This window comes from Centroberyx gerrardi, chromosome 20 (assembly GCF_048128805.1).
Source record: "Centroberyx gerrardi isolate f3 chromosome 20, fCenGer3.hap1.cur.20231027, whole genome shotgun sequence".
NCBI classification, from domain to species: Eukaryota; Metazoa; Chordata; class Actinopteri; order Beryciformes; family Berycidae; genus Centroberyx; species Centroberyx gerrardi.
In genome coordinates, this window is record NC_136016.1 from 19,918,789 (window position 1) to 19,989,023 (window position 70,235).

At 42.0% G+C, this 70,235-nt stretch overlaps 6 protein-coding genes across 6 annotated transcripts in view; 3 read left to right on the forward strand and 3 right to left on the reverse strand.

Moving 5' to 3' along the window:
- Positions 1–12,732: 12,732 nt before the first annotated feature.
- Positions 12,733–21,010, forward strand: meiob (meiosis specific with OB-fold). The gene is made up of 13 exons (XM_071911856.2): positions 12,733–12,789; positions 13,057–13,114; positions 13,377–13,508; positions 13,930–14,002; positions 14,205–14,400; positions 16,219–16,319; positions 16,558–16,610; positions 16,803–16,898; positions 17,239–17,331; positions 18,301–18,445; positions 19,185–19,371; positions 20,492–20,578; positions 20,664–21,010. Exons 1-13 carry the CDS (start codon positions 12,733–12,735, stop codon positions 20,766–20,768), a joined length of 1,383 nt encoding a protein of 460 aa, XP_071767957.2. The 3' UTR covers positions 20,769–21,010.
- Positions 21,011–21,228: 218 nt separating this feature from the next.
- On the forward strand, positions 21,229–27,016 carry mlst8 (MTOR associated protein, LST8 homolog (S. cerevisiae)). The gene is made up of 9 exons (XM_071911851.2): positions 21,229–21,270; positions 21,612–21,753; positions 22,029–22,080; positions 22,220–22,382; positions 22,503–22,578; positions 22,896–23,048; positions 24,280–24,404; positions 24,908–25,071; positions 25,416–27,016. Exons 2-9 carry the CDS (start codon positions 21,625–21,627, stop codon positions 25,532–25,534), a joined length of 981 nt encoding a protein of 326 aa, XP_071767952.1. The 5' UTR covers positions 21,229–21,270; positions 21,612–21,624; the 3' UTR covers positions 25,535–27,016.
- Positions 27,017–27,224: 208 nt separating this feature from the next.
- bricd5 (BRICHOS domain containing 5) lies at positions 27,225–32,778 on the reverse strand. Its single transcript, XM_071911821.2, has 6 exons — positions 32,725–32,778; positions 31,871–32,002; positions 31,556–31,705; positions 31,279–31,386; positions 29,520–29,673; positions 27,225–27,708 (listed from the first exon to the last, which is right to left on the reverse strand). The coding sequence occupies exons 1-6, from the start codon at positions 32,776–32,778 to the stop codon at positions 27,614–27,616; spliced, it is 693 nt and encodes a 230-aa protein (XP_071767922.1). The 3' UTR covers positions 27,225–27,613.
- Positions 32,779–34,136: 1,358 nt separating this feature from the next.
- Positions 34,137–36,803, reverse strand: pgp (phosphoglycolate phosphatase). Its single transcript, XM_071911848.2, has 3 exons — positions 35,972–36,803; positions 34,396–35,146; positions 34,137–34,358 (listed from the first exon to the last, which is right to left on the reverse strand). The coding sequence occupies exons 1-2, from the start codon at positions 36,576–36,578 to the stop codon at positions 34,821–34,823; spliced, it is 933 nt and encodes a 310-aa protein (XP_071767949.1). The 5' UTR covers positions 36,579–36,803; the 3' UTR covers positions 34,137–34,358; positions 34,396–34,820.
- Positions 36,804–37,649: 846 nt separating this feature from the next.
- Positions 37,650–42,697, reverse strand: zdhhc4 (zDHHC palmitoyltransferase 4). The gene is made up of 7 exons (XM_071911852.2): positions 42,600–42,697; positions 42,185–42,314; positions 41,976–42,049; positions 41,343–41,521; positions 40,468–40,593; positions 39,142–39,386; positions 37,650–38,411 (listed from the first exon to the last, which is right to left on the reverse strand). The coding sequence occupies exons 2-7, from the start codon at positions 42,305–42,307 to the stop codon at positions 38,115–38,117; spliced, it is 1,044 nt and encodes a 347-aa protein (XP_071767953.2). The 5' UTR covers positions 42,308–42,314; positions 42,600–42,697; the 3' UTR covers positions 37,650–38,114.
- Positions 42,698–46,755: 4,058 nt separating this feature from the next.
- Positions 46,756–70,235, forward strand: part of grid2ipb (glutamate receptor, ionotropic, delta 2 (Grid2) interacting protein, b) — a 41,287-nt gene continuing 17,807 nt past the window's right edge. The window contains exons 1-8 of the mRNA XM_078290944.1: positions 46,756–47,009; positions 47,927–48,256; positions 49,337–49,491; positions 59,948–60,229; positions 63,948–64,033; positions 66,171–66,240; positions 69,221–69,373; positions 70,009–70,164. Of these exons, the coding sequence (XP_078147070.1) occupies positions 46,764–47,009; positions 47,927–48,256; positions 49,337–49,491; positions 59,948–60,229; positions 63,948–64,033; positions 66,171–66,240; positions 69,221–69,373; positions 70,009–70,164 (1,478 nt within the window). The 5' untranslated portion in view covers positions 46,756–46,763. The remainder of the gene's footprint in view (positions 47,010–47,926; positions 48,257–49,336; positions 49,492–59,947; positions 60,230–63,947; positions 64,034–66,170; positions 66,241–69,220; positions 69,374–70,008; positions 70,165–70,235) is intronic.

Here is a 70,235-nt window from a genome sequence, read left to right on the forward strand (position 1 = left end):
AAGAGTTGCTAATCTTAAAAGAATGTCATTAGTCTGGGATTCAGTGGAGAGTTTTAGTGTCCCATGATGGTCTAAATGCCATTTCAGAGGCTTTTCCACCCTGACTAGAGGAAAATTCTGGAGGAAACGCTAAATCCATGTAATTTTGGCGTGAAAATTGCCAAGTTTAAATATTGAATATCAACTTTTGGCAGTTTCAATCCAAAAATATCACTATTATCAGCCTTTTAAAAGTCCATACCAGTCGAAACCTCCTCCATATACCCTATGCAGGCAGCCGTAATGTACCTCCATATGCCATAAGCAGGCATCCATCTGCACCAGAGACACTTCACACTCCCAGGGATCGATGGGCAGCCTGGACGGCCATAATCCCCCCCCCCTGTCTGACAGACTGACACTAAGACACAGGTAATAGAGCACATCGTAACCGGCACATGAACAGCCTCGGCAGGCGTGATCAATACGGAGCTAAAAGAACAGGTAATATGATATTGATGGACTCAGGGTGAGCAGATGTATGTGTTTCTATGTCTCTCTGTGTGTGTGTGTGTGTGTGTGTGTGTGTGTGTGCGTGTGTGTGTGCCTCTGCGACTGCCCATGCGTGCATGTGTGTCTGAGTTAATGTATCTTTTTACTACACAAATGTATCTTCACCCAACATGACATGCCATTGCATTTGTAGCAGCCACTTGCGCAGCTACAGCTTCACTGTGCTGATCAATCTGAGGCACCGGTGTAGTCATGGGGCCTAACGGAAATCAATGACATGGAGAATATGTTGTTAATATGAGAACTACATTGGCACTTATTCATGAATGGGTCTCAACAGATATATCAGGATGTGAATATTGTAATATTTGTTCTTGAAATATAAAAAAAAAAGAGCAGGGAAATTTCCCAAATGATCTTTAAAACCTAAATTAGTTTCCCAGTCATTAATATGAGGAACAAATGCCTATTTTTTTTCCATTTCCATCACAATATTCCGCAGATAAATAAGCCATCAGTGACTTTTACTGTTAATTCTCAATATCGTTAAAGCATCAAAACATTGTAGTCTAGCCCAGTGGTTCTCAATGTGGGGTCCGGGGACCACCAGGGGTCCTTGAGGGGCTTCCAGGGGGTCCCCAGCAAATTGATGAATTGTTAAACTTCAGCATTATTTCATTTACGAGAAGTTAACACAATTAGAGAATGTAGAAGAATGACTGTTTTGGTCATAGTTTCACTTTTAACTCTCTACCTACAATATGATAGTCATGGTTCTGGACAAAATCATATCTAACAATAAAAATATTCTCAGATTTGGGTCAGAGATTTGGGTCCAAATCTCATCAAATGGGGATCTGTGGCTCTAATATGAAATATGAAAAAGGTTGAGAATCACTGGTCTAGCCTTTGTCTTGATCAAACCAGCTGACAGGACTGAGCAACAGTAAGTCATGTTTAATTCAAAGACCGTTCTCATAAAAATCTCTCTAGATGAAATTATTCTACACAGTTGTGTGAGCCAAAGGCCAGAGTGAAACACCAGAAGTCCAACTCTGGTGGTCCAAAGTATAACGTCATTGACAGCGAAGGGGAAAGTGTCTCAAAGGTCGAAGTAAAAGTCCCAAAGCGAGACAGAGAGACAGAGAAAATTAGGTTAGGTGGTCTCTATTAATCCAAATATAACAGACCCATTTTAAAGTCAGACACAGACAGAGACGGTGAGTTGGCATGGAGGTCAGTATCAAGTGACCAAACATAACGCCTTACACAGCAAGAGGGTGAAGGAGAGGGCGGCGAAATTGTCAGATTTAAGCTCCCAAATAACTTGACACACAGACAGAGAGCGGCCAAATATAATGCTGCGGCCTTCGCAGACTTAAAAATCACGGGCAGCGACTGAAACGGCGACATAAAGGTCGGATTCAGGAGGCCAAATATAACATAACAGACAGCGCACTTGTCCTGATGGAGCCATTAGGATTCCCTCCATGCTGTAGGTCTAAACTAACCTGTCAGCCCCTGTGCTGGCAGCTGATTTAGGGACAGACATGTCACTGCATACAGAGCCAGGGGTTAGGGTCTGTCCTGCCCACCCATGAAGCACCAACACCCCACTTCCACTGCCAACGCTCTGCTCTGCTATCTTCATCTGCTCTGTCCTTCCCCTTAATTGAGCTTGATTGAGTTTTAGCAGCAGTATTAATGTAGATTGACAAGGGGAAATACGGGTGCTACTGTTCTTAAGATGATCCACACCGAGGGTTGAAATCCAAGGTGGTCTCGTGGGGTTGAGACCTCCATGAGAGCTGAAATGTCAGGGTGAGGATCCCTAGAAGTGTCAAAGACAACGACGCAAAAAAAAAACCCCAAGGAGTCTGTGCGTCAGGATCAGGGCCTCCATGAAGTGAATTAAGGAATTAAGGAAACAGAATGTGAATTCAATTGGAATGACAGTAAATTGAATTCCATGAAATTCCACTTCTAAGAGAGTTTGTCTTGACTCGCTAAACATTATAAATCAAACATTATGAATCAAATAAAAGACAGATAAAAAACAAATCAAATACATTCAATCATAATGTGTGTATTACGATTACATTATGCATCACATGCCACCTGAGAGGTCCCTTTAACATTCTATAATATTCAGTATTGATGTGGTGCATATCCTGGTTTGAACCTTAAGACAATGTAGATGCAGTGTGTGTCTCTCCTTTATTCATTTGATAATCATCAGTGAGATCCCTATTTCTCTCTCTCTCTCTCTCTCTCTCTCTCTCTCTCTCTCTCTCTCTCTCTCTCTCTCTTTGTTGCTAAGCACTCACTGCTGTGGTGTTTCTGCTCTGTACTTACCAGAGATCACCTGTCAATCAAACTGTGGGTGGGACTGTTTGATGAAGTTTGAGTTTCTGGCTGAATCACTATTGTGTTATGTCAATCGGTGATAGAGGGTAGCAAAACATAGATTTATTTATATGAAAATGCAGCAGATTATTACTTTAAGTCACTAACTTGATCAATTAGTCAGTCAGTATCAATCAAGCAGCAAAGGCTGTTTTTTGTGTCCTATTTCCCCAGCAAATAACTATATACTCTTTCTAGTCTCTAGTTATATATATCTGTAGCATCCTTCTGTCTTGCCGTCTCCCTCGGCTGCGTCTTCACCGTTTAATCTCCAGAGACTCCCTGTGCTCCCATTTACTCGCTCATTTAGCTGAGCACAAAATTCTCTGCTTCCATTTTAATCAGGATTCAGCCTAACATCTTTTGTCAAACTGCTGTTGACGTTCCATTCCCTCTGGCAGGGCTTGGCTCGGCGATGCCTGCAGACTCATTCTCTCTCTGTGTGTTCTCCTCCTCCACCACAGCATCGAACCCCAAGAGCCCCGACTGGTTATTACTGGGAAGCCTGGCTCTTCCCAGTCACATTCCCCCTCTCTCTCTCTGTCATTCCTCCCAGTCTCTGCTGGTCTGGAATGGCTGCCGAGGCCACACTAATGCACTGCAGTACATGATGGCCTGGCTGGGATGGGGCCATAATTCGTTCCATTCCTTTTTATTAAACCCGTAGCCACACTGTTATTAGTGCTTGGTGAAGAGGGTTGCTCTGTAACAGCGTGATGTCTTCCATATGTGATGTTACTGCCATCCCAGAGAGAGAGAGCGGGGAGAGACAGATGAGACGGAGCCTGTTCCTCTAATAGCAGAGTTTGGTTTGAATAAGGCCTAAGTGACGTTGAGTAGGATATGGTCTCATAGCGGCATGGAAGAAGAGTCTAATGCATCAGCGCAGGACTTCAAGAACAGAACATTTCTCATTCTCATCACGACCATATCTGCAGCGGCAGCAATTGTAGAAGCCCCCTTTAATGCATTTATTCTGCGTCTGTTCTGCAATAGTACTGGATACAATTTGTACTCCCATACCATTCAGTTGAACCAAAATAGTCTACACTACCAGTCAAAAGATTGGACACACCACATTTTTCTTTATTTTTACTATTTTTCACATTTTAGAATAATGGTAAAGACATCAAAGCTATGAAATAACACAAGTGGAATTATGCAGTGACCAAAAAAGTGTTAAACAAATCAAAACTATGAATGCTTTGTATGTTATGTTTTGAATATAAAAAAAGATGCAATCATTTAAAGTTTTGTTTTTGCTCTGCTATAAAATTGGAAAATGTCACTTACACCCCCTTCTGTTCTTAACCCTCATGTTGTCCCTGTACTGCGTGTGTGTGTGTGTGTGTGTGTGTGTGTGTGTGTGTGTGTGTGTGTGTGTGTGTGTGTACACTTCTAGTCAAGTTTGGACACACACATTTCTCTTTAGTTTAGAATAATAGTAAAGACATGAAATATGAAATAACACAAATGGAATCATGCAGTGACCAAAAAAGTGTTAACAAATCAAAACAATCTTATATTTTAGATTCTTAGTAGCCGCCCTTTGCCTTGATGGAAAGGCAAAGGCTTTGGAAAGAAATTCATACATCACTATTTATATTTGTCTAAAAAAACAGATTGCAAGCATTTAAGCATAAGCCTTTAGATCAAAATGGCTTTAAAAGAATGAAAAACATAGTACATTCAATCAGGTGTGTCCAAACTTTTGACTGGTAGTGTATTTTAATACAAAACTATAGCGTCTCTCAAACAACTAGTTTCCACGTCGTTCCTTGTAGGATCTGGTGGCTTCAAAGAGAGCAAATCTTTTTTTCCAACCAGCTACTCTTGGGGATGGAGTACAAGTGCAGCAGCAGTTCTTCAAGCTTGCATTAAAAAGAAGTGGGACTTTGACAGTGACATCTGTACCTGTGTGTGCTTCCTCTCCTTCTCTTTGGCAGAAATCATGTTCTATTCTGAACGCTTGTTATATCCCCATGGTATTTCAGCACTTTCAACCTTTTGATGGGTCACCGGAGCCTGGAGCAGATAATCTCAAAAATACAAATCAGCTTCATACAGGTTGTGATGTCTCCTGTAGATTAATGGGCTCTCTGACTGGTGTGATACATCAACCTGAGCTACAGAGAAAACCTAATGACTCTCCTCCACAACCTGTGAGGAGCGGCGTATATCGTACGCAGCCCTGACAGCAGAGATGTCTTGCAAATGGGCAGAAATAACCGGGGAGTCTCTGTTCATGTCTGAGACACACGACGCTGCAGAAGTCAGAATATTAATGGATTCAGTTCTCTCAGCCTCTCTATGTATTTTTAACTTCTTAGTGAATTGATCATTGCTGTGACAATACATCAGCGAACGTGTGAGCTAATCAAGGGGTTTGTTCCTAAATATTGCATTTTGAAAAAATAAATGTTGGAAGTCTTGATTCACTATTTCAAAAATAAAGATAATGACAAGGGAGAGAAAACCAGAGATGCTCCACACAATAAACATAAAAAAGGGGAGATGCACACAAACACAGAACTGTAATTCATGTTTTTGTGTTGCATTTTTACTATGAACAAATCAGACTCACTTCTGACCATAACACCAGTAAATTAGTGCAAAAATTAGTGTTTATCCCAGTTTCAGTTTCAGTTTGTTATAAAAAATTACAGATGAGTCATCAAAGCTGGTATTCTTTGAAGTAAAAGTCTTAGGAAAGTTAATGTCCAATAATACACCATAATGAGTTTTATTTTCAAACCACCAGTAAGTGTTTACAAATGGTACATATTTCATTTTATAATTAAACTCTTCTCGTTTTACATGCCTTTATAAATAATAGAAAAGCAGCATAGGTCTATATGGTTTTATGTTGAGGCCACACAGTCGATACTTTGTCGTGCACTGAAAGTCAATCCCGCATTCACATACACATACCATATAAAATCAGCACATAAACAAAGCATCCCTGAAATAATTTAACAATCAGCTCATGAATGACATTATTGTTATATAGCGCGAAACTGCGTGCCGCTTCGTTCCCTTCTTTCGAGGCGATGCTCCAGAATATAATGAATTCATTGTTCGGTGGAACACATGCAGCGGAGAAATGAAAGCTTCTGTTTCATATATCACTCAGCAATAATTGAACAAATGTGTTTCCCCTCTTATTTGGAGGGGGGGTGAAAAAAGCTTCAAAGGGTTCCTTTTTAATTTGGAGGGGAAAAAAAGAAATTTGGGGTCAAATTTAGAGCGAGATATTTCTGTCAGGGCTTGTCAGAGGGGAACAACCTAAACATTCGACGTTGTGAAGACATGTCTGATAGACTGGGACAGCAGGACGGGCTTTGATGTTGCTGAAATACGGCTCTGGGTCTTTCCACAGTAAAGATGACGAATGGATGAAAATTTCTCTGGGTAACGTTAAACTGACAGTGGCTGTATATCACGCTGGGTTTTTGTACGAGTGGATAAAAAGTTAGAACTGAGCGATGCAAATGCTGTCTGAGTGGATACTAAAAGCTGGGCACGCACACACACACACACACACACACATTTAAAAACACACACACACACATGCACAAACGCACACCCTCGCCACAAGTCACACACCATGCACACACGCACGCTCGCTGAATCAAATTCAGGATGAGTAAAACAATACCCTACTGTTGTCCATACTAAAATATCTCATACCAAACAACTTGGGATATCACACTGTCATTATAAGAGACAGGCTAACATTTCAGCATTGATTGTAGGGCTGAAACTGTATGGAATTTTCCAAATTCAGATCAGAAAGTAATGTAATATGGGGAGCTGAGGGGGGCTGTTGGGCTGTTAAAAATGTAAAGTAGCCTATTATCCATGTGAATGAGCTGTATCGATTTGAATAAAATACTTTCCTTTCTTTCCAAGTCCTGCAGCTTCTTTTCTACAACCATCTGTTATGTTCAGTATAAGGTTATTTATTGCTGGCATCATAAAGCCTTAAGGCCGAACCAAATGTCCCAGAAGGCTTTCAGGTGACATAACCACACCCTGTGGCGGCCATATTGGAGGACCTCAGCTCTTGGGCAACAGTGGCTGTGAACGGCTGATGGCATTTCCTAACTTGTCTCAACAGAATTCAATAGTCATAGTTAATTTCTGTGCTGTTTTTGACTGGGAACTGATCATTTCATCACTGATTCATTTGATAGATTTTGTGTTTAGATAATATCAGCTTGTTAGCTAGCTAATCAGCTATCAGTCCTGTTGTTAACTCATCTGATTTTCATCTTACACTCATCTGATATCTAGTAGAAGCTAGCCTTAGTAGTAGCTAGTAGTCACATGTGAACACTATCAGTTGTTTTGTTAAATTAGCATACTGGATAGTTAGCTAGCTAACGATGCCAAAAACGAACTGTTTGTTCACTGAGCTGCTGCTTTTCAAGCTACAACTTGAAAAGACAAGACAGTTTCTTGTGCCACAGTAGCCTAAATTTGGAAACAAATCTACCTCATCAGACTACTCATTACTGAACTGACCTACACCCACATTACACCATCTTTTTCAGGTATCTCTCGTTTTCTTTCCTGGTTGTTCCATATTTAGCCATTATTTGCGCACAGCCAGCTCTTTGGACCTCCATGATGGCAGCAGATGTGGTTGCTATGGGAGATTTGTGACGCAACTGCAAAGCCTCTATAACTGAACATAGTCCAGCAAAGAGTTAATGAATTTTTCGACCCATCCCCCACACGATCTGACTTGTGTATGTGTGGTTGTGTGCACCGCAAATTTGGAGAGAGGCCATAGCAGAGCAAGCCAGACAGTAGGAAGACAGAAAACATGCCTGGCTGGGTGTGAAGGTGGTAGTACCTGTTTTGTGTAGACGCTGACATCAAATTTCCTCCATCACAAACACCACAGCATTCATTCTCCTTATTCACTCGCAGTATGGCAATGGTCAAAAGTCTTCAACTGAAAAGAATTTGACCTTTTTTTTTTTTTTTGTCTTGTTCCAGTTAGAAATTCAGGGAGAAATGCCACTTTCAGTTTTCCCTTTAGCTTTTTATTTTAATTTGAGCTGTAATATAATGTTTCCTGCCTAATTTTAGTCTTAGATACCTGGAAAAGAGAGGAAAAACAAACTCTAAAACAGTAAAAGATGCATGAAACGGCAGTCATGGCAATACCACCACAACATGCCTCCTAATTACCTCAATACTGGGCTATAATTGATGGGAGGGATAGGCTGACATCATGGCATGGCAAGGTCCCTGATTTCTTTATCCGCGCTGCTTTTCAACAGCACATTATTAACATCATTTAAGGTTTCCTCCGCAGTCGTACCCCCATCTCGCTGGACATGGGGGGGACGGAGAGACAGGGAGCATTGTTCTACCGAAAGAGCCCCAGCTGGATCCAATGGCTTCAAGCAGACCCGGCGGTGCGGCAGCTAGCGAGTCCGTCACACAGGTGGCAGGGAAATTACAGTGTACACATACTTCTAGTTTGGACGCCTTCCACTTCTGGAAGTCAATAAAGACTGCGCCGGGCTGCTGCCAACAACTGCAAAAGCTATAGTTGAATGTTGAAGTTTGGTCCATGCCAAGATATTGCTCACTGCTCATAGAGGACAATATGTTTTAATGATCTGATTCAATAAAAAAAAAATGATTCTGATTGGTTCCATTAGATCCTCACAGAATATCACGTCTTCTAGGAGGTGCAGCAATGAACCAATGAGTTTTATTGCTAACAATAGGGCCATTGTCTCTCTCTCTCTCTCTCTCTCTCTCTCTCTCTCTCTCTGTGTGTGTGTGTGTGTGTGTGTGTGTGTGTTTTACCAGTAACCGAGCACCTACTGTATACTGCTTCCTGAATGACAAATTACAACACTGTACATCGCTGCCTCTTATTACATTTTTAAAAGTAAACATAAATTCTTAGACTTCCTGATTGCAAATGATCATTTAGCAACCTTTAGATGACACCATACAGCTCTAAATCTCAGCTCTGTTGTTAACAAAGAACACACACACACACACACACACACACACACACACACACACACAAAACTATACAAGAAAATGTGTAGCTGTCCCATCCTGTCAGTCCTTGTGTAAAGGACTGGGCTTGGCTTTGTGCTCTCTGAACAGTCATTGGTGTCTTTGCTCCCTCTTCTATTATCATGTTTTATAGAGGTTTTGTTATTATTTGGCTTCTTCTAGTTAGCTAGCGCGCTAATTAGATGTGTTAACACAACAGTGATGGATAAATCAGTGGTGAAAGGATCAGTTCCCAGTCAAAAACAACACAGAAATTAACCATGTCTATTGAATCTGTTGAGAGGGCGAAGTCGTACCTTTAGAAACACAATCAGCCGTTCGCAGCCAAAGAGCTGTGGACCTCCAACATGGCCGCCAGAGGGTGCGTTACGCCACCTGAAAGCCCTCTGTTGTGCTAATGTCACATCACCAATCATTACAATCGATAGCAGATATTTTACCTCATTTTACTTCGCAATTACATGTAATTTACTCTGGATAAACTGCGCCTGGTATCACTACCACACAGTGAACATGGTAGTGTGTCATGGCCGCTCTGTAGAACATCACACACAACAACACAGACGCATATCAGCCGTGCATTTGCACACACTTGCATGCATCACACATGTACACAAAACAACACACACAAGCACTCCCTCTCTCTCTCTCTCTCACACACACACACACACTCACACAAATGATTGATTATCAGCTGAGGAGCGGTCAGACCCTGCAGGCCCTCCGGGGAGCCGACCCCAGGCGGAGAGGCCACCCAATCACAGCACATTCCTTCACTGACTCTGTTAGCCGCCCGAGGCCGTACACTTCCTGCTTGACTTTGAACAAAGTCATGTCATCAGAAGTGACGAACCAGGCTTTGTTGTGACTGCCAAACATACAGAAACTCAGATGGGTATTCAAATCCCTTCAAAGACACAACGTGTAGATAGAAACAAATTAATACTGGATCAAATTATGATTGATGACTGATTAACTGAGGCTATGAATGCATTATGAATAAATCATTGAACCAAAAGTAAGTTTCACTTGATTTATCAGATGTTGCTTTACTGCACTTTGATTAATGGACTCACAAACTGTAGTCTGAAAAACCTAATGAAATTAGAATTTGAAATTTTTTCCATTTGAATAGCTATAGCCACCGCTGCAAATAACAAATCGATTCTTCTGCGTAGCTAAATGTTCAATCTATTTAATCACTCCTGTTTTACATTATACAACATTATACAAACCCCATCGATATATTGATGAAACATTACACATCAGGCAGTCTGATGAGAAATAATCTCACCATGCTGAGTTCCTGTTATTGAGTCACACATGTCTGCTGAGTAAAGTGCATTTAAAAAGCGTCCTACTGTTTTTTATCGTAAGTTAAAACACATTGAGCGTAGAATCACATCAACAGAATTATTATTGCGTGAAAATCAACATTAGTCACAGGGATGAGATCCGATCCAAACACCCAACCACCAGGATTAGTCACTGTATAACAGGAACAAGACTGTCTAAAGCTGAATGAGGGGCTCCAGTTACACCTTTTGAGTCCTGCTCAGGTGTGTATGACAGTGTCACGTGTCAGCTATACAGCTTTGTGCCATCAAACCGCCTCTGAGCAGCTGGTGAGGCGAGAAACTGTCAAATCTGTCTCAGTAGCTGTCTGGGAGCAAATCCCTGCTGTGTATGATGAGTAGGATGGATTATCAAGGCAGTATCAAAGTCTGAAGTGTAGTTTTAGCGTGTGTGTGTGTGTGTGTGTGTGTGTGTGTGTGTGTGTGTGCCTCCAGTCCATCAGTTGCATTGTTCAGTCCCATTTCACTCCATGTTTGCTCAGCTGTATAGATGTTCACTGTATTGAATGTGTGTTGATTTGTAGATTTCATGCTAGGCAACATCATGTAAAGTCTAAAAAAAACATTGGGTGACTAATAGGCACAGGTCTGGTTTTATTACAGTCTGTTTTAAAATAGATGCGTTCTGTTCATGCCATAGTCGATCTCAGTTACAGGTAGTAAAATCTTTTGGGGAACAAATATGGAAGAAGTTGGTGAATATTTTTATTTTAAATGAGGAATCAGAGGATGCAAAGAAGTGGAGGTTTAGTCTAGTCCACTTGTTCAAATTGCGGAAAAATGAGAATTAGGGTCACATTATAGCCTACAAACTAGAATTTGGAAATATGTACACAAATTATATTTTTTTATATTTTTAATATTATATTTATTGATGTTTCTGAACAGAACAGAAACTGTACAGACATTTCAGACATTTTTTTCATGGAGGATAAAAAAATGTATGTTTTAAAGTTGAAAATATATAGATAGATATATAGATAGATAGATAGATAGATAGATAGATAGATAGATAATAAAAACAGGAAGAAGACAAAAAAGGGAAAATATTAAATGGCTTTTCGGTGTGTAACTCATAGACACAGGAATTTATATAGCCACTACCACTTCCATACTTGGTGACTCTTGCTTGTAAATGACTGGGTAGAGTAAGTGGAGGCAGACTGCAGAAACACACACATATACTCATACCATGCATGAATATACACACTCATAAAGGCTGGATATAGTAACAATGGTTTTCTTTTCTTATTTTTCCATATTAGTGCTTCGCATTTTCATAAATGACATCTGGTAAAGAAATATAACCCAATAAAATCTAATCTGTAAAGTTATTTCTTGGACGGCTGAAGATAAAGCTTGGGTGGCTGTAGGTATACGTTGCTCGCACGCGCGCTTTTGCTGCTTTCAGGTGCTTCTCGTAAATTCCTAATTCCGAGTTTGAATACCACTCATAATACAATTAGGCTACTTTTGGTCGGAAATAATAAGAAAGTCGAACGTGTAACAACGTAGTTCTTTGATTGCTGTTGTTTTATTTAGAGTCCGCACTCTGCAAGTTACTCCAAGATCTGCACCAGCAGCAACAATAAATATCCACGATATTGCACCTGTAGCAGCTTGGGAGCAACTTGCAATGTGCAGACTCTACCTTTCTTTTACGCATTGTATTCTGTCCAGCATTTGGGATGAGCATGTTTTTAAATTGTTTTATTTTCGAAATAACAACACAGAACTGGCAGAATGGCAGAATGAAGGGGAGAAAGTATGTAGGTATGTAGCCTAATTGATATTTGAATTAATGAATATGTCCAAAGATTTTTGCTCTGATAAATTAACATCTAAACTTTAAACAAAGAGTGAAAATAGAACATACAATCCCATATATTTGCATAGAAAACATAGATAAACAGTACCACTTGGTTGGCTCGTTCAAGTACGCTCAACCGTTAGTTCTGATGTTTCCGACAACACGTGAAGGCAGCATTTCTCATCCGCGGCAGTCTCGCGGAACGGCTTTGCCGCGAAAAACAAAGAATAAACTGCAAGGAAAAAGTCCCGAGTAAAAAGTCCCAGGTAAAACCGCGAAAATTACAGTATGGTATCTAACATTAGCTTGTGTTAAATATATAATTAAGCTATATTTAACTATCTGTGAGTCGATAATCAGGTAAAATCCCATAATATAACAGGAAAGATTCACCTGAGGTCAGTTGAGGTGTGATGATAGGGGACAGTTGAACGTTAGCTAGCCTTAGTTAAATCATTAATCAACCACAACATTTTTTTATTCGATAATAACGGCTGTCCAGGTGAATTCATAATCCTAGCCAATGTTAACTGTCTGTGTTACATTTGTTTCTCCACCTCACAGAGTCTGTAACCTTACTAAATTGGAATAATAGTCAGACTGTGAGTAAACAACATGGCTGCCCAGAGCTATGTCGCCATCTCTGAGCTGCACCCCAACTTCTCACATCCTGTGAGTTAAGATGATTTTCATTTCATAAACCAGCGATTTCATATCATTTTCATCGCACAACAGGCCTTAAAACACAGCAACAGAGTCTGATAGCCTTGAATATTTTTTCAAATGTAGTTATATGCTACTCTGGCAATTTAGGCTTATGGTTCGGCATTGCTTGTTAATTGTTAACTGTTAACGTTACCCCTTATGTAAGTGGTTGCTGTTTAACATTGAATCCAGATGAGTCAATACATTACCATTGCTCTTGTTTTGTTTTTTCAGACGGTGGCTGGTGTCATCATTGGAAAAACTGATGTCAGGAGCTTCCCTGACAGAAAAAGTTAGTTTCAATGACATCTTTCATATTACTGCACTTAATAAACTTGCATTTTTTCAAAGGCAAATTCTTGAACCCAGCATTGCAGCACTGTGTCTTGTAACGCTACCGTCCTCTGCTGGCGAGGAGCTGAACTGCAACCCTCCATCCAAGTTTCTGTCTCTCTTCTTCTTTGGCATAGTTATCTTCAACAGACCTAGAAAACAAAGTAAAAAGACACATTCCTGACCCAGACACAAACTAAACCCATACATCTGGATTTCAGATATTGGTTTTGACAGATTCACTTTTGGCTTCACCATCAAGGACTCGCCAGACTACTTCATCAACGTGACAGCCTGGGGAAACGATGGGTACATCAACGGGCTCTCCGGCAGCTTCAGCATCGGAGACTATGGTGAGGAAGTCTCTCGTGAATATCCTTTAAAGTTTATGGATTTGAGAAAAATAAAAGAAGGTCTTAATTCATCAACATGCCTCAGTCCACTCATGGATATTTGTGTTGAAACAGCAGCACAGGATTTCTTGAATTGGCAAGATTTTGAGTAAAAAATTAGGCCTCTGTGGTGTCTAATTTTGATTTTGTCATGTCTTACCCCAAAATATACAAATTTTAAGTCATTGAATTTCAACAACAAGACCTTAAAAGTCATTGAAAATCCCTTAAATTTGATATCCAAGTGAGTGAGGGAACCCTGCTCTCTGTTTTGATAGCACTGGTTTAAATCAATGTCTTGTTTTGTTAAACTGGCATTTGGTGATGTATTTTTTGACTTGTAATGTATATACACAACATCTTCACTTACTGTCTTTTTCAGTCACCATTGACAATCCTTTAGTTGTCACTAAAGACCCAGAGAAAGAGGACAGATTCTGCCCTGCAACACCAAGGTAATAAACACTTCTAATGCAGGTGTTGTCGTCTTCTACTTTCCTGTGTGAATCGTTGCGTTCACCCTGCATTGCTTGTAGACAGCTAGAGGGAACTGAGGTAATGCTATGTATTTGGTGATGTAATGCGGTGTAATGCCAAAGATGACAGTGTAAAGGGCTGACTGGTTCAAAAAGGCCCGTATCCTCTCTGCTATCTCAGCTTCTACAGGCTGCTGGTGACGGAGGCTCATTCCCAGGTGCGACTGTGTGCTGACATGGATACCATCAACCGGCTGCTGCCTCTGATCCACCTGCCAGTGAAGGACTCCAGGGATTTCTACTCTCTGGGAGACATCGTGGCCAACGGGCAGAGCCTGGACGGCAACGTGATAAACATACTGGCTGCAGTCAGATCGGTAGGGCGAGATCTGGGTTGTATCAGATTATTTCAGTATTAAAGGAAAAATTCAACTGTTACACTGTTAGATAGCATCAATCTGGGATGTTCAGTGCATTCCAGGAGTTATTTTGCGATGTAGTGTTGTAATTCACTTTTTTGGTGAACCCACTTTCCCTCAACCTGCCTCGTCTACTTCTGCTTCAGTTAGTGATTTCCTACATTTCCCAGAATGACTTTCGACAACCCTGTATACGTCTTGGTGGAGAGAGCGATAGCAATAGTGATAGCTCAGTACATTTTTCATGTTAAGAAAAAGTGAAAGTGGACAGAGAACAATGCCCCATATGTTGTATTTCACACATTACAGACGACAGATCCGCAAAGATGCAAGCTGTGGCTGCATTGCATTCTGGTCTCTCTCCTGCTCCTGTGGGTGGAGAAATTGGTCTCTCTCCTCTTCTACGATGGATTTCTCCCTGTATGACTGTTGAACGTCTCTTGGTGCAAAATGGCGGCTCTAGAAAGAAGCCCTCGCTCTTTGATTCTGAGGGACTGACACCAAAACCTGACGTTTACCGCTGATGTTGTAGATCCTGAAACATTTTCTGCTGTCAAACTCCATTGTAGCTGCTGGAAATGTTTGGAAATGATTTCAGATTGTCGACGTTTGGCCAGTAAAATACACCACCAAACAACAAAATGTTTGTCTCAAAAGTTAAAGTGTTTTAGGGTGGATTTTTCCTTTAAGAGCTTGTGACTCAACGATCATTGGTTTGAAACATGGGTGGGTCAGTTGGCCAACAGTAGAGGATTGTGGTAGTAATGGACACTTCCAAGATAAGTTTTTGTTGCTGAATCAGCCAGTCAAGGTTCCCACTGGATTATCATTTTTGAGAGGTGTATGTGAGACAGGGAAAATCGGGGCGTTTGATAAATTCTCTGGGGAAGTCAGGGAATTTCAGGGAATTTTTCAAATGGATCGCTTTACAGGAATATACCAGAATGTATTTTCCAACTTGTTTCACACACTGATTGCATTAGTTGGTGGTTTTCAGTGTTTTTTCCTCCACATCAAGCCCAACTGTAGTGGAAACCAGACTGATCAACTTTTCTGAGCTGAAAAACAAAATTAACAAACCGGGGAGGAATAAAGTTTTTAGGTCATGGAAGCGCTTTTATGTTATAAAAGTCGTGGAAAAGTCAAGGAATCTTCCATCAGGGCTTCATGGTGGGAACCCTGATAAGCATGAAGCAGGGCGTTGTTGAGCATGCATGCTTAACAAATCTTCCTTGTCTAAGAAAAAGTAAAAAAAAAAAAAAAAAAAACATGTAAAGGTTAGTTTACTTCATATTAACACATTATTACTTCACAAATCAAATGAAATCACCTAAAAGAGTATTTTGTATCCGTATTGTTTAGTGTGGTTATACTAATAATAATAATGATAATAATCTTTATTTATATAGCACTTTTTGAAACAGTTACAAAGTGCTTTACAATCAAAATAAAAGAAAGTCCAAACAACAGTATCTACTAAAAGAGAAAAAGTAAAATAACAACAATAAGATGGAACAATAAAAGGCAAAAACAGCATAAAAGCAACATAATAAAAGGCAGTAACATCATAAAAAAGGATTATGTGGTTTTATGGTTATTGGTCTTTGTTTGCCTGTAACACATTAATGCAAAGTCTTGCTATAAGGCCCTAAAGAAACGCCTCAGAGTTCAGAATGAGGCCGGATCCTGCACTTAATGTCACTACAGTTTTTTTTACAGGAAAAGGAAAGATATTGTGATAGGAACTTCAGATAATTGTGTTTACGTTTTTTTCAGATTGCCGAGCCGAAGCAGTTCACCACTTCAGACGGACGCAAAGGGCAGAGGCTGGAAGTGAAGCTCTTTGATGACTCTGTCACTTCCTTCTCCTTAGTCTGGTGAGTCATGGGCATTTATTAATTTGGAAAATGAATAAAGCATCATTATTTTTTTGCCTTTGTGCCATATTCCATCTTTTGGCCCCTTGGATCGCTGCCCTGTAACTTTAGGTTACCACAAATTTAGTTTGGTGACATCCAGCTTTAGGTTGACCCCCTGAACCTCTGTACTGCATGTGTGTTTGATTTTCACCATGTTCTCCCTGGAGTAACTCCCTGACCTCTCCATCACACACAGCTGGGACAGAGAAGCCATTCAGCTCGTACAAACCCTGATACCAAAGGAGACGGGTAGGTTAACAGTGGCTGCTCCTTCTCAGCCGCAAACTGAATCTTTACTTAACCTTTATTCCTTTCTGTCATGTCCCATTAAGATAGCAAACTCTTTTTCAAGAGAAATATGCAAGTGGAAATTCGAGATTAACTTTGTGTTTATATTTGAGAAATCTTACCGTCGTTTTGCCTTTTATTCTTCACTCAAAGTGCTCTTCATCGCGGATGCAAAGATTGGTTTTGACAGCTTTCGCAACTGTATGGCAGCAACGGTTAACTCCAAAACCATTATCACTGTCAACCCTGGTAAGGAAATCACAGCGACATTTACAAATGTATAGGATCTGATGTAGCTCTCCCTTGTGGTATTAAACAAGGATAAGCTGGAAAGGTGGAAAATGATTCCAGTTAAGTTAGTCTACTCTACCTGTCACTTTGGAAGTTTACTAGCCTTTGTTTGTAGGTCCTTTATTTCCATTCAAAAAATCTGATTTTTAGAACAAATTCTGGCCAACCACAGCCCACACTAGTCATGGTGTACAACAGAAGAAAAAATATCAGTTTTCTTGCCCTGGAATTAGCATACAGTATATTCAATGAGACGTATTCCTTGTTGCTGTCAAAGTCAATTATAATGTGATCTCAGACACCAAGGAGGCCAGCCTGCTGTTCAGCTATGCCAAGCAGGTTTCTGAGTCCGGGGCTCTGGATGAAGATGAGAAGCCTGAAAATGTGCCTGGTAGGAAACAGCGAAGACTACATCATATCTTTATCCCTTGCAAAATCAAAGCAGAAAAAAGCGTCTTTGAAATTTTCATCATTTCAACCAATTAGTTGATTGATTTGAGTCTTTAAAGTGTCCTCCATCGATCATCATTGAAGCTCTTTTGTTAAGCATTGAATTAATTCACTGTGGCAACACTTACACTTTTGCCATTTTGTCATTTCAATGTGATTTTGGAGATCTGATAATGAAGATCAGATGATATGAGGTCAGATCACTGTGTGCCAACGCACGGCCCGAAAATGTCTGTTCTGCATCTCCCATTGTTCTATTAATTTAAGTATGTGTCCGCATTACTTTTTCCCCCCTGCCCCTCCATCTCTTTATGTTACTCATATTCACATTGTGGTTTGCTTGCATCCGTAGTATGTAGATTTTTTTCCTCTTCTACTCATTCTAATACTGTAAGCTCTTATCTTGAAGTTAAAAAAAATCCTTTGTATGTCTCATCCTAACATCTTATTTTTCTTATTTCTTTTCCTAGCATTTCTTTCACACACAATCATTCCTGGGTCACAAGAATATAGTCAGTGCACTAAGGCTCTGATTTGCACTCCTTACCATTTGTTTCTTGTAATGCTAATGATCTAGGAATGGAAGTTATTCCGCTGTTGCAATAGTAAGTGTCAGCTGAATGCCCAAAATGTAAAATGTAAATGTAGAATTTGGATCACAATACAAGCATGATCACTTCCATGTCTGGTTTGAAGATCTGTGGGCAATGAGCAAAAACAGAATGAGTAAAATCTGATTTTTGTGCATCCAGTCCTATCACTTAATGTTTCCCGAAGTGAAAAATTATTATCAGATGACGAAAACACTGAAATGACAAGTGCAGCCCGTCTCATAGCCTGCCTCGTCTTGACTCAGTGTTTGATAAATACAAAGCTGCAGACGTCAACATGCGGTGTTGTTTTTGTCCAGTGGATTCCATCAGTGATGTTTACACAGTGAGCCAGCTGAAGCAGAAGGCCCAGGACAGTCCTGAGGCTTTCTTTGGCATCACTTACAGCTTCATCTCCAAGCTGGACCTCGACGCTTCTCTCTCAAAAGTCATCAGGACCCGCTGGTAAGTTCATCGAGAGTGGATGCATTATCAAATAGTTACTATATTAACCTCTTACACCCATTACAAATGCATGTTACAAGCCAAAGCTTTGTTCAAACCCACAGAACTTTATTTTCAATTCTAGTCGAGATCCAAAGGTTTCCAAAGATTTGACCAAATATGTCAGGCTGAATTACAGGGAAATGCGTATAAAATGATGCATAAGACATCTAGATTTTTTCCATTTAATGTAATGGCACAGTCATAAAAAAATGGCATCTTGGTTTGAATATTTCTCAGTATGAGCGTGCTGTAACTTCAGTGACGCATTGGAACAAGCAAATTCAGAATATGTATTTGTATGTGACATTGTCATACAGTAGGGAAAAAAAATCTAACTGTGAAGCTACTTAAGGGGAAATTTAAAGGGAAATCAGGGTGCAAGGGGTTAAATAAAATCATTTATATCAAAACTTTCTAATCTCTCGATCGTGATTCAAGGCTGTGCTTAAAACAACCTCAAACACTCAAACACTGGATTTCATTTTATATAACTAGGGAGGAGAATCACAATGTGAAATTGATGTGATTTAGGAGGAGAATGAGAGGTGTTGGCACAGGAAATGCAAGTCAACTGAGGTGGGGAGGTAAATAGTGGTGAAACACTGTGGGTAAAGTAGAATCTCTCCTCTCGATCACTCGTCATAACCTCCAGCTACTAAACAATCCTTCGATCAGTCTATTTCCTCTGCTCTCCCAGCTCCAGGTGTAAGTACCAGGTGACTGAGGACCTGCAGAGCTGCACCAACTCGCTGTGTCCGGGCAGGGAACAGGGCGTGTCAGCGAGCACGGGCTTCGACCTGCTGGTGGACTTCACAGATCACACCGGCACCCTGCAGGCCTGCTCCCTCCGAAGCCCCGTCGCTGAGAAGACGCTCGGCTGCACTGTCAGTACACCTGCAGCACACACAGACAACTCTTTAGATATAAGTATATAGTAACTCTTAAAAAGCACCAACCCACTGAGCACTAGACATCATTTCAACGTTGCATCTATACTTTAGCTCTCATACAGCCCAGGATCTTTTTGGGTATGTACAGCCAAGTTTTAGACCAAACAGTAATTACATTATTACATATTTAAACAATGCAACACCTGTAAATATAAAAAAATATGCACCAGAGAAGTCCATATGTACAAGATAATGCTTTAGTTTTTGTCATTTACCCCAGAAGACATAGTCTAATATGTAAAAGTCTATACTAAACTTTCACTTTTAAACCCACTGTAGCCTAATTTTAGCCCAGATGTCTATAACCATTTAGACATCTTTTAAACAGCTAATCAACATAAAATCACTGTGTGTTATGGGTTCAGGTGTAAGAAGTGGACAAAAGGGATTCTGATTATGGTTTTGAATCATCAGTTGTCTATGCAAATATTTACAGTATATATATATATAGACAGAGAGCGGTATAGATCCTGACTTGTGATCACAGGATGCATAGGGCATGATCTCTCAAAAGCCCAGCTAAGAGGCCACATGTCTGCTTTCTCACTATACCAGTAATACTTAATTCTTCTCCCACAACTGTATTGACTATTTACCTTTAACATTATGTAAAAATGTAGGAGTGTCTGGCGTGCCAAGTTCAGATCTGTGCAGGTTTGGAAAGTCTGGGAAATGGTTGACATGAATAAGTGAATTTGATAATATCCAGGTCTCAATGAGTTTGGGAATAACAGAGAAATCTGGGAAATTATAAAGAAAGAATTATTTGATGTTCAGTCCTGATATACATGTGAATATATGTACATAGAATAACCCTCAGGTATAAAGTGATAAGTCCAGGAATATTGCTCAGCCACTGTCAGCATACATCATATTGAATGCTGTACAATATCTTCAAATCCAGTTAAAAACAACATAGTCTTGGAAAAAGTATGGAATTTTAAAATGATAAATGTAGGAACCTTGTGTGTCAGTGAGATAATCTGGTGTGTGTGTGTGTGTGTGTGGATATGGAAAGGTTTGTTAAACAGCATTTCCATTTCATCCGTTGTAGATAGAGGAGTTTACCAGTTTGACCGAGGAGGGGCGGACTGCAATGAAGTGGAAATTTCTTTTGGAGAGATGCAAAATATATGTGAAGGTGGGTTTCTATTCTCTACTGTACAGTTTAGCTAGAAAAAAAAAAAATGTTAAAAATAATACAAAATGATCATAATATTTTCTAGATCCACCCTTCTACCAAGATGAGGACTGGGATCAAGGGGGCGGTTGTGGCTTGCTCATTGGCCGACCCAGGGGAAGTGAAACAACACATGTCCGCCCTGCTGTGATCAGAAGAAAGTAGAAAGAAGTAGAGCAGAGACCGAACAGGCAAGCAGATATGTTGTGGTTACAGTTGCCCTCTTCAACTGCTGTGATGGGGAAGAATACAAGCCTGACTGCTGAGAGCGACTGAAAAGCTGTTTTTGAAACGTTATGATTGAGATGCACTTGTGCCCAGAGGAATAGATTAGTCATGATTTGAGCATATTTGTGGATAGATGTTTCTACATTTTCTGCATTATTTATTTACCTCTATTTATTCAAAAAATGTGTACTGTTAACTTATTAAATAAACTTTAATATATAGCAATTTATAAACAGTTTAATTGTTTATTTATTAGTAGATAACAGTGGACTAAGTGACTGTCCAGATCCTGCTATAATAAAACAAGACAGTAGGTGGCGGCAGCGCACTGTTTACCAAAACGGAACTTTTGAAATCGCATTGCTTTGTTGCAAACGGACACATTACAGGGACGGACACTACTGGTTTGTCATCAACATCCAAAGGTAATCTAAACCGTTTTTCGTCAGGTTTGCTGTGTTCTTCGATATTCTCGTAAGTTATAGCATACAGTGCAATATTGTTAAAGTTATGATGTGTTTTGTCACATTAGCTTGTAAGGTAGAAGCGTTACTTGTGACAGTCCTCCATAATAGCTAGCAAGCTAACTAGCTACGTCTACATTAGCTGACACAAGTTGACCACTTTTATTCCCACAGTACGCTATTTAATAACTATTTAATAATAAATAATGTCCGTCAGAAAACTACAGCAGCTGACTTTATTCAATTTCATATCTTACATATTGCATGCAGTGACATATGTGTCTCCATCTGTCCGGTGACAGCAATCAGTCAAGCATGAATGTGAACCAGGGGACGGTGGGCAGCGACCCGGTCATTCTGGCTACGGCTGGATACGATCATACTGTCCGCTTCTGGCAGGCCCACAGCGGGATCTGCACCAGGACGGTCCAGCACCAGGACTCCGTATCCTTACTGTGTTTAACACACACTGTACACTAAGGCCCAGATTTACAAAAACCTTAATAATGGGTACAAAAACCATTGCAATGTTCAAAGTCAGCACTAAGACTTGTGATAGGTGCAAACCCAGTGGCATAATTCAAAGGAGTTATGTCACTGGTTTTGCACATGCTAAAAGTGTTTAGATGTTAATGGGATATAACTTGTTATTGATCTTTTGAAATTAGCACTTAGCCTACATAAACTAAATCATTCACTTTCTTAACATTTGCCCTCAGCAAGTAAATTCACTTGAAGTCACGCCTGACAGGAGTATGATTGCTGCTGCAGGTTGGCTCACAATTGTTTCTTCCTCCTTCTCCTGCTCCTCATCAATAACATCAGTATCATGCTAGTGACACAGTTGTGGTTGTGAAATTGATCAAAGCTGTTATACGTCATCACTGTAAGTCTTCTCTCTGCATTGCAGGCTACCAGCACATTCGCATGTACGACCTGAACTCCAACAACCCCAACCCGGTGATCAATTACGATGGCGTCAGCAAGAACATCACATCTGTGGGCTTCCATGAAGACGGACGCTGGATGTACACAGGAGGAGAGGACTGCATGGCTCGCATCTGGGACCTGAGGTACAGCATAGCAGCCTCTACATGACTGTCTGTCCATCTTTTCTCTCTGTGCGTGTTTTGTCACACATTCACTCTGATGCGTTCAACAAACCAATCTTTGACTGCTTCTACTCCTTCTAGGTCAAGAAATCTGCAGTGTCAGAGGATCTTCCAGGTAAACGCTCCAATCAACTGCGTGTGCCTGCATCCCAACCAGGTGAGACATTAAGCCAATTCACACTATGTCTTGCAGCATTAGGTAAATGGAAAAAAAACAGTGTTGCTAAGTTTTAAAATCATGTTACTTCGCCTCTCCCACCCCCCTTAATCTCATCCCGCCCCCTTCCATGTCTTCCTCCTCTGCTCACTCTAATATGGTCTTGTCTTAAAGAAAACCCTTTCTACCTCTCTCATCAGCTCTTATTTCTATTATTTCCTACCATTTCTCTGTTTTCAGCTCTAATGTCACAGTCCTTGTAAGTCAGTTTGGTGCCTAAAAATGTAAATAAACTGTTAACGTTTTATCTTTTCCAGGCAGAGCTGATTGTCGGAGACCAGAGTGGAGTGATTCATATCTGGGATCTGAAGACTGACCACAATGAACAGCTGATTCCTGAGCCAGAGGTCTCCATCAACTCAGTCCACATTGACCCAGATGCAAGTTACATGGCGGCGGTCAACAGCTCGGTCAGTAACCAGAGGCCAGGAAGGGGTGTGTCTTAGAGCAGATTTAGTTCACTTTGTTTGGGCAGGTGAGAACAATGCCATTCAAACTGTGATCGCACCAAATAACCACACTGAGACACCTGAAAATGTCAGTCTCAGTCTTCTTCCAAGTGAACTGCGGTGCAGCTTGTTAGGACTGAGAATGTAATCCAACTACAGGAAACAACCCCAAAACACAAGGTGTTATGGGAATATAAGGAGACAGATGCTGACATCTGATAGCCAGCAGTGCCTCAGGCTTGGAGAGATTAGCGTGACTGAGGGCAAACTGCAGTCTGGACTGACTCATATTCAGCTCTTTCTTCATGTGTTCTTAACTGGTATGAACACCAGAGAAGGTAAATTACAGCAAAGTGCGCAGACAAGTCCATCATGATTAGCTAAAGTTACAGGAACTGGAATTGGATTTGTTTTTGAAAATCTCTAACCTGGCAGGATGACAGGTTTCTAAAACTCTCACCTTGTCAAACTTTTTTTGACAAGGTGAGTTTGTGTTCGATTTGGCACTGTGACCCTAAATGAACCAAATGCAAAAATGGAACAAATTCAACTCAGAAACTGAGCTGTAGGTGTGACTGCATCCTCAGGAAATTCTTGATGAAGGAAATGTGCCAGTAGTGGCCAGACCCCACACACTAATGCAAAGCTAATGCCAGTAAAAGTTCAAATGAAAGAGTCACTTCAGTTAAAATTGCTATATCTGTAATATAAATATATTTGGTCCTGTTAGAGGTTTTATGTTTCATTGTCTTAATCTAATGGTTCAGAATCAATAGAACAAGTGGCACCTTAGGTCATTTCATCAAGCCAGCTGAGTCAATATTAACTCTCATGTTAATGCATTACTTCTGATTGGTGGAGCTTATGACAGCCTTGGCGCTCGTGTTACATTACAGCTGCCTACAGGCTCTTGGCACTCGCAAAATGCCACCAATGTGACTTCAGGCCGCAGTTTAGGAACAAACAACAAATGCTGCATTCATTTCTTATGCATATCAGTGATCAGCAAACTGCAGTCATGACGCAAGGAAAAGAAGGACAATCAGATTTACTACTTGTAGTATTTCTTTGCATGTGTTGTGTAAACCTGATGCATGAATTGGAGTCTGCCATTGAATCTCAGTAGTGATAACTTTGTTTAAATGTAATGAATATTACCTGACTGAATCGTTGTGGTCTTGTCTTTTCGCAGGGTAACTGTTATGTGTGGAACCTAGCTGGAGGCATCGGAGATGAGGTGACACAACTCATTCCCAAAACCAAGATCCCTGCACACAAACGCTACTCCCTACGCTGCAAGTTCAGCCCCGATTCCACGTGAGTGTATTCCTCCTCTCCATACCATAATTCATTGTCTGACTGTGAACTTTCTAATAGCAAATGATGATAATCGGTGATACATATCAAGAGAAACCATTGAGCACAAACAATCGATTCCAGAGCAACTTGCGAATTTATTAGATTGTCTTGTGAACGTTCATTTATCTCAGCAATGGTGAGATTATCCAACATTTAGCATGCCAGGTTTGGCAACATATGTAATGTGGTGAAAATTCCAATTAATATTACGGATAAGATAATTTGATGATGATCAGGGTTGGAAACTTAACACCAGTCACCCGACAAATGCAGATACATTTTGAGTGGCTGGTAGGTTTGTCTATTCAATCAGCTACTTTGGCGAAATGGTATTCTATTTTAAAAGTCTAGTTGGCGGCTGAATTTGGGGATTTACTAGCCACTGTTGCTGAAAAACAAAAAGGTTAGTTTCCTGTCATGATGATGATGATGTGTATGTGTGTTTGTTTCTTCATCTCCAGCCTGTTGGCCACCTGCTCAGCAGACCAGACCTGTAAGATCTGGCGGACGTCCAACTTCTCGCTGATGACCGAGCTGAGCATCAAGAGCAACAACCCAGGAGAGACCTCTAGAGGCTGGATGTGGGACTGTGCTTTCTCTGGCGACTCCCAGTACATCGTCACCGGTCAGTACATTGTCAATACACCTTCATATGACACATATGACCACACATTTCCTATAGTTACAGACCCACTGTCATTTCATGTTATGATATTTGCTGTGGAGATTAATCTTGAGTGTGATGGCCTTCATTATCAAGCTACTGTCAGGATCCATCATTTTAAACACCAACTAAAAAGTATGTCATTTTAAAATAAAAAATTAATAGGAGCCCTGTGACAAAAAAAAAGATTAATTCATTCAGTTGCAGATTAAGTGACTTTTAGACAATAGCAGGTGTGATAACTTATGCATGATGAAATTTAACTTTAATTGTAATACATGACTGTGGTTGTTTCTGTCTCCCAGCCTCCTCTGACAACCTGGCCCGTCTGTGGTGTGTGGAGACGGGGGAGATCAAGAGGGAGTACAGCGGCCACCAGAAGGCCGTGGTCTGTCTGGCCTTCAACGACAGTGTGCTCGGCTGAGGAAGAGGAGCAAAGAGAAGAAGAAGAGCAGCAGCAGCAGTGGAATATGGATGGAAAAAAACAAAGGACTCTTTGGAGGAGAATGGCTGGTTAGCACAAAAGAAAATGAATTCCCAGAAGGGGCGCGTCTATTGGCGTCAACGGGAATTGTCCATGTGGACAATTCCCGTTCCCGTTCCCGTTTTATGTGGGTGATTATCATCTTCAGAAAGTGGAGGCTTGTGTCTGCTTCGGCTTAGCCTCCCTGTGTTGAGACACATTACAGTGAAGCTCAGTTGTTTGTTCCAGGAATCAAACTCTTGTGGTCTTGTCTCCTCTGAGTTAAATACTCTGAACAGCAGCATGGCTAAGATGGGTATTCTTAAAAGAGAAATCCACCCTTAAACACTTTAACACTGTTATAAAACAGCTATTGGTGATGTACCTTGCATTTCTGGGTAGATTTTGTTGTTTTTATTAATCCTGTGGATAACTGGACAAACATAGATGACATTATATCATGTTAGATATTCCCAGCAGCTACAATGGAGTTTGACAGCAGAAAATGTTTCAGCGATCTAAAACATCAGCGGTGAACGTCAGGTTTTGGTGTCAGTCCCTCAGAATCAAAGAGCGAGGGCTTCTTTCTAGAGCCGCCATTTTGCACCAAGAGACATTCAACAATCATACAGGAAGAAATCCATCGTAGAAGAGGAGAGAGACCAATTTCTCCACCCACAGTAGAGACCAGTAAATAGACCAGAATGCAATGCAACCTGTATTGTGTTTTGAGTAAATGGTGCGACTCCCACTTTTTCTCAGCTGGAAAAACTCGCTCTCTTTCTGCCATTGCTCGCCACCTAAATGTACTGAAAGCAACAAGTTCAGACCCGTTCCCTGGGGTTTGTCGAAATGCATTCTGGAAATGTGGGAAATCACTAACTGAGTTAGAAGTAGACGAGGCAGGTTGAGGGAAAGTGGGTTCACCAAAAAAATGACAACACTTCATCACAAAATAACCTCTGGAATCACAGATTGATGAGACACACATAACAATGTTTGAGTATCTTTGGGTGGATTTTTCCTTTAACAACAATGCAGTCGACCTGTAATAATCCCATCACTCTCTTTTATAAGCTGCTCCACATATGATTAATCTGTCTGTGTCACAGTTTCAGTTTGCATTCATTCACTAGTTTGGTTTTTAACTTAGTCACTCTGCACACAAGGGGAGATGCTTTTTAAATCTTTTTATGGCAACGTCATTTTTAATTTTCCCATCAGTAGTCATGGTGCCATAATATATCATATTTATCAAAAGGACCATATTATTCACATCAGCTTGTATGTGCCATGTAATTGATTATCTCTTATGTGTGATATATGTATGATTCAATTTCTATTCCTAATCAAAGTTAAAAGGTTTAAGATGAACTCTTTGAATGCTCACATTGTCGATAGAGGACTGTACAGAAAATAACTTCCTAGTAAAGACTTCTTGTGCGCAACACTGTAGTGAAATTTATACAAATCCTCTCTGGCCTTGAGTCTTGGCAGTACCTTCCCTCTTTCAATCTACTGAAAACAAAACAGCCCAAAATACCCAACAAGGCTTTTTTTTTTTATTGGACAGATCAAAACACTCCATCGCAACAGGAACGGTTACACATAATTGCTCTTCAGCAGTGGGGGGTTACAGGAAATACAACAAGAGGTGCATACAAAAAACAAAAATGGGATCTTTCTTTTATAATCTCTGAAGTGTGCCACCAGAGAGGCTATTACACATGAAGAGGGTGACGATGGGGCTTTGGCGATAACCGTGACAGCCTGTCTCCATCTCTTCTCTCTCGGAAGGAAGGAAGGGAGGAAGGGAGGAAATGTACTAGGAGGGTTGGCTGCTTCATTGGCTTACTGGCGGCTTTATGGCACAAGGGAAACAGTCAAAGGTGGCTTCTGTTCTGACCCCCCCGAAGGTGTGTTTTTTTTTTTTTCATTTTTTTAGGGAGCTCTTGGCTTAGCGGGGAGATGAGAAGGACGGCTCTGTTTCCCTGATCTTGGCCGGTCCGGGGGTTAGGAGGAGAGAAGAAGAATACCTGTTCACTCTGGTAGGTAGTAGAAACACACAGACACACAGATGTTGCTGGGAAAGCAGATGTCGATGCAGAAGTAGACCAGTCTCTGTTTCCCCGGGCCTGGAGAGAGAGAGAGAGAGAGAGAGAGAGAGAGAGAGAGAGAGAGAGAGAGGGAGAGAGGGAGAGAGGGAGAGAGGGAGAGAGGGAGAGGGAGAGAGAGAGAGGGAGAGGGAGAGAGAGAGAGAGAGAGAGAGAGAGGGAGAGGGAGAGGGAGAGGGAGAGGGAGGGAGGGAGAGGGAGAGGGAGAGGGAGAGGGAGAGGGAGAGAGAGAGAGATTACCGGACCATCGTGACTGATTAAAAAATCCTTGACAAGATACAGACTCTGTGAGCACCGCCTGACCGTAGAAACAGGCTTTCAACTGTCGAGTGAGGCCAATATGTCAAGGACTGTTTTGGATTAATGCAAGCTTTAAGAATAAAAATAAGTTAAAATAAATAAAATGAACAGGCTTTCGTAGGCAGACCCGGCTATGTTCACTCTGCTCCCGAAGAGAGGTGGAGACAGAGCGGCAGTTCCTATTGTAATGTAGTAACTGAAGAAAGAATGGAAACCTCCCTGAAAAACTTTCCCCAAATGAAAAATTACAATATTAGGAGAAAAACCCTAGTGTGCCACTCTTTAAAATATGTATTTATTTGTCACAACCTCAGACAGGAGAGACATTAATAATGAAAAATAGATGCATATTGATTGTCCTTGGATTCATTTGTCTATTGATTTAGTGATCAAATCTGGTTATAATCTGTTATTTGTTGTTTTTGCTTTGGCAGTAAGTACTAATGTATTTCATGCAAGTAAAACACATTTGAATTGAATTAGGAGAGTCGGTCACAAAACATGTTGCTCTCACAGACATGATTCAAATTTTCTGCATTTACATGTTACATTTACAATTTAAATGTATATAGCTGTCTTATCAAGTCTTATCTAGAGCAGCTTGATCAGTCTGTGATATGCATCATACTTCAGTATGCTGAGTATCTGCTGCCAGTTAACATGGTTGGAGAGTTTCAGCCTGTCATTTACTGCAACAGTCGAAAGGTCACTGTGAGTCATAGTTTAGGATCAGGTTCCTGCTCAACGTTGCTTCTTTAAAGAGCTGCCAGCCGACTAATTTTAAAAACTACTCTCCCTCAGTCTGTGGCGGCACTAACAAATACATCCATATCTCTCCTGGGATTAATTATGACCATGTGTACATTCTCAATTTGTAGCATAACACGTTTTTATCCAAATTGCCATATATTACCATGGGTGCCTGCAGTTGGAGTGGGTTCCCCAGTGGAAACAAGCCCTTAACCCTAACAGTGTCTAACCAAAGACAGAGACAAACAGGCCACTTTGCATGCCACAGGACCAACTTGTGTGATACAATGTGTGCAAATCATCTACACTGTGTGCCTGAGTGTGAAAAATGTGTGACACCATTTCATTTCCTATCCTTTAAAGTGTCACAAAGCAGAAGATAAAACCATGCAAAAACCCAAACTAAGGATACACTGTGAAATTCAAACTACATTGATCCCGAATTAGATCATCAAACACAAATATACTGCTGTTGTCTTGTGAAAACCTCGGAACTCAACAGTTTTTTCTTTTGGATTTTCATGTTTTGGCTGCAATTGAATGATTATATATGCGGCCATCTAAGAGTTGAGGAAATTCTGCCACTCTTGTGCTTATGAAACCACTTCAAAACCAACTAGATGAACTCAAAAATACATGGCGATCAAGCTAAAACCACGTCCTGTTTTTATTTTCACCTGACAGTGACAACATTTTCCTCACAGACTGTCAGATGGCACTTGATGTTTATATCAAAGCGCTTCACTACAGTGGATCCCCACTGAGAATTTGTCTGCTCTCACCGTCAGCCCTCCTGGTCCAGTGGACGGAGCTGTCCCGGCACAGAGCCTGGAGCGGCTCCTCCAGCGTGGACACATCCACCTGACTGGCTCCCAGCACCCCCAGGAACTCCGTCTGCCTCTGGGTCTCGTTCCCAGACAGCTGGAACTGGCTCTGCTGAGGACAGAGAGAGGGGGAGAGACATGTCCGGCCTGTTGGGTATCATCACATCTTGACAGAAATCCACAGAGATGAGCAGTGTTGTTCTCAGCAGGAGAAGAAAAGAAACTCCTAAGCAGCGGTGTTATTCAATAAGTGTGAGAAGTCATATATTCCAGTCATAATGACGAGATAAAATGACAGCAAATTGGAGTCATAACAGGGAAGATATGATGACCGAGATGGCAAGCAGTCAAAACGAAACCGAGATTGCGATTGACTTGAAACTTAAGCTGCTATTAGGCTGATATCTTTTCCTATGAGGTCAGCAAGGTTGCCTATTTGCGCTCTTATTTACCACAAAGGCTGTGTGTAATTGCCCCACTTACACTGGTGATGGGCTCTGATAGTGGACCACTTAAAGTTCTGTTATGCTTGAGTGGGTCATGTAACAATCTGTTTTCCTCTGCTCTAAAAGACCCAAAAAGACTATTGTGCTGACGGGCAAAACCTCACCTCACATCTCCCCCGCACCCATACGGGCCTATCCCACCTCTCAAAGATTAAATGAGCACAATCGACGGCTAGGTTTGAATACTGAGGACTTGTCTCTATGAGATATGTGACACCATGAGAGACAGGACTCTCACGCGTCACAAAAACACTCTGAGACTCTCAACTGTTGCTTTTGTTGTGTGGAAATGGGGTATTGCACAAACAGATGATAAGGCGGGGGAACAGAACTCCCTCTCAGTTTAGCCTCCATGGTCTCACATCACTTCTCCAGTCTCGATTTACCCCATAGCCTTCGCCATTCATCTGCTCATATTGTCAAATCACAATTAAGATTGTAGATCCCACACAAATCATACCCCAGGGTAACTACTCAATTCAGAACCGACTGAGCACTTAAGCCAAGCTTTAAGAGTATGGACATCAATCATCGGACTACAAATATAGAGATGGCAGAGATTTGGTTGTGTCCTGTCACTGTGCGGTCCAGGTATCTGCCATCGAGCGTGCGGGCCCGTCCCTGACTACCCAATGGATCAGGCTGTACTTTAATCCAACAGAGGAGCCTTAAAAGCTAAAAAGCCCTCAGACAGAGTGTCCATTGTGCGGGCTCCAGGGCTCAGGCTTGCTGCTGTAGCCTCCTGTAAGAAGATCCTGGGCACGGAGAGGGGGCTGGGAGGATCAGATGTGCTGAGGAATTCAGCCATGGAGGAGAGAGAGAGCGGGAGAGAGACTATAGGGCCCTTCAACGTCCTGTCTGCTTCACTGCTACTACCCCTTCCTTTGTAGACAGGCAGAGGAGTGAGGAAGTCATGCAAAACATATGAAATCCAGCAGGTCGTGGCTGAGTGGAGGCAGTGCTTTGGGGATAAGCTATGAGTCACACTCAGACACCACTAATGCCAGTTCACACATTAGTGAGTCTGACAACACAGGGGGTTTTAGAGGAGCCTGGCAAAGGTAAAAGGGCAACCCCAGCTTTCTTCTGCTTAATTTGGCCGACTGCATTTTGTTGTTCAGCTATGTAGTCTCGAATATCCTGAACACATGGAGGGAGATCCTATTGTATAACATCACTTCTCACGTGTTGAAATGTCGTTGTGTTATTACCTTGTGTGCTGACTCACGGAGGAGGGAGTGCACGTTTTCATAGTCGGACTTCTCCATTTTACGCAGGAAGCAGCTCTCCTGATCGACAGGCTTGTAACATATCAAACCCTGCGAAGAGAAAAGCAAACACTGAGACTTCTCTCTCCCAAAATCCACTTTAAGACCTGCTGGTTTCTTTCAGCTACTATTATGAACTGTCTCATTGTAAAGAAACCACATAAGACCTCACGGGGATGTGGAACACCGAAGTACAACAACACAGATGACCTTTACTCACATGTTTGATATCAAAGAGCACGGTGGACGTGTGATTTGCTGGTGAGGTCACAGAAAAGGTCACCAGGTCGTTCTGCTGGTCCACAACCGCCGACTGGTTGATCAGAGTCCCGGTCTGATCTGGAACTGTGATTCGGACAATCTGTAAAGACTACAGCAACAGGGACAGATTTAACGGACGCACTTCAGATGAATGTAATTGATCATGTCGAAAGCTTCTCGATGCAGTACAGATTTCAGATCAGAATATCAGGCAGGGGGGTCGACAGGGTAAATCGGTTGATGTTTGGCGTGCCGGATGAGGCGCGTCTCTCACCTGCGAGCGGAGCGGCGGCAGCCCAAGATGCCCCGTCAAACCGAGGGCAATGATGACCAGGAGCAGAGAGGCTGAGAGGCTGACCCAGAATGCCTTGTGTGGGAACCGGCTGGACACCACCGGGCCCCCATCCTGACGAGACAGTATCACAGAAGAACCATCACTCAAACTATGGCAATATATATTTGACATCCTATTATAGTATGTATACATCAACCTCTACCAGGATAGAAAATTAACACCAGCCACCAGCCAAATTCTGGTAAATTTTGACTGTGGCTGGTAGGGATGGGACAATATACAAAAATGTGACAATACGTATCGTGGGGCAGAAAAATAAATCATGATATTAGCTCCGTTTTATTCTGCTGTAGTTATCACAAATGAGATGGCTTGTTCATCACAAGCTCTACATCAAAATGAGTATTTGCACTTCGTAATGACATATTCATGTAGTTTATATTCTAGCAAGCCAATGCCATCGCTAGAAAGATTTGTGGCTCAGAAATAAACAATTCTGCACAGTCAGACTTTGTTGTCATTGAACTTTTATTTATTACATCGTATTGTGGTTGTATTGAATCGCGAACCCCATATCGCGTATCGAATCGCTAAGCAGATCGTCCCATCCCTAGTGGCTGGTAACTCTACTAAACCATCTTTTGGAGATCCATCCTGTTATACAAATCTAGTTGGCTGGTAAAATAGAGAAAGTGGCTGGTGAATTTTTGGCAGACACTCCGCAAAAAAAAACGTAGCTTCCTGCCTCGACCCCTTTGCCAGCTCATATCCCAAACTTTCCAGAGTCGATTAGCTGCTGAGCTGTGCAGAGGCATTAAAAGACAGTTGCTTACCGTGCATTGCGCTTCCTCCAAACTGTTGTCTGAATGTTTCCAGCACCTCACCATCCTGTGTCCCGTGACGGCTCCTCACTCGGTCTGCTCCCTTCTCACAGCTACCGGCATGGAGCTGTGGTCATGACCAGCACTGACTGAGGCTCTGCAGTACACCTGGCCGGCTCTTCTTTGTCTCTGCGGACCTCAGACCTCCCCCTCCTCTCCATCCCTCCACCCCCTCCTCCACCCATGGTCTCTCAGCTTCCCTCCCAAAACAGGCACCCCTTCACACAAAACTTTGTCAATCTTGCCAAATTCAATTTGCAAGCTTTTGTGTCCCTGCCATCCCCTCCTACTGTGTCCCTCCCCTGCTTGAGATGGCAGCTGCTCCTCTAACCTTCTACCTGTTTCCACTGCTCCTGCGCCCACACTACTCAAACACACACGTGCGCGCACACACACATACACACGTGACGGCAATTGGCCGGCTAGCCCGGCTCAGACAATGGACAAAGGGGTGAGACAGGCGCTGCGTGGACGGCCTCTGTCATCACGGGAGAGGTGATACGAGGTCCTGACTGCTGCTGCGTCCAGCCGCTGACAGACCAAGGTGACTTTAAGCACAGGACTTGGTGGGAAAAAGGTGCTTGTGTTCACTTTAGACGTAACGCCGCAGAGAGTAGACTTTGATTTAGTAAAAGTATATGTTTTATTATGATTTCATCAGTGTTTTCAGTGTTTTTGGGTCAAGAGGAATACTGTTGCCAAGGACAGGTTAGGAACAGTGGATGGTAAAAAAAGAAGAAGATTGCATTGCCCTTTAAAATGTGAATATTTTGTTAGGGATGGGACAATAAAACAAAATTCAAGATATCGCAATACAAAAATGTGACAATACGTATCGTGGGGCAGAAAAATGAATCGCGATATTTTATTCTGCAATCACAAATTAGTAATGACAAATTTCACAGCCTCGCCATTGAAATTAGATTATTTGCACTTTGTAATGACGTTTTTAAGTTGTTTACATTCTAGCAGCCAATGCCTTCGCTAGAAAGATTTGTGGTTCAGAAATAAACATAATTCTGCACAGTCAGACTTTGTTGTCATTGAACTTTTATTTATTATATTGTATCGTGTTTGCATCGAATTGTGAACCCCATATTGCGTATCAAATTTTATCATGCGATAAGCAGATTGTCCCATCCCTACATTCTGTTAATGGCTGATTCAATAAGGATAACTGACATTACATAGACATAAACAACAAAAAAACAAAACCGGGTATCATTGCACCAACCCATGGAGCTGAGTGTAAATACCAACATTACACGCTGAGGGTTATAAGTAAACTGTATCAGACATAAACATACACACAAGTAAATCCTGTGTAAAGAGCTTGATGCTATATAGCTGATACTATATAGTTATTTCCTGATGAGGTATTGTCAGACCGGTCCAGTGCATCTCATCCCATTTCCCTGCCTGTTATTTACAAATACAGAAACAGAACTGTAAAGCTGAACACATGTATTACCAAATCGTTGACACTTCTTTTGCGTGCTCATTTCCCCAGTGTTTGACTTTGTTGCTTAAGGGGGCGATTGCATCACAGACAGGATAAGGGCCTTTGAAGTACACACACCTCCCTCCTTTAACCTCCTTTAAAAAAAAAAAAGGAACATACACTGTTACCCCTTTCATAACCAACTCAAACAGTTTTAAAAGTACATTTAATCAATACTGGAAATCATTGTTCTTACATACTGCGGAGCCAATCATTCATACCGTGTTGTAATAAACGGGTTTTAATAGTGATTTAATTCATAAAGTTTTAGTTTTCTAGTCTCTGTACCACCTTAAACCCAACAGTAAAAGACAAAGTTGATGATAAAACCTGGATAGTCTCTCTTAGAGTTCAGAGTCTTTGTCTCATCAGACAGCCGCACCAGTCGGTTAAGAGTCTAGTGCTGCTCGGTTGTGACTCTTAGATGATTTTAATAAAGCTAATCTCTTTTAAAAGACAATGGAAGAGACAAGGGACCCTGGCCTGCGATAGCCAATCCTCGGGTTTATTTCAACTCGGCTATAGTCTGGATGGATTTATCCCCGTCTTATCCCTGCAGAGCTGGAAGCAGGTCGGCGATGCTCTCCACGTAGTAATCCGGCACCATCCCCTGCCTCTCCGCACTGCCGCTCTTCTGGTGGGCCTCGGCGTCCGCCACGGTGCTGACCCCCGTGAGCGTGAGCAGGGTCTTCAGGCCGCAGTTGGAGCCCAGCATGATGTCGGTGTCGAGGCGGTCGCCGACCATCAGGCAGCGGCTGCGGTCCAGGCCGAACCGGGACGCCACGCAGTCGAACATGAAGTGGTTGGGCTTGCCCACCGTCTGAGCCTCGCGCTGGGCCGCCGTCTCCACCGCCCGCAGCAGGCAGCCGGTACCTGGGAGGGGGGAGGGGGGAGGAGGGGTCAGAAGGTCAGGAGAACTTCATCAGTATCATCAGTTCATCATCATCATGGCTGTCTGGACCTCTCTTCATCTAGGATCAACACTTTACACTTTAAACCCTGTGCTGGATATTTGCAGTGATATAGCACCAGTGTTCAGCTTTAAAATGAATGATTTCACCATTGTTTCTTGACTTGATAAGATCATGACTGAAAAAAAGAGGCCTGTATGAGGTATAATTTTGACCAATGTCATGTCTGACCCCAAAATATGCTCTCTTTGAGTCCTTGAATTTCACCAAACAAGACCTTGAAAGTCATTGAGAAGTCTTTGAATTTGATGTGCAAGTGAGTGTGGGAACCCTGTTAAATTCAAATTCACTGAATTCAGTACTAAAGTATCTAGAAGTAGGGCTGCACTTAACGATTATTTTCATTATCGATTAGTCTATTGATTATTTTTTCAATTAATCCATTAATTGTTTAGTCTATAAAATGTCACAAAATAATGACAAATGCCCATCACAAGTTACAAAGTGATTTTTAAAATTGCTTATTTATTCTGGCCAGCAGCCAAAAACAACCAAAGTATTCATATTCTAATGATATAAAATGAATGAAAGCAGCAATTGTTTAGTATTTTTGCTTCATTAATGACTAAATGATTAATCGATTATCAAGATTATGATCGGTTAATTTTCTGTAGATAGAATAATCGTTTCAGCACTAGAAGTCTTATTAACTCTGGTGAACAGGTGTTGTACTATGATAATCTGCTTTATACAACCAACTGTGTGATGGCACACTGTGTATCCCTACCTGGGACAGCCTTGCCCCCCTCCAGCGGCAGCCTGGTGTCGGTGTTGGTTCCCACAAACAGGCAGCCGGGCTGGGTCAGGTACTGCAGCGCTCTGTTCATCTTCATGTAGCTGAAGTGCTCGTCAAACCCGACCAGCACCGCCTTCACCTCGGGGTCCAGGGGCACGTTGGCCCAGTCGATCTGCCCCCCCGATATATGGTCCGGTCCCACCCCGGTCTGCTGGATCCCCACCGCCTCCAGCTCCTGCTTCAGCGCGTTGCTCCCTATGAGGTACACCTTCCCGTCCAGCTTGCACACCGTCTTCAGGTACACGGCGGAGCAGTACGCCGTCCCGAACACTTCATCCTCCGTCACGTTGAATCCCATGCGGGCCATTTTGTCCGCGTACATCTTTCTCGTCTTGGTGCTGTTGTTGGTGACGAAAAACACCTTCTTGTCGTTCTCTTTGAGCAGGTTGATGACCTCGGCGGCTCCCGGGACGGCCTGGTCCCCCCGCCAGATGACCCCGTCGCAGTCAAACAGGACGCTGTCCACGGTGTCCAGCAGCTGTTTGACCAGCCCACCGCTCAGCCTTGTGCATTTTGATCCAGCCATCCGGGAAGACATGTAACGTTACTGTCTGGTTCAAAAATAAATAGCTGCGGTCCTCTCTGGCTCGTGCTGTACTTTTCTTCCGTTGCCGAGCAAACTCACGATAATCATAAATAATCCAGTAAACACGCCCTGCTTCAGCTTCGTGGCCAGCAACTGATTCAAGCGGCTAGCGTGGTTTTACACTTGAATAAGTACTGAAATTCAACGAGTAAAAAGAAAAAACCTGACCTTCCACCACAGTTGCATCAATTCTGCTGATACTTCCGCACCGGCTTAAAGCGACAGGAACGCAGAAGGGACACACTGTGCGTTCACGTGCCGGTGGAAAAATCCGACATCCGGGACTTTCAAGCCGGCTGCTAAACCGCGAGCGTGACATAATTTTACAGCAGCAAATAAGTGATTCCAGATCCCGTCCCCCTTTCAGTCGTGACGTGAAAATTAATAGGGGTGATTGAAATGAAATTATAGGTTATGGAAAGATAGGGAGAGCGTGAATTTAGTGAAACTGTTTTAAATTTATTAACAATTAACTTAATTTTATTATTTTTTTCTTTTGTTATCTGGATAGAATCCGAAAGCGCCGAAATGATGAAAACACCTGAGAGGACAAATACATGAGTAATATTTTGTTGGAAAATCAAACCCAGAACCATGAACCAACATGGAGGCTGCAGCTTAACCAGCTAATAACGAACTTGATTTAAACATATGTTCGTTATGATGGTTAGTCTGTCTGGCTAACTACAAACTTGTAGCCTAATAAAGGTGCATCTGAATACACAAAATGACACAAAACCTTTTAGATTTTTCCAGCATATTGAGAAAGTTAAAGGTTATTATAACGGCATAACTTGGAAACTCGAAAACTTTCAACTTTCCAACTTTATTATCTGACTTTGAATGGTATTCCTGGGAGATTTCCAAGTAGGAAATTAGTATTTCCAATATATCCGACAGCATGTGAATGCATCGTCAATTACCTCATGGTCCTCATGTGCAATAATAACTTCTTGTATGTAGGTGCAACCGTCCTGTCACACATCAATGACAGAGGAAAGGAAATTAAACTCAAGAAACTGATTAATTTAAAAAATTAATTTATTCAAATCCCCAGCTCCCCATAAAATAGAACATTACCTCATAAAAAACATATAAAGTACAACACATTCAAGAGCAGTATTAACATGTCTAATGCCACAACTGCCTCAACTTGGAAACGTTCAAGTGTTTAACTCGCTGTAACGGCCACATCCAAAACAGTTCTTATTTATGAATTTAAAATCATCCATAAACGAACTGCAGCAGACATTTCTCGCTTTTCATAAGTAGACTTGATTGTATTAGCGTGAATCTAACTGATAATTTAGATTTTTATTTATTGGACTGCCGACATCAGTGGATAGGACGCAGTGTGTGACACTTCCACAACAAAATCCCACATGTCCTACTTGTAATTACCACTAGGAACCTGGTGTGAACTGTTTTCCTGGTTGGTAAATCCAACGTGACTTGAACGCAGCATAACGAAACACAAGCCAGTGTTTTTCAGTTGTCCTTTTTATGAACGGGTCGTGGAGGGAAGAAAATCTCTCGCAGGTTTTGGACGATCCCTCTGCTGTAGTAGCGTCTTCTGGAGCGGTCGGGCGCCGGGCTGCAGAGGTGGTCCGCCGCGGCCGGGCGGCAGTGCCGGCAGACGAAGCCTCGACTCTTGTACCACTCGTTAGAGGTCTGGTTGGCCAGCGCCAGGTAGGAGTGGAACAGAGCGTAACCCGCCAGCAGGAAGAAGACGAAGACCAGGAAGCCCAGCATGAAGACGATCCGGGGGAAAGTCAGGAACAGATGCTGTGGGAAAGAGAGGAAGAGGGACATTGAAAACACAAACACAATTGTTTAAAGAGTTAAAAATAAGATAAACTATTGAAAAATATGACTCCTACTCTGACAAAATGATTACTGGCATGAAAGTATGAATCAAGATTAAACATTATTTAAGTTAGGAGCTAATAAAAGCCCTTGTACAAGAGGCACTGGAGCTGCCTAATGTCCTGCCATAATCACCATGATATATTAAACATAATCAGTTATGCTAATGAGGCCATTAATTGAGCTAATTAATGCAATAATTAGCAGTCAAAATACTTGTCTTCACATAACCTGGGTGGTATTAATAAGAACTCAGTATGTTTAAGCATTAAGGAGTTTTACTGTAGTAGTTTTGAGAAAATCATTTTTTTCCTCATTAATGGGCAAATTTATGCAGCAAGGTGATCATCTACTCTATAGGAGGAAAGTGGGATGGAGTTTCTAATATGTATATTTCTTGCTATGTATGTGTATCATCAGTGTCAATAAACAAACAAAAACAAAAACCCTATTCCTATTGCTATTACAATTATCATGATTTGGCGATACGGCCTTCATCAATCAGTTTAACTACCGAAAACTGATTAATGTGTGATATTATAGCGTGAAAAAAACGATTTATGCTGTCTTGATGATTGCGACATCAGCAGGTAGTTTTTACATTATTATTGCAGCAAAAGCGATGTATGTGAACAATATTGAGTCTCACCTGTATGACGAACAGAGGCCCCGCCTGCTGCTGCTGGCCGTGCTCGTCGAGGTAGCTGGCCCTCAGGAGCCCTGAACGCAGCACGGCGTGGAGCAGCATGTCCCCCGTCAGCAGGGCGATGTCTCCCGCCATGGCGCACACGCTGAACAGGTACAGCAGGAAGTAGCGCGTGTTCAGGGCCCCGATGCAGTTGTTCACCCAGACGCAGTGGTGGTCAAAACGCTGGACGCACCTGTTGCACACTCCTGGAAAACAGAGTGTTTAGACAGTCAGCTGAGATATTAAAGGGGCAATGAGTAAGATTTCTTCCCGTAGGAAAAAACAACCATAATAAATCTGGGGTGATAGGGTTATTGATCAGTACCAATGACCTAATGATTACATGGCCAGGTGCTGAGATTTCTGGCTACTCTCGTTTGGTACAAAAATTCTTCCATTTCCATTTCAAGACACTCTGACACAATGATGGAGGACACATTTCAGCTACAAAGGCTAAAAATTCTTGTTTACAATCCAAAAAAAAAATGACAAAGCAGTGTCATCATCCAGTATTCACCATGGCGATACATCACCTCTTCACTAGACCTTTCTGTTGGATCTCTGCTCTAATTAGCGAGCTTACTCATCTGTAATGCGCTATTGTGAAAATTAGACTTTATTGTTTGTGTTAAATACAGACCACTACTATAATTAAGGAGTGTGGGGGGTGGGGGAGTGTGTGTGTGTGTGTGTGTGTGTGGGGGGGGGGGGTTATTATTGTAGCAAAACACCTGAGAACTTGCATATTTGAATTCACATTCACAGAAAATATTGTATGTAATATAGTGTCCTAAATTTGAATTAACAGACAGGATTTACAAATGTTCAAGTCAATATTTGACTGAATGGAATGGAATAGAGGCTGCAACTTGTAATATGATAGTTGCTCAAATTTTTTTTTTCTTCTGTAATACATTTTTTGAGTACAAGTACAACTCAGTGATTAGGGACGGCCCTACGGTGATTGTGTAACCAATCAGAAGAGCCGTTTAAAGCAGCATTTTCAGCAGCATTTTCTTGTTTGTTCCAATCTAAAATCTAAAATCCAATAGTGGAAGACGACTAGGAAAATAGCCGGTGAAACAACTCAGCAAATTGAGATTTTATTGAAATTAAGTGCTGCTTAATTTCAATTAAAATTTAGCTGTGGGGAAAATGGATATCCCGGGGTTTTTAAGGACATGTACAATGTGTTGTAATGGTGTTGAAAGCCATCATGAATGCAATATTAATTTAATTTGGGGACAGACTAATTAATAAAACAAACGTATTCAACAATGTACTCACTGCAGTGTTTGGAGCGAGCGGGTTTGAGCAGCTGGCAGGTGGGACAGGAGACTCCGGGGTGAAACATCCTCCGGTCGTACGGATAAATCTGCAGCTGGCCGGCGACCCGCTTCTTCGTCACTGTGCCTGTCGGAGAGAGAGAGGAGAGAGGAGAGAGGAGGGGGGTTCAGAGGAAATAATGCCCCGTTAAACTTTATACTAACATGACGCACATACTGTAGGAGTTAAGGACCTCACTCTTACTTATCAGATGAAACACTCACTGAAACCCACATGAATGTTATTTTTTTATCTGTTAACCCACCTCCGGATCTAGTTAAATAAGTGAAATTACCTGAAATTGCCTACTACTGCATTAGATTAGATCAAACTTTAATGATCCTTGTGGGGAAATTAGGTTGTTGCAGCGGGGAAAAAAGACAAAACGGAAACAGAATAAATAAAAATATACAATAATGGAAATGGAAAAAAAAGAGTGTATGTGTGTTTTACTGTACTGTGGGTGACCTGGTGTGACGTGTCCGGGGATTACCAGGATCCCCCAGAAAATGATTTTACCTTCCAGATAACTGACTGAAATTACCGGTGTAAATGGGTAAAATCAAATTACGGATCTCCCCTGGTAATACTAATGACGTCCAGACATGGTTAAAGACTTTAAAGTATAGCTGCACACTCATATCAAATAAATCTTTGTCATCTGGATTAGGGTAAGAGTTAGGGTTAGGATGTCAGCTGATGAACGCAGACTTCCCTTCTAAAAGTATCTCACGCGTCACTAATACAAGTCAGGCATTTCCCTGGCCTTTCTCATGTGATTTAATCTTACATCCCATTGCTAAGGGGCGTGTGTGACAGTTAAAACCAGTTAAAACCTGGATCCCTCTTGATGCAGAGGTAGAAGAAGAGGGACTTGACGGCCAGCAGGACGTAAGGCACAGACAGGCTGGTCAGAGTGGTGTCCATCTCCCTGCAGTAGCCGAACACCTCGTAGGTGAACTCTGCATACACAGCACCCTCCAGCAGGATGTGCAGGTAGATGAACATGTTGTTCCTGGAAAGACAGCCACATCACAAAGACTGAAGGCAGATATATAAGAGTAGACCCATCTGAGAATAACTTGAAAAAATATACACTACCAGTCAAAGGTTTTGACACACCTCACTGAACGCATTATGTTTTTCATTCTCTTAAAGCCATTTTGATATAAAGGCTTATGCTTAAATGCTTGAAATTTGTTTCTTAGACAAATATAAATAGTGAAGTTGATGCCTATGGATGAATTTCTTTCCAAAGCCTTTCCATCAAGGCTACTTTAAAGAATATAAAATATAAGATAGTTTTGATTTTGGTCACTGCATAATTCCATTTGTGTTATTTCATTGTTTTGATGTCTTTACTATTATTCTAAAATGTGGAAAATGGTAAAAAATAAATAAAAATGTGGTGTGTCCAAACTTTTGCCTGGTATATATATGCATGAGAGTGGATTTATTCCACTACAAACCTTTGATGAAACAGCCTGTGCAAGGTCCACTGTGAAAACCTCTGAAGCCATTTAGGTGTAAAAGGTGCAGTTAGCTGTGAAGAAAAGCAAAAATCAGTTGTTCAAGATCCACAGCTTCAGTTGTGTCCCATGTATTGAGGTACTACAGTGTTACAGCGCCACTCGGTGCCAGTCTGTAGAAGTACAGTTGGGAGATTCTTCACTCTTACCTTGGATATGTAGTTGAAGAGTAAACTAAAGGGGGTTTGCTGCTGGCCTGAGTATCTGCAGACCAGAGCTATGCACGCCAGCACCACCGCGACATAGACAGCGAAAAGAGTGAGGAAATCCATGGTTCACCTGGCAGGTTCAGACAGGGAGACAACAACAGGTGTTTATGCTACAAACTCACTAACAGCTGACTAGCAACTCAACCAAGCTTTACACTGTAGGTCCCATCGGCTTTTCCTACGTATTTCGTTTCGATTCAGTTAAGTTTAAAGCGTGTCTTCCTAAAAACCGCCTCAAATGAACAACTTGTGTTAGCAAGCTAGGTCAGTTATCTAACGTTAGCAAAGCTCCACAGCGATATCTCTGCTTTCTTTACTTTACCGAAGCTATTCATTCGTTCATTCCCCCCCTTACCTTTTGTCACAGGTAACACATAGCTGCCTTTCAGTGATTTATCTTAAGTAAACATAGTTGTGTTGGTGGTGTAGCCACCCGCTTCACTCTCGGTCCATTCTCATGTTCTGTAAACACTGGGAATGCTACTTCCTTAGCATCGCTGCGGCTAACTGCCAAGCTAACAGCTGATGAATAGAAGGGCAGGCATTGTTTTGTTAACCTGCTGAGGCTGGTGTTGCCTCTGATGAGAGGGGATGGATCTCTAACTATGGTTGTATATATGTCAGCTCTGATTATGCAAAATATTAGGACAGCAAAATAATATAAGTGCAAAATACTGGGGACACTAATTGCACACACTTTTCCACAATCCATGCATTACTTGTAAAGCCTTAGGAAATAGAGCCTAGGCACTCCAAAATAGGTATTTGGCTATTCATTATGAAAATATTCAAAACTGTGCCCAATGCTGCACAGTTTGTAAAAGTCAAATAGGCTAGAATAAAGGCTTTTGAACATATTTTAGAGTGTCTTGGATCTCTTTTTCCTCATGGGAGACCCCTTTTCCCACAGAGCGCCCAAACCTACTATCTTTAACATCAGAGCTAAGAAGCCTTCCAGCCTTCTTCAGTCTGTTTTTCAAGATCTCAAAATATTTCTTTAACCCCGTTTCCTGGATGAAGGGGAGATGTGGCGAAATCAATAAGCCACAGTCTATTTCATTTTTATTGGAGCTCAGATGAAAACTGTACACAACACTCTTGGCTTCAGTGTCTAACTAAATGGCTTACTCAGTGATCTAATGTTTTTCTCTCTTCCACTGCCACCTACTGCTCCACACAATGCAACAAGGCATCACAAGACACCTGTTGGATCTGGTTGCCGACTTGGCCCCGACACTCATGTTACAGTCCACAGTGCCGGAGAGCTCCTGCAGGCTGCACGCACATCTATGGATGCTGTTTAAAAAGGTACGGGACGCATGATCAGACTGGACTTTTGGCTTTGATCATTTTGGGTATCTCTTTATGGTGGGGAGTTGATAGGTCACTCAGCATTTAGTATATTTGTAGATATAGTTTGGGATTTGGAACTGTTTCTAAATGTTTTCCAGTTTATTCATTCTTGCAGGTCCCTTAATTGTTAGTCTATAATGTTAATTTAGAAAATACCAGTATGATGTGAGTTTTCTTTGACAAAGTGGTTAATACAGGTTGAGGCTGTCTTACCACTGACTCAATTGCCTGTCAAATGTCCATTTTCTCTCGCTCTCCCTTACTCAGTCACACGAGTAAAATATCCATCTTGGTTGAGGTGTAAGAGGAGAGTTTGATTGAAGGCAACAGCGTCTGTTTGGAAATACAACCATTTGTGTTTAATTATTCAGTTGGTAACGTACTAGCTGCTCCTTATTGTCTGCTTTGCCGCTAATGACAGTTAACTCATATGAACCAACCTGTCCTGTAGGCTTCATCTCAGGTACTTTCTCTTCAGAGGTGTTGACTGCATCTTGTTAACTGCAGCGGCATCATCAAACACATGCTGACTTACTGTCAGATAAAGGTAATGCACATTTCCCAGCAAGGGTTCCCCCAAATCATATCCTCTCTCCCATGTCTTCCTCCTCTACTCTCATATTGAAGCAAAACCCTTCTGCCTCTCTCCTTAGCTCTTATTTCTCGTATTTCTTCTTCTTGTACATGATCATTTAAGGGTCACAAGAGTATTGTGAGGACACTATGTCACTGGCCCTTGCACTCCTTATTACTGGTTGCCTGTAATGTTGGTGATCTAGAACAGTGGTTCTCAACCTGGGTGTCGGGACCGGCCAGGGGATCGCAAGATCATTTTGGGGGGGTCCCGACATGATTTATGGTCTCCCTGAGGAAGAGCGCCAAGCTTGAAACGTGTTGCATCTGAGTAGCTGCTAAACCAAGCCTATATTTCTGTTCATTTATTGCTTTGAAGTGCTTGTATTTTTTAGCACTATTTACAGCAAATAAACCTCTTGTTTTGTGAATAGTTTTCAGCCTCTAGGCCTCCTCTGATAATTAATCAAATGAAACAACCTGAAAAAGGAAAGTCATTCTTTGGTTGATCTGTTCACCACCATATGCAGTCTGTGACAGGGGGGTCGCAGGTAGGAATTTCTTCATCTTAAGGGGTTACAAGCCAAAAAGGCTGAGAACCACTGATCTAGAATATGAAACTCATTCTGCTGTTGCACTAAATTGTAAAATCCCGAGTGTTTTCGCTCCAGCTTTGACTGATGCTCAGTCTCTGACATAGACTGCATCTTGTGACTGCAGTGTTTTTATCACACATGCTGAAGTGCTGTGTCCCGAGGGTAAAGCATATTGCCTACCAGGGGTCAGTGAGGATTTCCACAGCTCTCTGTGTGATTGGGGGGGGGGGGGACACAGGGAGGGGGGCATGTGTTCCTGTTCATGACACATGAGGGGTGGAGGGGGATCTGAAGATTCATCCCTTAATCCTACTAATCCTATGAGCCAAAGTCTTAAATTGCCCCTGCTCCTTCTCAATGGACTGAACATTTAGGCCCTGCTCACATATAGGGAAACACACATGCACACACACTCACACACACACACACACACACACACACAGACTTCCAGGCAGGCAGACGCTCCAGTTAGTACTCATCAAGCTTTCTTGCATCGACGCTGAGCGATTCTGGGCCAGGAGCGGCCCCTTGGAGAGCCACCTAGCCAAGAGAGGAGGAGGAGGAAAAAGACACATCGGTGTATTTATAGAAAAATGAGGCCTCACAATACCCTTTTTGGAGAGAGAATTATTAAGGAACGGAGTGGCGCGGGTGCACGCGTCCCAGTTTTCTGATTAACACTGTGCAAGCGGGCCGGCCCTAGGATGAATCAGGGATGAGACGCAGGACTAACTCCTTGACACACTCACAGAGAGACTTCACTCGCTTTTCATGCACAGTCACCCCGTGCTCATGTGGAGGCTGCTATGGGTTTCAGTGTGGAGGACTCTGATGATGGGGCAGTGTTTTGAAATCTTCACCCCTTTCAGTTTGACTTAGGGTTGTGTTTTTTTTTCTGCCGTACTTTTATATTTGAGAGGACAGATTGGATATTAGCCCGGTAGCAGGCCGCCTGCTATTTTGATATTCAAGATGAAGAAGTTCTTGCAGGTCAGAAAAGGCAGATACTCGTTTCGGCAGAGCAAACGGGGCTCTCGGTATCCGCCTAAAGATTTCTGTAAGTCTTTCATCAGCTTCGTCCACTGTGTGAATCCTGCTGTGCCGTGGCTTTGGAGGCTGTGAAGCACATCATCACCCTCCTGCTGAACTGTAGGGTTAATGGTAGATTATATTTAGCAAAAGATCTACATTTTTGTAATTCTGTATTTGGCAGTAGTAAGACTCATATCAGGAATGTTTTCGGAAAATTGTCATATGTGGGTTAATTCATTCTCACTTTAATATTCCAGCTTACATTTCAAAGTCCAAAATTTGGCCTTTAAGTTATGATGGCCTATATATTTGTCATTTCTCTCTCTTTTACTTGCTGTTTTGTATGCAGCTATCTCTTCCCTGCTTAAAATGCATCAGTGCAATCAGTAGCAGTTTATATTGCATACTTACAAAGCTATTCAACAGCAAAGAGTTGCATGTCCTCTGAGTGAAAGAGTTGTTGGAGGAACTTTTTCCCTCAGGCTCATCAAGGTCAAAATCTCTGCGATGCCTTAATTTGATTGGCTCCTTTGGAGTTTGTGAACCAGGTCAGGGACCAGTGAGCGTGTCATGGTTCAGCACAGAGGGTTACAGAGCCGCACTAGAGAGAACAACTCCAGACAGGAGAGATAGAGGAGGGAGGAGAGACACTGCGCGAACACCCAGCATTTAATCTCTTTTAAAACATGCAAAGGATTATTTGATCCCAGGGCTTGTTTTTGACACTGATAGGTTTGACGTCGATACTAGCAGCAGGTATGCCAGTGTTTAGTGTTTGAATGTTAGTGGGTCTTCATCTGTTTTAGTATGCTGTGTCAGGTTTTTGTCCTCCAAACTACCAAAGAAGACCTGAAGACGTTGGATTATGACACTTCTTCTCTTCACCTTTTTCCATCCCCAAATCTAACATCCTTTTCTCTCCCGCCTCACTCCCTCTCCTCCTCCCCTCCCCTGAAGTCCTCAACATGCCGACGTCCAACCAGGGGTGGCCCGAGGAGTTCGGCTTCCAGCTGGGAGGGCACGGACCCAGCTACATCCTGTCTGTGGAGGAGGGGAGCAGCGCCCACCTGGCGGGGCTGCAGCCGGGGGACCAGGTCCTGGAGATCGAGGGCCACAACGTGTCCACGCTGGGCGCGCAGGCCGTCATCGCCATCGCCCAGACCCAGAAGAACATCCCGCCCAGCATCGGAGTGGTGTCGCGCATCCAGCAGGTCACACAGCTCTTGAATCCCATCACACCAATGCATATATAGGTTCATTTGTGTGGAATTACATGTGATAGTGCAGTAACTGTATATTATGTAGACCGACCACGACCTCGACCGCTTCGCTTTGCATCGCTTTGCTCTGTCAAAAGTTGTCGCTTGTGTGGGTTTCTGGGATCAAGACCTGACCCATGTAGACCTATTTTGTATTTTATAATTTTCTTCATTTCATTTAGCCAAAATCTAATTCATAATTAGACATCTGGAAAATGCAATCTTGATGCTTTACCCTTGCAAGCTAGCTAACTGTTCGACCAAAAATTCCAATATATTTCATCATATGTCTGTAGGAGTTGCAGGCTAGGTAGTCAAGTCTCTTATTTTTCCATTTATCAACCAATATTATTACCTAGGGATCTTTTTTAAAATGCATATCACAGATACTGCATTACTGTTAAATATGGATCCTCTCCATGAAGACACCATTGCCCAAATAGCAGTTGAAGGGTTTGTGGTTCTTGTTCATAACTGATTGTCTTATTCTGTATATGTCTCAATATCTATTGATATTGAGATTGATTGATTTGATATTTAACTTCTCAAATATGTATGAATTCATGTCACTTGCGTTTTGGATGTGATTGGTTTTCGTCGTGACATCTTGCTCATTTGCATAATATTAAACTTTTCCAACTTGTTCTCACTGCATTGCGGGCCTGGTTTGCATCACCACCTTTCCTGTCATACCGTCCACACATTATTACTCGGTTCTCATTGACAATGAATAGGGACAAACTGTTTACCTGGTGAAATTACATTTGGGACTGGCGAAAGAGTAAAAGCATTCCTTGGCACTAGAGATTTTTGTTGTAGTTATATCTATCAAGTGGCTTTTATTTATTTATTTCCCCCCTGCATTCTAGATGGACATCACACCAGGTCCGGACGGTCGTTTCGGCTTCACCATTGTGGGAGACTGCCCCCTGCTGGTGGAGGACTGTTCGCCTTGCTCTCCGGCTGGCCGCGGGGGCCTGAGGGCCGGGGATTACGTCATGGAGGTGAACGGCATCCCCGTCCGGCAGCACGAGACGGCGGCGGCGCTGATCAAGGCCTCGCAGGGCAGGACGCTCCGCCTGGGCGTGCTGTGCCTCGGCTCCAGGCAGAAGCGCAGCAGCAGCATAGAGGACAGTCAGCTGGGAGGAGAGGGGATGAGGCTGGACCGCAAACACAAGGCTCTGGAGTTCAACAGGAAGGTGAGCTCAGATGGTGAGGTGGGGTCGAGGCTGAAGTCAAGATCATCATCTCAGGTTCAAGTTAATTCCAAGACCAGTTGCATAAAGATAAACCTGGTCTTAGACTTAAATCAGACTTTAAGTCAGATTTAAGCATAAGGATGTTTTTTCTTGGAAATCACAGTCGCTCCATTACTTCTTGATTGTTGTTGATCTCTAAAGGGTTGTTTCTGTCTCTAAAGACTCTCTCTCTTCTTAAGACTCTTTCCTAAAACCAAAGATTTGCCATCTTGTATGAAATAGCTACAGTATTTAAATTGTCCACTAAGGTTAGGCCTACTCCTTGCCATAGCAACAAAGTCCTTAACTCAAGTCAGTCTTAATATTTATCCAACAGGCAGTCTTAATTAGACTAGCCTAACCTGAGCATCTAAGGCCAATCTAAGGCTTAGACTAGTCTTGATTAAGTTTATGCAACTGACCCCAGGTCCAGTCGAGTTTGAGTCAAGTCCAGGTCTACAGAGAGTCGAGACTAAGGAACAAATCGAGTCCTATTCAAGACCAAGACCAAAATAGACAATAAAGAGTGTATTTGTCTTTCCAAATGTAAAAATAATGCTTAAGGAGTTTCTTAAGGACAAACTAAACTGTACTAAACATCCAACTAACTAATGTGTAGGATTTTGACTAATCAATGCTTAGAAGTTTGAGGTCCACACAATACCCGGATGTAATTCCTTAAACTGTTTATAGTGCGGAGAAGAAAATGCACAAAAGTGGACCAGGTTGAAAACGTTTAGGTAGGTGGGAAAAACTAGAGCATTCAGTAGTGGCAGAAACCAAGACAAGTCTGAGTCAAAATAGGCCAGAGACCGAGACGAGTCCAATATGTCAAAAAAGTGATTGTGAGACCAGACTCATGTAGTTCAGCCCTGAGTGGATTCATCTTGCATCTTTGTATGACAGGTAAAGTTTTGTTAAGGTCACAAAAAATCTGGTTAGCAATACTGTAAGACTATGAGGGGACTGCATTTGCCCTTTTTTTCACCTTGGACTTCAAACTACCCCAACCTCTAACATCATCATCCCATCTCCCATCAGATTGAGCAGATTCTGGGTGATGAGCCAGAGGTGAAGGAGAGACTCTTCGCTGTGCTGAAGCAGTATGCAGCGGAGAAGAAAGTTGATTGGCTGGCTTCAGTCCTGCCAGACGTACTGATCACCGATGAGCAGCGGCAGCTCATCTCCAGCATCAGGTGAGACTCACAGGTTTCTGCTCCCGTCACATTGGATTGCTTTATGGCACAGTACAGAAACAGATTGCTGCTAGTAGAAAGAAGAGAAAAGAGTTGAAAGATGGTTACAAGTTCAGTGGAAAGGTTGGTAAATTCAATGTTGAAAGACAAGTCAGTGTTTGATTTCTTAACCTCTTCCACCATCATTACCATTCGCATGTTGCACGGCCAAACTTTATTCTAACTCACAGAACTTTATTTTAAATTTTAGCCAAGATCCAGTGGTTTCCAAAGATACCAAATATGTCATGCTGAATTAGAGAGAAATGTGTATAAAATGATGCACAAACATCTAGATTTTTTCCATTTGATGTAAGGGTGCAACCATAAGGGTGCAGCCGTCTTAGGTTTGAATATTTCACTCAATATAAGCGTGTTATAGCTTCAATTAAGCGTTGAAATGAAAATGATTTTTTTTTCTAACTTTGAAGCTACTTAAGGGGAATTTAAGGGGAATATCAGGGTGCCAGGGGTTAAGTGAGCAGTCCATTTTCAGAAACCATGTGTTGACCACAAAATGACCACAAAAATGCTTTATCTTCCTACTTCTTTGGCCCAAGTATGTTCCTGGGACATAATGTTCGTAACAGTGAGTGTTATGTGCTGTTACTCAATAGCTAAAGCCTCTAGTTTTGTCTCGCTATCAGTTTCCCTTAGCATTGTATCCAACACATCCCCGGTCCTCGTTTTCAAGTCCCAGTGAAAAGTAACATAATCTGCAGGGATTAATTCATAATGACCATGTAAACAGGCTTTTCCTTTTGCTCATTCTGCTGGAGGGCGGATTAGAGGGGGTCTTGCTTAGTGTCAACCATTATGAAGCTATACGCTCAGTGGTTTAGGTGGGTCCCATCTGCCAGCCAGCGTAAATCCACTGTGACCCTCCAGGTCGCTTAAAATGTTATTGGAGCTAGTGAAGCTGCAGGGTCTCAGAGTCTAAACGGACATGGAAGCGGCCCGAGTTTAGTGTTTTTAGCGGTAAATGAGGGAGTAAATGAGGCTTGGCAACGTGTAGCGCAGTCACAGCATGGAGGAGTCTGTGATGATGATCCACAGTAAGCTTGGTGGAGATAAAGACAGTTTTAGTTTAGTATTCTCTTCATCCTACCAACGCTTTTGGGCATGCAGTCCCACTTTTCCTGGGCCCGAGAGGTTTAGTCCAAGACTCTGAACGGTTTTTTTGAAGGTGTGTTACATTTGCTGTGAAATGGAATAACTCACTTTAGATATCTAAAAGTGAAAGAGCATTCAGACAGACAGAATTATCTGGGCGTCTCTGTGCCAAAACCACCAGCAAGCCGGCTCTCCTCTGAAGTCTTTATCCCCCAGACAGTTTGTCCACAGATTGCAGTCGGTGCACAAAGAAGAGCGAAGAGTTATCTGTCACTTTCAATGGTGCCGCTTTAAAGTACGTGGATGCAGCATTTGTACTGTAAATCATAATCTGGGGTATGTGTGTGTGTGTGTAGGGGGGGAAGAGGGGGGGGTAGTCTCTCTACTGCTGCCCAACAGGAGGCTTTGCAAATGACGAGCCTGCGAGAGCCAATCAGAGCTTTTATTCCCTGACTGCATTGGACTGCATGGTCCTAAATCACACTTTTAACTCTTTGTAGCGGTATAGATATACTCTAACTAATGTTTCCCATGAGTTTGAGGCCAGGCAGTTTCATTATCCTCTACCTACCTGCGTTGAGGTGCTGCACAAGTGGATTTTTCTGTCTGAAGCTGCTCATGAATAATTCAAAAGGTGTCGACTGAGCGCGCTCCCTCGTAGGATTGGTGTTATGAGAGGAGATACTCCTATTTGCACAAGCACCAATAATAGCATTATAAATGCCATCTCTCTATTGTCTTCTATCCCTCGCTCTCACAACTCTCTCTCTCTCCCTCTCTCCCTCTCTCTCTCTCTCTCTCTCCCCCTTCTCTCTCTCTCCCTCTCTCCCCCTTTTCTCTCTCTCTCTCAGAGGGTTTCAGTGTTTAGCTCTGATGGATTTTCTTCTCATTATTCTGCTCTGAGCTCTGGCTGTTCCCCGCTCTCTGTGCGGTGGCCGTTTTCCCCTGACATTTGCTGAAGGCAGCTTCCTGAATGCACCACGCTCTTTTTCCCCTTATCTTCATCACCTTAGGGAAGCAGCACTGTAGCAGCAGGCACGCACAACACTACCTGGCACCTAGATGCTGCAACTTCTACCTAGGTTTGGTTTATTTGTGAACTATGACAGACTGCTAAAACGATGAGTTGTTTGGGGTGAGTATATTATTCAATTCAGCTCCACTCAGTTTCATTTCAAGTGTGTTTTGTATAAACTGAGGTTCCCAGATATGGTTATTTATTTATGGAGGTTTTTATGCGTTTTTGTCATGTTGTTTATAGCTCTGGCACCTGCACTGGTTTTACTGCAAAGCGACAGTTACAGATGTAATTATGCAGGTACAGTGGGAGGAGAATGAGCTTTGTAATTCAATATGATTTAATGCATGAGCTGCTGGCTGACAAATTAACAAATTGTCGTCTTGCACCACACTTTGTATATGTTTGTGTGTGTGTGTGTGTGTGTGTGTGTGTGTGTGTGTACTAGTACGACAAATCTTTCACAAAGGCTGCTGATGTTTGATGTTTTTGGACCCGGCCTCTCCAGTTGGCCATTTAGAGCTTTGAATCAATAATTAATCAATTCAATCGATTCAGCATTATTGATAGTTTGTTCATTCAGTTTGTCTCATTACGACCGCACCCCTCACAGCAACCACTTGTCAAACAGTTAACAACATAAAGACCTGTCTTTACAATAAGAGACTGAACTCATCAGGATGAGTGATGCACCTCTTTTAGGCTGTAATCTCTTGGTGTGTGTGTGTGTGTGTGTGTGTGTGTGTGTGTGTGTGTGTGTGTGTGTTGTTTGGCATCATGTGAATTCTAGATTATATAAATATTCCTTTTAAACTTTATCTACCCATATTATACCTAATCTGTGTGTGTCTGCTCTGAAAGTAGCAGCCGACCCTTGCTGACCTCTCCTCTGTTCTGCCTGATGTTTTGCTCATGGCTTTGTTTTGTAGAATAGCAAGAGACAGGCAGTTCTGATTCATCAAACATCAAACTAACATCTTCATCTTCAAACATTTAGTCAATTATAGTGTTACCTTGTAAACTAAACCATTTTTCCATCAGTGTCTTTTGCTATTTATTGCTGACAGTCGTAAGTAATGGTGGATTATAAAATATAAGAGTGATAAAAGTTGATAAAGCTCGTATTTGATCTGGGAGTTTGAACACATGGTTTCTGAGGGTGGACTGTTCACTTAACCCCTTGCACCCTGATTTTCCCCTTAGATTTCCCCTTAAGTAGCTTCAAAATGAGAAAAAAACATTTTTTACAGTAAATTAGTTCCTGGACCTTGTCAGCGCTACACAAGATCACAAATGGCAGAGGCCCTCAAGTACTTTGCAAATTATTTTACAAAGGCGGGTGAGGCACACAGATACAGCACTTCAGCCAGTATTGCTAATGTGGAGTGGAATAAATTACCAGAATCCATTGATTTTTAATGATAAAATTAGGGGCTGGCTTATGTAACCTGTTGTCTTCTTGCATGTCTTTATTACTTATAAAAGATGCATTTAGGTGAAATATACAGTACTATATGAGTACAAATAATGATTTGACTTGAACACGCTCTTGTGCTTGACACCTGTCATCATCTTGCTCAGGCTGAAAACAACAAGGACCATCATGGAAAGTCCAGTACTGTCAGAAGTAAATATTATATGTTGAATATGGACACAAACAAGAACCAATTTTTGTATTCTGACTTTTACTTATTTAGTTATTAACATATTCAAATTAGCTTTTATTTCATTAAAAATGCATCAATTTGCATATCAGCTTAAACTGTTCTCAGTGGATAAAGTCAGAGTGCATTTTCTTGTTTCATTCAGATGAATAACTAAATACTTAGTGGCTGTAAACAAATAGGTATAGTAAATAGCTGTTTTTGTTAAAAGCAGCATGTCAAACTTTGTGGCAATATCGAGTTGATCTGAAAAAAATGGTTATTTTAGTTTTATTGGTTAATTCTGTGCTTAATGGAGCAGGTACTTAAGGTACAAAATATTGTAATATATACATTTTATTTTATTTTTTTTAATTGACCAATCCAGCCAAAATCACCATTTTCACCTTTGGTGCCTCGTCTTAAATTTGACAAACAAGCATAACTTCTGAATCCTATTCAGTAACGTACAGTTAGTTACTGAGAGCTCAACCTTGCAGCAGCAGCATCAGTAAGCCTCATTACACCAGCAGCATACATCTTGTGTAGGGACTAAACTACACAGTGGTGTCGACAAATCCACATCATCATGTTATTAAAGTGACATGGATATACACATATATGTGTGTGTGTATATAGGTATGTATACATTACAATTAAAGTAATTTTAAAAATACATTTTTGCAGTCATGCCTGAACCTGGATTTTTGTACTTTTACATATCAAAAGCATAATTATCCCAATTTTTTTACTTAAAGCATTTTCTCAACTTGCTTGAAATCCTGACACACTCCACAGACAGTTGTTTCTTAGTCTTTATTTCTTATCTGGATCCTCTTTAGCACCAAGCTGATCATGATCACACAGCGATCGGTCACATGCTGAATCACACTAACGGACCTATATCTCTGTACAGTGGATGATGAATGATGAATGTCTGACCTTGTTTCACCACAGACAGTTTGTAAACATCTGCTTTTGACAAATCCTGGACACCAACCAGCAACCTAGTGGCCCTAATAACAGATTTGAAATCATATAATTATCCCTTAATTCCACTGGCTTTATCCTTAAATCTGTGGCCTACCACTCAGGCGGCTGTGCTTAACTCTCTGTTAGCGTGAAACAAAAAACGAGCTAATAAATAATTAAGAAGACTCTCCCCAGCCCCAAACTGCTTTATTTTTTGATCACACATGCCGTCACCACACCTCACAGTCTAGCCTGAATTACAGCCACATCTGGACACTAGAAGTGAAATGAGGTCTCCTCTATATAGTTTTCTGCATGTCATTCCTCCCTTTTGAGAAATCCATCCCTTCCTCCCTGCCTGCCTCCTCCTCCTCCTCCTCCACTCCCCCCCCCCCCCCCCCACCCCCCCACCCCTCACCACCACTTCCAGATAATTATAGATCTCCATTCTTTATAAACGAGGTCAAATCAGAGCAGAACTCATTTAGTTTCAAAGAGGCGGCGTCGAAAACTTTTTGTGATGAGGTGGCTGTTTCAACAGATGGCTGCGTTGTGTTTTGTGAGGGATGATTTGCGTCTGTCTGTCTTGGAGGAAACATGACGCCGATAGCAGCAGCAGGTGTGCAGGCAGGCAAACACACACACACACACACACACATGCACGTGCACAGATACATATCAATATCAGCAGGTACACATTAGCGCTGTGATATGAATAGATCGCAAATACCAGAGAAGCTACAGATAGAAAACAGAGAGCGGCTGTGTGGGCTGTTACACCCACATGACTAAAGTACATTTATTTTTATCTAAGGAGTCTGCCTATTGAAGCCGGCGGTGGGCTACATGCTCAGGAAAGTCTGTCCCAAGCTTCCATGAAATGTCTGTAAACCTGATGAAGAAGATGAAGCAGGCTGGGAATATTTGGCCTATATCTGTAACTGAAGAGCTTTGTTCCAAAATGAGATTTCTGCCATTTTAAAAAGTGGCACCTACTCCGTTATAATGACTGTTAGCACAAAATTAAAACAAATGATGGTATTTTTTAAGAGGATAGTAGGTAACTTAAGTCCTTGTTTAACAATGTGACCACAAATTTACAGTCTATGTCTATATTTTTGAGACATAGAATAATAAACTTAAGATAATGTTTTTCTGTTTTTCCAAAATGAATCTATAGCATTTTGAAAGTGAACTCTTACCTGCACATGTGATAGTAGTAGATATGCTTGAGCCCAAGTACAGTATACTGTTTCTGCTTTTATTATAGAAAAACAGCAAGAGTTAAATCAAATTTGGATCAACCACAGTCCATCATATATGGAGAGAACGTCAGATTAAATAATTTATCGGCGATATCTGCATTACATGAAGAGACTGGTTCCAACAGGATTTGTCCACAATTTTAAAAAAGTAACATCTATCTTGCAAAATTAAGACAAATCATGATGCTTATGGATCACTAGTTTTTAGAATTCATTTTTTCTTCAGTTTTCTACTAGCAAGTGAAGGATCCAAAGTATTTCTAGTATCACTTTTTAGAGAACAGTATGTAATTTCAATTCTTGTTTCGATTATGCCCAAAAAATCATTATTTTTATGCCCAAAAAATAATAATTTTTGCCTTTATTAGACAGTTATAAGTGGAGAGAGACAGGGAAAGAGAGAGAGAGAGGGATGACATGCGACAAAGGTCCTGGGCCGGATTCAAACCCAGAACGTCCCTTTTACATGGAACACGCCTTAGACCACTGATCCACCAGGACGCCCAGTCACAAAATATGAACACTTTTACAGACTGGATCCTCTCTATCTTAGCGATACTGAACGGTGAACTTCCGGTATGCAGTGGTCTGAAAATCAACTCTTCATGCAGACGACCAGCTCAGTGTTACTAACAGAATCTGTGACTTTATGCTTCTGTAATCTGTAAACTAGGAGGAGAGGAGGAGGCTGGAGACGCTCTATATTTATCTGAATATCCTGTAAGAAAATGCTTGAACAATACAAGCTAATGAGATGAACACAGTGGACAGGACTCATATCTGCTTTCCTCTCTCTCTCTCCTCTCTCTCTTTCTCTCTGTACAATAACTGTGTCCTAATTGCTTTATTTAGCTGTCAAAGTTGTTTTCACGCAGCATAATTAGCTCCTGTTAGACAAGTACAATGTTGTCGCTGTTGTCTCTCCCTTCTCTCTTTCACCCCCTTTTTGTTGCTAATTACTTGACCGCTGCTGTTTTTCACAGAATGCTCTAACGGTGCAAAAACCACGCTGTCTGTTTATGGCTGATTCATCTGATTGGCCAGTCAGAACAGACCGGTGTAGGTGTTGTTTTTGTAGATCTGAGTTTAGGCGACGCGCTCAGTTTGATTTTAATGCCGCTGTGATTCGACGAGCGTGTAACCAGTTAATTGACTTCTGACTTGGTTGATGTGTTAAAACTGAGATTTCTGGTTTTGTTTGTTTCTCGTCATCAAACAATACAATCTGTGTTTTCCACATGTCCCTCGGGTCTTGCTGTGATAATACGTGATGGTGAGACACGCTACATGCTGTGTGTGTGTGTGTGTGTGTGTGTGTGTTTCTACTCTTATGAGGACCCATAAGTATGTTTCTATCCTCACAAATCTCCTCCTCCTCGCTCCTTACTTCTTTATGAGGTTAGTGTAGGAGTTAGGACTTGGGTTTTGGGTTAAGGTTAGAATTAGGATTAGGTTTAGGTTAGGGTTAAAGGAAAAATACTCTTGCTAGATATTATCGATTTGTGATATGTTCAATTCATTGCAGGAGTTATTATGTAATGAAATGTTGGACCCACTTTCCCTCAACCTGCCTCATCTACTTTTACTTCAGTCAGTGATTAATCCTAATTTCCCAGAATGACTTTCTCCCCTTACTCGAAACCTAACATGTCTCTCTGCTGCATTGCATTCTGGTCTCTCTCCTGCTCCTGTGGGTGGAGAAATTGGTCTCTCTCCTCTTCTGCGATGGATTTCTCCCTGTATGATTGTTGAACGTCTCTTGGTGCAAAATGGCGGCTCTAGAAAGAAGCCCTCGCTCTTTGATTGTGAGGGACTGACACCAAAACCTGACGTTTACCGCTGATGTTTTGGATAACTGACAGTTTTTTTCTGATATTAAACTCCTTTGTAGCTGCTGGAAATATCTGGATGTGACGTGACGTTGTCAACATTTTGCCAGTTATCCACGGAGAAGAAAAATACACCACCAAAGAACAAAATGGGCCCAGAAATGCAGCTTAGGCATGTAGTAGTGAGGGTTCAGGTTAGTGTTATGGTGTTTTCAGATTACAGGCTACAAAGCAACAGGAAGTCATTCATTTTGAATGGAAAAACATAAAATATAGCAGCATTTTAGCAGTTTTTTTTTTAGCAGTTTTTATTTAATTTAAAATATAAACCGGACCAAAAAAAGGCTATGACAGTATGACATCATTACTTGTTGCACCCATCGTGAAAACACGTGTCTGCTCCACTGGTGACAGCGTAGCTCGGTACGTCAGACCGCTTTGTAGCTTTTGTAGCCCTGTAATCTAAACACATTAGAGGTTAGAGAATGAATGTCCCTCACAAGTATAGTAATACAAACGTGTGTGTAGGTGTGTGTGTGTGTGTGTATATGTGTGTGTGTGCGTGTGTGTGTGGGTGTCTTGTTCTCTTGGCAGCAGCTCTGATCAGTTGAATGAGATGTTGTTGTTGTGTTGTCAGCTGAGTCCTCGCTCGTGGAGGATGACCCATTATGTTTTATTCTCACAGTCACAAGCAGCCAGCACTCCTTCTGAACAGATGGAGCAGCATGTACAGAACACAAGCGTCACCCCGGTTGACTTACTACTGTGCTGCAAAATAATGTCTAAATACACTCGTTTGGGATTTTTGGTCGGGAAAGGGAGAATGGAAATCGGAGAAATACATGTGATAATACACACAGAAAAACACAAAGAAATATAAAGGTGCTTTGGAGTGACTGATTGATTTTATTTGACAGATTTTAAAATATACATAAGTTTGAAACACAGCCATACACATGATGATGACCATAGAAGAACCATTTCTGGATCCACAAAGAACCTTTCAGACCAAGGTTCTTTAAAGAAGCATTTCTGCACTCCTTTGCTTAGACACCTGCATTGTGTTTTTGTTTATCTGTCCTTGTATAACCTCATTTTGCAATTGCACAATATATACTATGGAGGGGTTTGGCTATTTTCCACATTTATGCCATCGCCCACCATCCAATAACTAAGAATTAAGAACCTTTGAATATCCCAAAGAACCATATATGATTCTTGAAAGGTTCTTTGTGGAACCTTCTATAGCATCGCTCTGAAGAACCATTTTCAGTTCCGGTTTGCATCTTTATTTTTCTGTGTGTATAAAATTCCAATAACAGAAATGTCTTGTTGTAAAAGTATTCACCCCCTTTAACCACCTGGGCTAAATTGTCTCACTGGCAAAACTTTGTTCAGTCTTTCATGCCAAATATTATTCATACTTTATCTTTAAGTTATAGTCAGATGTTTTTGAATATGTTTTGTTGTCAAACAGAGAGGATGCACTTATTATAAGCTTTACAGAGTCAATGTGAAGAGCCAGTTTACAGTCTTAGTGTGAAGAAACTGGTTGTTGATCATGTTATCACTGCTTTTTTTTGACACGCAACTCCAATTACAGCTTTTTAATGTCTTGAGATGAAGCTGATGAAAAGATACTGGAGTCTGTATTCTCTACCATTTCAATGAGAAGGGACAATCTCACTTATTGATTACATTATACAGACTGAGCGCTGTCTTTGATTAGATTAAATATGTTGTTTGTCTTTTACTTCATACATTTCTGATGGAGGATTTCATCTGTTACGCATCTCAGATTCACCAGAGCTGAAAAAACTGAAATGGTAGTATTGAGTTTTTTTTTAATATCAAAATGGGAAAATGGGTATAGTAAGGTGTTCGGTCAACAAGATGACGACAGCTCTTCTCTACACTCATGGAGAGTGACACGGAGGTGAAGTGGGGACTGGAATATGTGTGTGTGTAGGAGAGAAAGAGTGAGATAGTGAGAGAGAGAGAGAGAGAGAAAGCCCATGCTCGCTCACTCCCACACCTTTGCCGTTGCTGTATTCTGGCTCTGGTACCTCACGCTGCAGCAGTGAGACTCCACACTACAGAGCAGCGAGTGACGCCAAGATTTTCCTCCCTGTCTCTCCTCGGAGGAATAATCTTCTTTCCTTCTTTCTTCCCATTCAACTTCTCCTCCTCTCTCCTCTCTAAGGACAGCGGTCTTCTCCGGGATAACACCTCTCCACCTTCAAACCGTCAAAAGCCTCTTTTTTTGTGTGTGTGTCTTCAGGAGGAAAGCCTGTTGAATTGAATTAGCTCGGACTTGGATTGTATTGATCGGGTTGATTGTCACTTCTTATCTCGCCTCAGTCTGGAGGTTTGGATTGCCACCGGACTGCCAAACCCAAGCTTTTCGGTTATGGACTGTATGATTTTAAGATGGATTGAGGGGGATCTGTGACGTAGATCCATCCTCTTTCTCACTCTTTGGTCTGAACTCCGACAGACAAAAAAAACTAACGTTCCCCCCTTTTATTTTTCCTCACATGCTCGTTCTCCTTCTCCTTCTCCCGCCATGTTCGCCAGGATCTTCATCCCCAAGAAGCACCGGCAGCGCTTCGACGAGGCCGTCTCCCAGAACCTGATCAACCGGATCTGCCGCAGCAAGAGCATCAGCGAGCCGCAGGGTCGGATCCGCCGCAGCCGGAGCGAGGATCACCCCGAGCGGCACCACGGCTCCAAGCGGGCCAGCTCCGTGCCCCGGGACGGAGGGGAGCCCGGGGGGAGGGGCGAGGGCGAGAGGGACCGGGGATTCAGGAAGTCCGTCTCTGGAATACCCGGACATCCAGCCGCCGGACCCAATCAGAGGTCAGTACATGGTTTTTTTTTTTTGTTATGATATGATGCCAACTTTCTTTTGCACCCATTTGAGTCTCTTTGGTTGTGTTGAAAGTATTGTTTACTACAGGAATTCAACTCAAAGCAGCATCTGCAGTCAAGGATTCATGTTTTTATTCTGATGTTTTACAGGCAAGATGCTCTGAGCGAGAATTGAAAATGCTAACCAGTAGACAGTGTGTGTTTTCAGATAGAGCCCACATCTCTTTCTCTTCGTCTTCCTCTCTCTTTCCCTATTTCCCTGTCCTCTTCCTCTTCTGATTCCTCCATCATCACGCTCATATTATCCTCTGACTGAGTCACAAATACAGAACCGGCTGTTTAGAAAATGCCAAACGTGTGTATATCAGAAACATTTTCGACCCCATACAAGTTAGAAAATGTTGGGATTTATTTGCCATGTTGAAAAATAATACTGTTTTTGGCTTCTCCCTGAAACTGAAACTGCCATCTGTTTGTGTGTAGATCATCACATCTATTCATCATCTATTTAATCCTGCAGTGTTGTAGAGACTCGACTCTATTCTCCACCCACTAACACAGTGATTACATGCTTGTCCAATTAATAATGCCACAATGGACTTGGTGCAGGATTACAGGGGGGGGGGGGAATACACTCCTACACTCCCACTACAAGCTAACAAACTAATCCAAAGCTCTGTCTTCATACATGGGACTGTCACTGCCTAGTCCATCGTCTTTAGCGCCTAACCCACACACACACACACACACACCTCTGCTCCAGTCCGGCTTTTACACACCGTCCGCCCTCCATCCCCCTGCTGCTTACTCCTTTCTGAATGCGTCTGAATATGTCAAGTGTAATCATATAATCATATTGGCAGGTCATGTAACGACAGGATGCAGCTGATTGTATTAAAGGAGAGATTACCTCGCGGCTGTAAGTGGCGCAATCACAACAAGGAGCCGCACCGCACCGCACCGCACCGCACCGCATGCTGATAACTTGCCTGAACTGACCGAACCCCTCAAGAGTATTGTGTAACGTTGTTGTGTTTCCACAGTAACTAAAAAATAGATCTATAGAGAGATAGAGCGAGAGATAGATCCTCTGACATGCATGACAAATATGCATCAAAATGAGAGAGCCACCAATTGATAAATGTGACACGAAAGTAATAATAATAATAATGATAATAAACTTTATTTATATAGTACTTATCAAAACGCAGTTTGTGCTTTACAAAACAGAGAGAAAAATAAGTACATAAAAAAGACATAACAATAAAATAAAAGACATAACAATAAAGTTAGTAAGGTAAAACTCCTCAGGGATTATTACTGTAGTTATTAGTTGATTAAAGACCTTTGTTTACAAAATAGCTACATTGCAAGTGATACAATTAGTTGTATTTTTGAATTTTTTAAGCAATGATCATCAAGTCAAACTATTTTCAAAAATGGATGTGTAGCATTTTGGAATGAAACCCCTCCTACAGTGTTTAAAGTGATGTTATAGTGGATGGTGGCGTTTATTTAACAGCTGCAGTGATGAAGGCAAATAGGATGGAAGTGAGCCATCCAATTATTTTTGAGTCTGTGTGTGCGATACCGAGCAGTTTGTTAATAGTGTGCCGGGGCCTGATGGGCCGCCAAAATTCGCAAAATCGTCTATCAGATACAGAAAGTGAGTCAGTGTGGATCAGCAATCATCTTTTTAGGCGAGTATTTGAGTGAGGAGTTGAGTTGCTACACAATGTGCCAGTTGTTGATGTCTCAGCGGAGTTAATTAAGACTTGACTTGATTCCTCTCGGGTTGTTAAATAATAGTTCTGGGCTCGATGACTTGTGAAATAGAGGAGAAGTACGGAGTGTGATTCATGTCGGCTGGTACGGAGATGGAAGGCGGCAGCAGCCTTGAGGAGGGAGAGCTGCTTTTTTCATCCTGACAGCCTGACAGTCGCAGCCGCTCTCTCCCTCGACGCTCGCTTTCTCAAGTGCGCTCGCTAAACACCAAGGCTGAGGCTGCGCTGCTCTTTGTGGCTCTACAGCGCTACGCCCAACACACACCCCCACCACCACCCACCCCCACCCATCTGCATTTAGCTCCTCTTACATAACAGCCAGTAACTGTATAGCTATCAGAGAACAGATTTATCTGTTTTCTCGTCCCTTTGTCTTTTTCTTTTTTTTTTTCTGTGCACTCGTGTTTACATATCGCGGCGGTGTTGCCTTGAGTCGTTTCCATGGCAACGTGCCGCGGATAGATGGCACGAGTCCTCCGTCTCATCTTTGACGTAGTGGGAAGGTTTCACTGTGTTTTCCTCCGCCGGGGGAATGAGAACGAGGCGTCACTGTCACTAAATGTCAGTGGTGCCTGAGCTTTTTTGTTTTCTTATTCCGGCCTAAAACCGGTTGAATAAAACACAAGGAATAAATCACAAGTTCATGAGTGTTAATGTGGAGAGGTGTGGGATTAAAGATGCACTAGGCAAGATTTTGATCAGCCTAAATCACAAAGTGGGGCTGCAATACAGAACGGCATCCCATCCCCACTTACTGAGACACTGTAGATTCACCCTGTTTGCCCAAATTGAAGTGTGACGACCCAAAAACTTAAGAGCAAAATCCAAACTGTCTCCTAAACAGCAGCAGAGAAAGCTGGACTCACCAACATTAGATCTTTTCCCTCTCTCTTTCCTTTGGTATAAAGCAGTGGTTCTCAACATGGGGTCCGGGGACCACCAGGGGTCCTTAAGGGGGTTCCAGGGGGTCCCCAGCAAACTGACGAATTGTTAAACTTCACCATTATTTCATTTACAAGAAGTTTAGACAATTAGAGAATGTAGAAGAATGACTGTTTTGATCATCAAAATCATATCTGACAATAAATATATTCTCAGATTTGGGTTCGAGAGACAAAATCTCATCAAATGGGGCTCTAATGTGGACTAAATCAGGGGTCTTTGATATGAAAAAGGTTGAGAATCACTGGTATAAAGCATCACAGACCGGCTGGCTTGGTAAACACGAGTGTGCTGTCTGCACTTTACTGACGTCATCTTCTACACGTTCAAATGTTTCAAACAGTTGGCTCTCGCTGCCATCTGGAGACTCCAACGCTGTGAAGTTGTCTAGTGCAGCTTTAATGACAGCAGCAACACAGACAGAGTGAGAGTCTTACTAGAAAGAGACAGCAGTAATCAAGTGGAATTGAAATACTTTGAATTTACCGTCAAATCTCTCCTGTTTACACACCCGTCTCCGCTCCCAGACAAAACAAATTCACTAAAAATACTTAAAAGTCACGAGGAATCGGCATTTCGACGGTGTCTTGCTTTCATAATTCTACATATTTCCTTTTGAAAGTAAAGTTATAATGTGGGAAAGAACTGTTAAAGTGTTAAAAAGTCTGTGATGGTGTTATTGTTATTGGTTGTAAATTTTATGCATGCCTACTGGTATGGCATGAAGTAACCACTAGGAAGAAGTAATGGGATTTAATAAGAAAATATAAAATTTAATAGATTTTTTGGCGTTTATTGTGCAATAGATGTATGTTATGATAAGGAGAATTAGCCAATAAAGTGAAAAAGTCATTTCTCATGTCACTGTGACTTCAAGAATGACTCCCGTGGCTCCGTCTGTAAATCTGCTGACTACAAATCAGTTCTCCCCGCTGCTGTTGGATGGTCCGCCTCACCTCCCGCCTCTCTCTCCCCCTCAGGGTCGTTCGTGTCTACAGGGGGAAGAAGAGCTTCGGCTTCACGCTGAGAGGCCACGCCCCCGTCTGCATCGACTCCGTCATGTCAGGTACCAAACTCTCTCTGTGTGCTCCGCTGGTTTGATGGAAGGGGGGTGGAGGTGCTTCATGTGGGTGAATCTGTTGTTAGTGCCAGTCACTGGTTGTTGTAGGTGATCCGGAGGTGTGTGTGTGTGTGTGCTATGACTGGACCAGGAAGTGGATGATGTGTGTGACTCACCCATCAGATGCGGAGAGGGAAATATTTTGTGCTGTCCAATAAAAGAGGGCGGTGCTTGAAAGACATTGGCTGATTTATAAGGGTCAGTAAAAGTGTTACGCAGTTATTTAGGGATTTTACACAGACTTTTATCTGGTGTTGGGCGTGCTTTGAATATCTTACTCCGTGTTTTTTAACAGTAGTTGGTATTTTTGATGATCATGTCCGAGGGCGAGGCAGTAACTCAATATTATCGTTTATCATCGTCCAATAGAATCAAATCATGATGAAATAATGATATTGAGTTATCTTGATGCACCAGTCTGTTGTCTAAATTCATGATAAAAAGCAAATACTAATTCAAATCTCTCATAAAATGAGATCCACAACAAATTAGGGAATATTGTATGAAAATGACAGTTTTATCGTACTTTATATTACCATGCAGTTCAATGTGAAGAACATCCATTTGATTAACTTATGATTTTTTCATATGTTAGCAGATATCATTATATATTGATATAAAAATAATTTCTTACTATCATTGAATTATCATGGTATTAATGTTGTCCATATTGACCAGCCATACCGTCCTTTTCCCAGACTGGCTTTAGTACCTGTTGTGCTTTAAATATGGTTTTCATTTGTGGACTTACATCAAAATATGCAATTTTGACATGTGACATTTTACTGTGTTATTTTTCTAGCATTATGGTCAATCTTCCAGCAACTGGGGCGTCTCCACTGCTGAATGAATTTTAAGGGAAACATGGAAACCTTAGACTAGCTGATGTCCAAAAATAATATATAAAAACAAAATCCACTGGACTTAAACTGAAGAGTTTGAAGATGCTTCACCACTCATCCGGGAGGATTCATCAGTTCTGATAATTGAGGAAGCCTCTCTGTTTTTATATGTTTTTTTTGGACATCTTAATACCTGGATGACTGATGTGAATCCACACAGACAGACTCGCTGACGTTTTGTTATAAACCACTGAGAAATTATTACAAATTTCATCCTAAAGTGAGAGATTTGAAAAATGTCACACCTACTCTAATTAAATGATTAGTGAAGGAAGTAGCTATCTTGAGCCATTCTCTAATGATTTATCAACACTTCAGCAGATATTTTAACCACTTTTATTTTTTGTTAATTTCCAGTAATGAACTTCATGTAACTTGTTAAATCTTTTTGAGATGAAACTCTTCAGTCGGAGAGACAGAGAGGCTGTGAAGTTTCTTTCGAGGGACTTTTGCCAGATTCCTCTGTGTGTTGGCGCCGAGAGGGGGGAGGCGTGTGTGTGTGTGTGGTGTGTGTGTGTGTTTCTGTGTGTGTGTGTGTGTGTGTATTGGACGATGACGCCGTTGCTCCCGCCCACCACCATCTCTGCTGGAGCGGACTGACTCAGTGGGCCTTATGGAGGCTGATATGGAGATAGCGGGGGCGGATATCATGTCTCTCATCGTGATTCGAACAGAGATCCTACAAAGTCTGTCTCGTGGCCCGTGAATGTGCCTAGACAAGCACATACTACATTATCACATGAAGAGCTTGTTATACGATATCCCAAACGTCAGGTAAAAGACATGACACGACTTTCGATTTAGGGGGATATTCAGCGCCGAGCGGCTGACAGATGAGGTAGCGGCGGTTGATGTGTTTCACCGCAGCGCTGTCAAAACATTTCCCCCCCCCGGCGTTCGGCATTTGTTTCCTTACGTAAGGAGATTTGGCCTTGTGTGTCTGTGGGGAGATCATCTCATTTGTTGGATGTCACACGCCGACTGACAGCAGTACATTATTCATCATCTCCATTAGGAAATATGCTGGTTACTGTTTTGTCGGTGTATACAAAGTGTTGCTGGAGTTTTCCTCTTTCCCAGCGTCTCACCCGCCTGCTCCATGCATCTTGTTAGCGGGTGAAGTCGTGCCAGGAGATATTTTCAATCTCTGATGAATTTCTGTTTCTCTGTCTCCCTCTCAGATAGTCCTGCTGAGGACTGTGGGCTGAAACCAGGCGATCGCATCCTCTTCCTCAACGGACTGGACATGAGGTCTGCATTTATAGGATAATACTGTTTGTGCCAAGCATCTAGGTCGCCTCTCTCCTTTATATTCTTCCTCTCTGGTGTCCTCACACAGTCAGCATAGTTAGAGATACCGGCGCTTGTTCTCCTCCCTTCAGAAGAAGACATTTGTTGCCATTTATTCTTGTAAGATATGAAGAACAGCTTCCACAGAGAGCGAGAGAATCCATCAGCGGTAAACACGAAGCCTTCGTTCGGTGTTGTCAAAGTTTTGTCATCGTTTCATTGTGCCCGAGTTGAGTGTTTTCATATCAGCGCTGCGTTGTGTTCCCGCTCCGCTGTCCTGTCAATCACCTGACACCCACTGGAAGGAACGGAAGTCTCCTCCAGGAAAAATAATCCCTCAAAAACATGTCGCCTCTAAAACTTGATTGTCACATCCTTGTCTTTTTTTTATTATATTCAATTTTAGGGCGTCTTTGTCAGCCGGGACAGTCGATTTCAAGCTAGGTTCGACACTGTGAAGTTTGTATTTTAAAAATGACGGAAAACAAGTAAATGTTAAAAAAAATCGAATTACATACATGCATTGCAAAACGATTGGGGGAAATGTAAAGTAGACGTGCCTATGTGCAGTATGTACACTATGTGTGTGTGGGGTGAGAATGGAGGGGGTGTCAGCTGTGTGTGTGTGTGTGTGTGCACGTGAACATACAAGTTTTCGTGAAGATGAAGCTTTGTTGTGGGAGTTCTTGTTCTTTCGTGCCCTTTGCAACTTCGTGACCTTCCCTCTGCTGCTTCCAGACTCACTTTCAGAGAACGAGTGTAGGAGTGCAGATAAGAATTCAGCCCGGGATGAAAATTGCATCGCACTTGTGAGAGCTCAAGTCAATACAGTGTATCCAATATCGCCAGCAGACACACTATATTACCCACCCTGCCTCGCTGATAGCCATGTGAAATAAGAATCACACAGTTGTTCCCGTGGCTGTGCGATCCGCTGATTTGTTTGCGGGTTGCTGTATAATTTCTGTTGCCCGCCCCGCCCCAATAAGACGGCGCTGCTGCAGCAGTAGGCGGTGTTGAGGAGAGCAGTGGGAGTTGTTCACCAGAGAAAGAAAAATAAGTACGAGATGATGTGGGAGTATACAACATAGATTTACACGCAGTTTACGGAACACTTTCCAAATGCTGCGGGACGCTTGCTGTTGCACAATCCACGTCTCTAAACCCTAAAACATCTTCCTTTAACCTCCTGGTCTCCTCCCTGTCATCTGCATCTGAAGTGTTGAAATCAGAGAGGATCATAGAGGTTTGACTTGGAGTTATTTGGTCAGTTGAAAGAACAGGTGGTTCTAATATATTGTACCCAAAATGTAGTTTTACGGTAGGAGCGATTTTCTTCCATGTTAGTAAGAATTATCCAACATTATCCCCATCAGGACGCTTTATCCATGATCTATATCAGTGATTCTCAACCTTTTTCATATCAAGGACCCCTAATTTAGTCCACATTAGGGCCACAGACCCCCATTTGATGAGATTTTGTCTCTCGAACCCAAATCTGAGAATATATTTACTGTCAGATATGATTTTGTCCAGAATCCCATGACTATCTGTATTGTAGGTAGAGAGATAACAGTCAAACTATAGGATCAAAACAGTCATTCTTCTTGTGTTAACTTCTTGTAAATGAAATAATGGTGAAGTTTAACAATTCATCAATTTGCTGGGGACCGCTTAGAACCCCCTCAAGGACCCCTGGTGGTCCCCGGACCCCACGTTGAGAACCACTGATCTATATAACATAATGCAGGAGCAGATTCAGAGTCTCTTGGAGTTCGGTGATGACGAGATTCTATTTCTTTCGCATTAGAGATTGCTCATCTGAGAAGAAGAGTGTTTTATGTGTACAGACAGCTGACAGAGAGCGACAGTGACGGTTAAGGAGGCAATAAGTACGATTCTTACCACTCCACAGCACGAAATGACCATAATAGATAATGTTGATCAATATCAGTGACTCAGCGATTACATAGCCAGGTGCCGAGGTCCTGCAGTCATCCACAACCCCCCCTTGTTCCTGTTGGCTCTCTACTCTGAATAGCTTACTCATCTCTATGGTGAAAATGGGACTCTATTGTTTTCTTCAATTACAGGCCACCTAAATTCGAGGGGATGAGGGGGGTGGAGGGGGTGGAGGGGGTGGTGGGCTGCGCCAGAGACCTGAGTAGAAGGAGAGAAGAGGTTAATAAAGGTTATAGATTACTTTACGCCCCTTTAATTCTGGCTTCGCTCTGTCTGGTTTATAAAACTCATCATCTCTCTTTTCCATCATTATTTCTGTCCCTATAATCTAGTCATGTTTACTTATATAGCCCTTTATCTCAAGCAGACTAACCATACTACCTCATTATATACTGTACTACATCATATATACATACGCATCATATACTACATCATATACATACTACATATACATCATATACTCATCATATACATACTAGACATCATATACTGCATCATATACATACTATACATCATATATTACATACTAGACATCATATACTGCATCATATACATACTATACATCATATATTACATACTAGACATCATATACTGCGTCATATACATACTATACATCATATACTACATACTATACATTATATACATTACATATACATCATATACTACATCATATACATCATATACCATACTATACACAAACACACTCAGGCATATCTCCCTCTCTTGTTCTCTCTCTCTTGATTTTATTGCTGTCTAAGTGTTACAGAGATCCTCCTCAGAAATGCTTCATCCTCTACTCTATGCGATCGGTTATGAGTGTTTCTATTGGTGAACAGTGAATTAAAATTGCTTTTGGAAACCATTACAGCCCAGATTTGCCCTGCATCAGTCAAACACACTCTCTTTCAAGATTCTCCCCCTTATTCTCTCTCTCTCTCTCCCTCTCTCTCTCTCTCTCTCTCTCTCTCTCTCTCTCCAGGAACTGTTCCCATGAGAAGGTGGTGTCCATGCTTCAGGGCAGCGGAGCGAATCCGACCCTGGTGGTGGAGGACGGTCCGTCCGACTACTCCTCGGACCACACCGACCCGGAGGAGTCGCCCACCCTGGCCCCCGCCGCTGCGCCGCGCTCCAGGTCAATACACTGACGAAAAACCTGACCTGACATTTGGATTTGACATTTTGAGCAGTTCACGTCAGGTGTCCCTTGGGTTTGCTGTTGTTCTGTTCTTTTTTTTGTCGTTCTGTCATAGGTTAAGGTTTGTTTGCTTATATAGATGCTAAAAACTGAATAAAGGAGAAAAGAAATACAAAGGTGAGCAGGTGAGACAAAGAAACCCCAAAAGACCAAAAGAAAGAATAAATCAAGATGATAAACATAAACAGAACTGAGCTCAGTAACCAAATGACATAAAATCTTGGGAGAATGATCCAAAAACTACAAATTGCATTTCACATTAGATTTAGATTAGATTAAACTTTAAAATACATCATAATAAGCTACTAAATAAGCTATACAATAGTTTTTGCCTTTCTGAGAGAGGAAGTGTATTGTTAGTCCCGCCCTCCTCCCCCTCAGTTGGCCAAGTTCCCGCCCCAACACTTGTCACTCATCTCAATGAGCTGTCTACCTAAAACGGCAGCTAGCCTGAGGCCAATCTGCAGTAAAAAAAAAAATCCTGATGTTCTCGGTTATTTTAAATATAAATGTATGAATGGAAAAATGATGCTAAAACAAAGCGCATGCTCCCCCGCGGTGCCTCTGTCCAGGTCTCCGGCCCTCAGCTCTCTGCAGTGGGTGGCGGAGATCCTCCCGCCGAGCATCAAGGTCCACGGACGCACCTTCAGCCAGCAGCTGGAGCACCTGCTGACCATCCAGGAGAGGTACACCGTCTGCAAGTCCCTGGAGACCTTCTTCCAGCACAGGTCAGTGGATGGAGGGACACAGATTGAATACTCTTTTGTGGCTTAGGCTGATTAAACACGTGTATTTTTGC

Coding starts and splice junctions, on each gene's coding strand:
- meiob (XM_071911856.2), top strand. CDS start 12,733: ATGGCTGCCCAGAGCTATGTCGCCATCTCTGAGCTGCACCCCAACTTC. Junction 13,509..13,929: donor CTTCAGCATCGGAGACTATG/GTGAGGAAGTCT, acceptor TGTCTTTTTCAG/TCACCATTGACAATCCTTTA. Junction 16,611..16,802: donor CCTGATACCAAAGGAGACGG/GTAGGTTAACAG, acceptor CTTCACTCAAAG/TGCTCTTCATCGCGGATGCA.
- mlst8 (XM_071911851.2), top strand. CDS start 21,625: ATGAATGTGAACCAGGGGACGGTGGGCAGCGACCCGGTCATTCTGGCT. Junction 21,754..22,028: donor CGGTCCAGCACCAGGACTCC/GTATCCTTACTG, acceptor ATTTGCCCTCAG/CAAGTAAATTCACTTGAAGT. Junction 22,081..22,219: donor GAGTATGATTGCTGCTGCAG/GTTGGCTCACAA, acceptor TCTGCATTGCAG/GCTACCAGCACATTCGCATG.
- bricd5 (XM_071911821.2), bottom strand. CDS start 32,778: ATGGTGAGGTGCTGGAAACATTCAGACAACAGTTTGGAGGAAGCGCAA. Junction 32,003..32,724: donor TGGAGGAAGCGCAATGCACG/GTAAGCAACTGT, acceptor CTGTCTCGTCAG/GATGGGGGCCCGGTGGTGTC. Junction 31,706..31,870: donor TGCCGCCGCTCCGCTCGCAG/GTGAGAGACGCG, acceptor CTGTTGCTGTAG/TCTTTACAGATTGTCCGAAT.
- pgp (XM_071911848.2), bottom strand. CDS start 36,578: ATGTCTTCCCGGATGGCTGGATCAAAATGCACAAGGCTGAGCGGTGGG. Junction 35,147..35,971: donor GGGGGGCAAGGCTGTCCCAG/GTAGGGATACAC, acceptor CCCCCCTCCCAG/GTACCGGCTGCCTGCTGCGG.
- zdhhc4 (XM_071911852.2), bottom strand. CDS start 42,307: ATGGATTTCCTCACTCTTTTCGCTGTCTATGTCGCGGTGGTGCTGGCG. Junction 42,050..42,184: donor TCTTCAACTACATATCCAAG/GTAAGAGTGAAG, acceptor TTTTCTTCACAG/CTAACTGCACCTTTTACACC. Junction 39,387..40,467: donor CGCTCGCTCCAAACACTGCA/GTGAGTACATTG, acceptor TCTGTTTTCCAG/GAGTGTGCAACAGGTGCGTC.